Source organism: Elaeis guineensis, chromosome 11, assembly GCF_000442705.2.
Source record: "Elaeis guineensis isolate ETL-2024a chromosome 11, EG11, whole genome shotgun sequence".
NCBI classification, from domain to species: Eukaryota; Viridiplantae; Streptophyta; class Magnoliopsida; order Arecales; family Arecaceae; genus Elaeis; species Elaeis guineensis.
This window is the reverse complement of record NC_026003.2, coordinates 97731088-97803176: the sequence shown is the minus strand read 5'-3', so window position 1 is coordinate 97803176 and position 72089 is coordinate 97731088. Positions and strand designations below refer to the sequence as shown.

Below are 72089 nucleotides of genomic sequence, written 5' to 3'. Positions count from 1 at the left end.
GAAATCAACATGATCAAATCAAGTCATGACTAGATCGGGATCATGAATGATCAAATCTAAAGATTCATGGTCTGATCAAGGTGGGTGCCAGTACGCTGTCAGACAATCATGGATCAGGGTTCTTCATTAGAATCAGATCATGATTATTAAAAGAAATTTCTTCATTCACTAATCTTTTTAGAGAGAGAATCAATCAAGAGAGAGAATATTTTAGAGAGAGAAAATTTTAGAGAGAGAAAACTCATCTTGAATTCTTCAGACAATATGATTCAACAAATTCTGATCGATCAGATCAAATCATGCTAAAATTATCATGTGGATAATTCAATAAGATCATGAGAAATAAAATCTAAAAATATCTGATCTGATCAAAGTGGATGTCGGTGTATCGTCCGATGATCACAGATCAAAAATCCATTACGAGAATCATTTAAATTCATCATCATTCTTTTCAAAATTAAAAATCTTAGGAGAGAGAAATAATCTAGAGAGAGGATTCTAGAGAGAGAAAGTCTAATTCTAGAGAGAAAAAATACTAGTTCAGGCTGAAGAGAGAGAGGGAAGAGAGAGAAACTCTCTTTCTCATATTTTATTATTTATATCATTATTTATTAATTAATTTAATAATTTTTTCTTTCTTTTCTTTTCTCTCTCTCTTTTTTTTTCTTTTTCTTCACGGAAGAGAGAGGAGAAAATCCTATTTATTATTATTATATTATTATCATATTATTTTTCTTCTTTCTTTTTTTTTTCTTTTCCTTTTTCTTTTCTTTTTCTTCTTTTTCTTTTCTTTTTCTTTTCTTTTCCTTCTTCTTCTTTTCTTTTTCTTTTTCTTTTCCTTCTTCTTCTTTTTCTTTTCTTCTTCCCGTGGACTTTTTTGGGCTGAAACAGGGGACCTTCAGGTCCCCTCGTTGGGTGGCCGGCCGGCGGCGTAGCCGGCGTGGGGCGGCCGTCGGCAAGAGGAGAGACGATCCGCGACAAGAGGAGGCCAAACTGATGGTCGACGGTGACCACCGGCGATGGAAAAACGGCAAAAAAGAAGATTCTTCCGCAACAAAATCCGGCGACTTCGGTCAACGACGAGCGTGCACATCGGCACGGGAAGGAAGGGGGAGGAGAGAGGAAGGGGAGGAGGCTTACCTCCGACGCCGGCGAGGCTTTTCCGGCGAGAAATTGGATGGCATAAGGACGGGTCTCCGTGAGGAAATTTCCGACGATTGCCACTGTTTTGCCTTGGATTTTTTGGTAGGAAGAAGGGAGAAGGGTCTCCCCTTTAAATAGAACCAAAGGAGAGGAGTTTGACTCCTCTCCGGTGAGGTTTCCGACTCCGATTAGGAGCCGGTCGGGAGGAGAAGACTCCCTGTGGGAGTCTTCATCATTTTTTTTTTGGGCTGGCTGGGCTATCACATTCTTCCCCTCTAAAAGAAATTTCGTCCTCGAAATTTTTTTTGCTTGAGTCTTCATAGTTTCTTACTTGAATCTCATCCACAAATATTCTAATTCTTGATATAAATTTATTCTTAAATCATTTCATAAGAAAAAGTTGGTACATCAAATATCTATCTGAAACGGAACCTTCATTTTCTTATTTATCAAGATCCACGTCTCAAAGATTTTCAATGTTTCAAGATTTCGAAATTATGATTTTATTTTCTGTAAAAATTAATATTCAATATCTCATGACTCAAATTAAAATCAAATCTATCTCTTGTGAATAGAAAAAGGTCAATGTCTCTATTCTTGCATAAGAGCTTCATTCATCATCATTCATTCATTTATTTATTTATTTCAAAATATTAACCACCCTTAATTTTAACCCATCATAAGATAGAAAAATATACTTCTATGAATCATATGATGACATCTCAATCAATCAAAATTTTAAAATATTTTTTTTTATTCGTACTTTCAAAGGTTGAAGATTTCAATCTCATTTTCGAACTTTTGATATTTTATTTCTTGATGCAACTTCATCATTAAGTCATTTCATAAAGATCAATATCATCATTGTTGATTGAATCAATATCACTATTTCTAGTCATCGAAATTTTTTACTCAAACCCTCAAACTTTTAAATATTCTAATTCTTGAAGTAAATTTTATCATTAAGTCATTCCATAATAAAAATCAGTAACTCAAAAATTGATCTAAATCAAAACTATATTTTTCTTATAATCAAAATCAATGTCTCTATTCTAAGTATATCAATTTTTTTATCTAAATATTAACAACTCTTAATTAATCGATTCATTATCAAATTATGAATAACTCCAATCTATTTTTTGTAGAACAATCGTCAATATCAATAGATAACCTCAATCTTTTTCATTCAGTCTGAGAAATAATAATAATCAAAAGAGTTCTAACTTCAAATTTCATTATACCCTGGAGATAATTATTTGAGTATACTAATCTAAAATCAAAATCATCATTCGATAAATAATCTCAAATTCTTTCTAATAAATAGAGAATTATAAAATTTAATTCTAAGATAGAAAAAATTTATCTCTAAATATTCTAAATCTAAAATCAAAAGTCCACTCATCCTAGAATTAGGATGCTAATTATTTTTGTAGCATAGTAGATGGAAGCTCTACTTTTAAAAATCACATTAGGATATCTAAAATAATTTAAAATTTTAAAATATTATTCTTTCTAATATCAATAAATTTCTTGTATCAAACCATATCATTTATCATAATTCTTTGACTCAAAGAATCAACATTCTTGACTTACTCAAAGTAATCCAGATTATCATGCTTCCGTTGCGCACTCTGATCTAACAATCAAAATTTCTTAGGTTCACCAAAAAAAGTTTGATCAAATTATTTCTTTATCCGAAAATTTTAAATTTCAATTGAAATCAAAGATTAACTTTCGATTCTCATTCATACCTTTACTGGTGTACAATAGTCTTGATTAACCCTTGAGTCCAATATCATATTTAAACCATCATATAGATTTACTATAATCAATATGAATCAAATCTCAATTCTCATATCAATTCAATTCGATAATTTTCAAACCAAAAATCTTTATAAGTCAAATCAACGAGAAAATTCTTCGATGCTCCATCAAATTTGGACATAATCTGAATATATATGAATTTCAAATTATTATTATTGTTATTTTTTTTTTCTAAAATTTCTATCATCAGAATCTTCAATATCTATCAAATATCCTTTCATAACAATCATACAAGCTTCAAAAATCAAATCTCCATTTAATAGTAGATTCAATTAAGGACCTCGTTAACAAAATCAAAGGAACTCCATATCAATTCCTAAATCCAAAATTTCTAAATTATAAAATTCACATGGATCCCTTAGTCTGAAATAAATATAAATCAGATCTTTTATCTTAATCTAAAGATATCAATTTTTATTAACAACCTCAACAATAATATCAGAAAATCTCTTGATCAACTTAGATACGAAGTCTTTAAATTAAAATTTCATACACATCATGTAGTCTCTAAGAGACATAATAAGATCCATTATTTAGATCTAAGGATGATGATTCAAGCTTCCAGTATGATGAATATCCTATAATCTCAAAATCAATTTCATCAAGAAGACATAGGTTTCTTTGCAATATCCTCAAATATGCATTCATCATAATATGCCACTTTATATATAATCCACATACCAAATTCAATTTCGATAAATATTCCAATCAAGCATCATAAAAAATTTTCTTAGCCCATTCTGGAATAATATTTTATTATCAAATCTTTATCTTGCCAATAATAGTCAATCTCTCAACTAGAAGTAATATCATAATATTATTCTCACATCGAATTTGAACTTACGATTCACTTGAATAACCAATGATCAAATTAATAACCATAATGCACAATACAATTTTATATCAATCCTTTTGTGATTACTTTCGATCAAGATCTAACTAATCATATCATGATCAATAGATCATCCATCATATTTCAAATTCTATATGTTATAATCTATTGTAATCCTTTCATACATAATCTCAATGTTTAATCAAAATTTATAAATATTTCTCCCACTACAATCATCAAAGATCTACACTATAATGTCCCTGGTGTCTATCCACTTACACCCATTCTATATCTGATTCTATGTTTCATAATTCATCCACTTATGCTCTGATACCATATTAATTGTCACGCCCCCGATCCGAGATTTTGAATCGAGGGTCATGGCAACCGCCGCATACTCATAGAAAACTCTTCCCATAAGCATGCAAGGCATCTTATTATACTATCCTAAAACAACAGCGGAATAATTAGTCGACAATTTAAATCTAAAATATAATGACCTAAATTTTTTCTTTAATATCTCAATAAATTCAACAACGATTCAAAGGCTTTGCATCAAATTCAATAAGCCTTTCAACCTAAAATAAAAGTATGAAGATTCTGCTTCTGATCACTCTTCCATTCATATCTTGTATCATCTTAATTCTTCAACATCTGTAAAAACAGTAAAATAGGAGGTAATGAGCTAGACAGCCCAGTAAGCAATGATCACTTTTCAATAGATTCCATCAGCATTTAAGTAAATCATCATTTATAAAAAATAAGCATATAGAGTTCATCAATTCGAAATCAATTTCAATTATGCAACATAATTCATGCCAAATTTATTTCTTTTTCGAAAATTCAAGTTTCTTTCCAAATTTCAATTTCTTTTGTTCTTCAATTTCTTTTCGTCAACCATGAGCTATGACCAATTTTTCCTGTGGCAGGGTCATAATACCGCGTATCTGCTTGCGGTAGGCTGCGAATCATCTGGCAGCCATGTCCTTTGGAACCGCTGGTCTCGCTGGCGGTTTGTCGCTGGTCTCTCTGGCGACATGTCGCTGGTCTCGCTGGCGACATAAACTCTCAGGATAATCAATTGCCAACGTACATGCCCCCATTGGCAGGATCCTTTACATAGTCAGGTTGTCAATTCTTATTGTTTCTTATATCATAATTCTTCATAAATTATGTTTCATATTCTAATTTCAATAATAAAACATATAATCATGTAGTATCGAAATCAATCAATATAATGCATCATGAAATCAATATATTCAATCATGCTTCATCATAACATTTCAAATAAGATATTTTCATAACAAAATACCATTCATCCAATTCATGCATCGTTTCACAAATCATGTCAGAAGAATATATTATAATTTATCGATAAATCTAGAAAAAGTGAAACATTATTTACCTCGAACGTATTCTAATAAATCTACATAATTCTATAAATTTTTTTCCAAAAATTCTATTCGTAGATCATATCGCGATATCCCATGATCAAACATCCACAATCATATACAGAATCAATTTCAATAATTAGAAAGAATACGAATACCATATTTCAACGGTTTAGATTGGGTCCGATCATCTAATTTCATCTAATCAAAATCTAATTATGACCTAAACGATCCAAAGTTTGACTGTCAGATCAAATCGGATTCGAAGTGATAGGACCGAGGTTTCTTCATCGATTTCATAAAATCAAGTGGAGAGAGAAAATCAGAGAAGAGAGAATTCATGAGGTACAATTCGAACTGATCAGGTGACACAATCCAACATTACGATTGGTCCAATATCTCGAGTGGTGAAATCAACATGATCAAATCAAGTCATGACTAGATCGGGATCATGAATGATCAAATCTAAAGATTCATGGTCTGATCAAGGTGGGTGCCAGTACGCTGTCAGACAATCATGGATCAGGGTTCTTCATTAGAATTAGATCATGATTATTAAAAAAAATTTCTTCATTCACTAACCTTTTTAGAGAGAAAATCAATCAAGAGAGAGAATATTTTAGAGAGAAAATTTTAGAGAGAGAAAATTTTAGAGAGAGAAAACTCATCTTGAATTCTTCAGACAATATGATTCAACAAATTCTGATCGATCAGATCAAATCATGCTAAAATTATCATATGGATAATTCAATAAGATCATGAGAAATAAAATCTAAAAATACCTGATCTGATCAGAGTGGATGTCGGTGTATCGTCCGATGATCACAGATCAAAAATCCATTACGAGAATCATTTAAATTCATCGTCATTCTTCTCAAAATTAAAAATCTTAGGAGAGAGAAATAATCTAGAGAGAGGATTTAGAGAGAGAAAGTAGAGAGAGAAAGTCCAATTCTAGAGAGAGAAAATACTAGTTCAGGCTGAAGAGAGAGAGGGAAGAGAGAGAAACTCTCTTTCTCATATTTTATTATTTATATCATTATTTATTAATTAATTTAATGATTTTTCTTTTCTTTTCTTTTCTCTCTCTCTTTTTTTTTCTTTTTCTTCACGGAAGAGAGAGGAGAAAATCCTATTTATTATTATTATATTATTATCATATTATTTTTCTTCTTTCTTTTTTTTTTTTTTCCTTTTTCTTTTCTTTTTCTTCTTTTTCTTTTCTTTTTCTTTTCTTTTCCTTCTTCTTCTTTTCTTTTTCTTTTTCTTTTTCTTTTCCTTCTTCTTCTTCTTCTTTTTCTTTTCTTCTCCCCGTGGACTTGTTTTGGGCTGAAACAGGGGACCTTGAGGTCCCCTCGTTGGGTGGCCGGCCGGCGGCATAGCCGGCGTGGGGCGGCCGTCGGTAAGAGGAGAGACGATCCGCGACAAGAGGAGGCCAAACCGGTGGTCGACGGTGACCACCGGCGATGGAAAAACGGCAAAAAAGAAGATTCTTCCGCAACAAAATCCGGCGACTTCGGTCGCCGGCGAGCGTGCACATCGGCACGGGAAGGAAGGGGGAAGAGAGAGGAAGGGGATGAGGCTTACCTCCGACGCCGGCGAGGCTTTTCCGACGAGAAATTGGATGGCACAAGGACGGATCTCCGTGAGAAAATTTCTGGCGATTGCCACCGTTTTGCCCCGGGATTCTTTGGTAGGAAGAAGGAGAAGGGTCTCCCCTTTAAATAGAACCAAAGGAGAGGAGTTTGACTCCTCTCCGGTGAGGTTTCCGACTCCGATTAGGAGCCGGTCGGGAGGAGAAGACTCCCTGTGGGAGTCTTCATCATTTTTTTTTTTTTTTTTGGGCTGGCTGGGCTATCACATCATCCATGAGGAAAGGGTGAGAAGATGAAGCCCCAAGGTGACTCTGTATTCTATCGGAGGAGGGAAGACCCCAGCTTTTAACTTCTGGCCGGTTCATTATATCTTAGCTTGGCCAAGGTGCAGCTTCAATGGGTGATGGGGTCAAGTCGCTAAGAGTTGTCTACTGGAAGGAGAGGCCAAGATGTGTTATACCAATCTAGCAGGCAATGGTCCAAGCTATTATTTGTTGTCCATATGCCCCTGCTGTAACCATTCCTTGAGGGTAGCCTATGCGTGATTTCAACTTGGCCTCTTAAACTTGAGGTAAACTGGCATGTCCTGTTTGGTGAACATTCCTGACAGGATCTTAGATGCATTAGCTCCTCCTTGAATTTGCTAAGGTTGGTTAGGAATAGTAGACCATGTGCACCTGGTTACTAAAATTGATAGGTGCTCTGGAAACTGTACAACAAAAATACAATAAAATACAGTAATAAATGCAAGAATATAAGAATGAGATGCATAGCTTAGCAACCACCAAACTAAACATTAAAATACAATAATAGGTGTGAGACAAACTCTCCACACTAAATCAAACACAGTGACCCATATTGTTGCATTTTATTACAAAGCCTTCTCTCCCTCTCTTCCCCTAAAAAGTTAGTCCTTTGTTTATTAATTATATGTTCTCAATTTTTCATATTTGGACCAGAATGATAGAATTTTCAACCTTTAGTTTAAAAATAATGATATAATTTTCTCAAGTTAAGAAAAAAAAAAAAATGATCAACCAACATGTTCGATAAACTAGGCCAAGTCATTGCTATAAGTCACAAATGTCACGAGTTCTCTAAGCATGATTGTCAATGGGATATATATAGTGAGTGAGAGAGAGGTAAACTAGGCTTTGGATGACCAGCTCCGAAGTTAGATTTGATAGGAAACCAAAGACAAAGGTCTGACAACAAGGATCTGTGCTATTGAGTATAATATCCTACCCATAAACTGCCTAAATACCAAAAAGATTACCTTAACTTTTGGGAGACACTTCCATGGTTCACAAGAACCCTCCCAAGTGCTTTTATTTATTTACTTTCATGTAAGTTTTCCATCCATGTTTATTAGTGAAATCTACTTTATTACGATCGTTTTCTTTCTTGTGTCTTTCTTCCTTCATCATTTTCCTTGTTTCCCTAGTCTTTCAATATAATTGTCTTGACATGCACTGCATGTGGTCAGCTTCTTGCAATGCTTTTTTTTTGATGAGAAGAAGGTAAACCTCCATTATTTATTTATATATAGTTGTATGTTAAAGTTACATCAGGGACGTAACAATATATAGGTAGGTACCTGCCTAGATATACATGAAAACATTCAGCGGTCACTTAGGATGTAATGACGATGAGTTCTGAAAATCTATCAAACTACTATCCTTAGTTAAAGATAACTCATTTCACCATGGATCGCATGAATGCGGCTGCTGGATAAATGCTCAAAAAACTTTCAACGGCACCTGTCATCGTCTTTAACACTTGTTGAAGCTTGTGCGTTCCCATTCGTTGATAAGAAGATATCTTGAACTGGAGCTAACACCATCAGCCGATCCATTGTTAATTGGGATGTCCAAGAAAGGAAGAGCGACATAATTAGCTGAGCAACCGGCCGTAGACAAAAAGCATGAAAGTCGAATATTCTTTTATTTCATTCTTTCCAGAGACACCATTGGCCAGTTACAAGTAGAGTATCTAATCCAGATCTTCTTTCATATTGCACCTTGGTGAGTCTCCATGAGTTCCATAGGGTGTCGAGTGTAAGTGGAGGTTCCGACAGTTGTAGCCCTGAGAGCATCTGATTCCAAACTATTTTTGAATAAGTACAATGTAGCATTAAATGATCATTTGTTTCTGGCAAATCCCCACAGAGTGTACAGTGATCCGTCCCGATTATTCCTCTATTGAGAAGATTAGCTTTTATGGGAATTTTGTTGTGGGCACATAGCCAAGCAAAAAGTTTGCCTTTCTCCGATATCAGGAGCGTCCAGATAATCCTGCTCAGCAAGAGTCGAACTCCGCCATCTTGCATAAAAGAATAAATCCACTTTGCTGAAGAAACTTTGCTATTGAGCCATTTTCATTGTATAATTTAGGTCGTTCCGTTATAGTGAGATGTTCCATACTCTTCTGTAGACTCTGAAAATCTCTCAGGTATAGTTGAGGAAGAGGAGTACTAAAAGACCTAATGTCAAGTGGATTACTTAATACCTTAGCCACTGAGCTATTGCATGTCGATGTCATTGTGTAAAGGTGCGGGAACCTATCCTTCAGTGAATAATTGTTTAGCCAGCTATCCTCCCAAAATAATGCAGATTGCTCATTGTAAATTTGAAAGCAGATTAGTTGTTGAAATGTGTCGTGAATGCACTGTAAACCATTCCAGAATGAAGAGGTAGATTTGTGTGCACCCTTAGATTTTCAATGTGAAGATGGGTGGACGGTGGTGATGAACCTACACCACGGGTCAGCAACGTCTGAGTAGAGCTTCCACCACCATTTACATAGGAGTATTATGTTGAAGATTTTCAGCCTGAGAACCCTCAGTCCTCCAAATTTTTTTGATTGACAAACGTTTGTCCAACGTATTTTGGAGTGGCCATGATTGTAATCCTCATATCCTCTCCAAATGAATGAACAACGAATTTTGTCAATTTGCTTGATAACGAATTGAGGGAGAAGAAAAGTATTTATCCAGAATAATGGGATCTCTGTAATCACTGCATTAGTTAGTACAAGCCTATCCGAGAGGTTTAGAAGCTTACCTTTCCAACTAGCTAATTTCTTCTGAACTTTCTCAAGGAGTGGATTCCAATCAATTCTCCTTAGTTTTGAGTGATGGAGTGGGAGACCCAAATAAGTGATCGGAAAGGTGGCCACCTTGCTTCCTAGGATAGCTGCAGCATGCTGTAATACCATCTCTGCAATTCTCAAGCCAAGAACTTGGGATTTTTCAAAGTTAATTTTGAGACCTGTCAGCAACTCATAAAGTAAGAATTTAAGGTTTTTGATGTATTTCAGATCGTATCCACAGAATATGAGCGTGTCATCGACGAACTGAAGACTCTGAAGCTATCCTGTGATGTTATAAGGTCCAATTCCGACAAAGAGATTGAACCTATTTGCTATCTTAATCATTCTATTGAGGGTATCAACAACTAAGAGAAAGAGCTGGGGGGAGAAAGGATCACCCTGCCTAAGACCCTTTCTCAATCTCAAAGATTTACCTTTATCACCATTGAGAAGAATAGCTGATTTAGCTGTGCATACCAGGTTTTCTATCCATCGACACCATCTGGCACCAAATCCCTGTGTTGACAGTAGCTTAAGCAGGAAGTTCCAATCCATATTATCGAAAGCTTTCTTAAAATCAACCTTATAAACAAGGCCCTAGTAGGCTTCGATTTTGCAGAAGTGTATATTTTCCATAGCCATAACAAAATGTTTGGATATATTTCTACCTCTGATGAAAGAAAGTTGTGTGGGTGTAATTAACAGACCCATTTTCCGTGCTTGCTTCTCGGAGAGAGTTTTTGAAATGATTTTTATCACTCCATTAATCAGATTTATCGGCCTGAAGTCTCTGATTGAACAGTCTCCAATTTTTTTTGGGATAAGGGCGATGAACGAGTAGTTCAGTCGGTCTAGATGAGCTGAGGGATTGTAAAAGTTTTGTAGTAATTTCATCAGGTCTTGTTTAATGCTGCTCCAGAAGCGTTTATAAAATGAGAATGGGAAGCCGTCGGGACTTGGTGACTTTTCCGAAGCCAAGGCAAACACTGCCTCATAAATCTCATCCTCCATAAATGGGCGTTCGAGGTCGGTAAGATCCAAAGGTCCTTCTGGATAAAGGATCTTCCAGTCAGCCTGGATGAGTCGTTCCTCAGCCGAGCCTAGCAAAGTAGAAAAGAAGTCGTAGAATATGGATTGAATGTGTTGCTGGTCAATGATCTTCTTATCACCTCGCCAGATTTCGGTGATAGTATTCTTTCATTTCCTGTTACTTGCCCAGACATGGAAAAACCTCGTATTACGATCGCCCTTTTGACGCCATTGTGTTCGCGAACGTTACTTCCATAGCTCTTTCTCCTATTGCAGAAGACAGTCTAATGCTGATTTAAGGTGTATTCATTCATCTTTTTGAATGGATGAAAGCTGCATTTGTTCTTCTTCAGTATCAAGGGAATCAATCCTTGTTCTGAGTTCCTCATCGTTTAAGTTAGGATCGCAGGAATCTCAACTTTTGGACCATGTTATCAGTTGTTTCACTTGCCTTTGGTGCCGACTCCCACCAATGTTTAATATGCTCCTCGAACTCCGGATTTTCAAAGCGAAAAGGTTTGTTGATAGGCGTAACTAGTAAAGTGCGAGACGGACGTAAGATGAGTGGTGTGTGATCGGAAGTTATCCAGACAAGAGTGGAGAGTACTGCCAATGGGTAATGCCAGTGCCACTCTATAGAAACAAAACATCTGTCAAGTTTTACAAGCACTGCATCTTCTCTAAGATTAAACCATGTGAAGCGTCGGGCGGTAGAGTTAAGCTCAAGAAGCATATTGTTGTTCACAAAGGTGTTAAACTGGCGTGATGTTGAAACATTGTTATTCTTGCCTTTCTGGTCGGTAGAGAATCTGACTGCATTAAAAGCGCCCATCAAAATCCAAGGACCGCTATATTACTATCATTGTTGCGTGAGTTCGGAGAAGAAACACTTCCTTTCTGCTTGCTTGTGAGGACTGTAGATGTTTGTTACTATCCATGAAAACCTCGATGTCTTGCATGTGAACCGAGCGGTGATGAAATATCGTTACTATTTGAGAGGTTGTCCTTCCACCATGGTAGGATCCCAGCACGTTAGCAGGCCCCCAAGGAGCCGAGTGCATCCTTCGCATACCATTTGTTTACCTGCACTCCACAGATGTTTTGTTGTAATTGGTGTGTCATCTTATCTTGTTTCGTCTCCTGGAGGCAGGCTATTGCACAGTTCGAGAGTCTGATGACCTCCCTGATAGCATGTCTCTTGTGTGATTTACCAGATCCCCTAGTATTCCAATTTAGGATTGACATGTTTGAGCGCCAGAACAGTAAGCAGAGAGAGTTAAACTAAAGAACTGTATTAATGATAGATAGTGTTTGTACAGGCCGATGCAATGAAAAGCAGCTGTTGGAAGCTGCATACATTTCAAACCAAAAAAACTTCTAAGCTAGGGATTTGGTAGGGTAGGAGAAAGCATAAGACATATTTGTGAAAGAGTAGAGGGACCAAAAGTCTATGTGACCATGTCCTTGCCAGTTTGTTTTGAAGCACACAGACAGCACTGTAAGTTGTGTAGTTGTCTCATGGAGTCGTGGTTGGAGCAACAGGCATTTTGCATCGACGAAGCTCCATCTCCCTAAGTTTTCCAGTGGCCGTAATCTGATTGGTTTGATTGAGAAGGAGTCCACACTGGCTGCCAAGCTTGATGAGCTCAGCATTCTTGAGGGAGTTGATAAAGAAGATGTCCGCTTCATTAAGAGAGTCTTCAATTAGTCCCAAGGCCTTACCTCTTTTGTCCTCAGTCTTGCACTTCGTTTTGAAATTCTGAGCGTCGTTGGCTGTTGAGGCTGACAGTCCTTTTTAGTGGGTGGGTGGGTAGGCCACCGTTGGAGTAAAGAGTGGTAGGGAGTGTAATCGGGTCAATCGGTGCTTTTAAAACATCTAGGATCCTAGCAAAGATAGTAGAAGCAGGTACCAATAAGGTTTGCTCACTGTTCTCCAAAGGTTGCTCGTCTACCAAAGTCGAGTTCAAATTTGAAGTAGGAGAAGGAAGAGTGATGGGACTCCAATGGCTTAAAGCTGATTGGGCAGCAGAAGACATGGGGTGAGGAAATTGCTTGACTGTGATGTTGATAGGGACAGCTAGATGTAACACAGTTATATGAAAGGGTGAAGGTAGGCTGTTAGGAACTACAGAAGAGGCCGGATTAGTGACTAAGTTCCATATTAGAAAGTTGATGAAAGGTTGTAATTTGTAACCGAAGTACGACAGTCTTCCTTTAGTGTGCAGATGGAGACCACGATTACATGCAAGTCGACCATGTGTTGATCTCTAGCTTGGTGAAGGAGAGCCAGCTACACTAGATTTTTGCTTTGCACCCCTTGGCTTAGCAGCTTCCCTTTGTTCGCCATACCAGAATTTCAGATCATCATCATCCTCATTTCGAGAATCACTGCTATCCGATGAATCTCTGAAAGGAATGTACGCAGAAATAAAGTTAACCTTAACTTTCACAGTGTATATAAAGGGACCTACTGTAACAGCAATCGATTCAGGTATATCATCAACATCTTCACAAAAGAACTGAAAGTCAAAGCTGGTGAGGTCTCCCAGTTTAAACACCTTCTACTCGCTCGGTGTGGAACTCCAAAACTCGAGATAATGATAGCCACAGCCTCAGATTTTCAGCAACAAGAGAAAGATTTAGGAGACTAGCACTTACCTTCAGCTTTAGTTTGTCAGGAACTCCGTCGTGGAATTGGTCCCAGTGACTTACCTGGAGACGAAAACCTTCTCCTTTGATTCATCCGGCAGTCATTAATTGATGAACAATGTCTGTTGATGGGTAGGAGACAAAGAAATGATTATCGTTCGCAAGCTTCCTGGTAGTCCATGATCCGCGAACCTAGGCTTTGTGTGCTCATATACTTTGAATGTCATCTTCTTTGATCGCCCTCCCAACAACTTCTACGAATGCTGCACATTCCAGGTAATGGGAAGTTTCAACCATGTTCGCCGAAAGGTGAACAAAAGCTTTCTTTATACTTCCTTCATGAGAGGAACAGGGGACCCAGAAACAAAAGCTTTCTTTATACTTCCTTCATGAGAGGAACAGGGGGCCCTTCTGGGTTCAGGGCCTTTTTCGGGAACCAGTGTAGTTGATCGTGTTTGTCTCTGAGTGGTTTGTTGGTAGACATCTTGGCTTTGAAAGTTGATGCACTCTGATCGAGAGCTTTGCATGTTTTGAAGGAATGACCATAACGCTTACAGTGGAAGCATTTTATAGGGTCGTGGCATGACATCTTGGTATGGTCTCTATCGCCACACCTGAAGCATAAACCCACTCTAAAAGGTGATCTAGGACGGATTACCTTACTGTTGTGACGACTGCTCTAGATCCCATTATCAGTTCTTCCAGGTTTCTCGATGAAGCTATTCGCTGGCGGGGCTCGTTGCTGCGGTTGACCGAAAATAAGAGTGTCTGCATAACTGCTAATTTTTCTCTCCTGGTGCAAGGAATGAACGGCTGGTGTCGGTGCCCTCCTGAGTACGAGGGGAGAAATTTGTGTTTGTCACCAACGTGATTCCGCACAGAGAAGAACGACCGACTACACTGATCGATGCCGCTGCACGCTGGTCCGTGCCGTGACGGGTTGGACGTGCGATGGGATTGTTGTACGGGTTCGGCGGTCGGCGATGAGTGAAGCAGCCACGGAGGTAAGATGATTGCCATTTTACAGACCTCGAGCGGTATGTCCGCCGTTGGTAGGTATGGTGGACTGGTGCCGGATATCGTAGCTGATGCAGATAAGTTGGAGGAGGGCCGAGCAAACTCGTTGATGGTGTGGGTGGAGTCGTTTGGCTGCAGGGATAAGTGTATGGGGAAGGGCCAAGTGGGAGGGCATTCGCTCCGGTAGCGACCAAGCGACTCTGGCAGGGTATTGAAAGGGAAGGAGGAGGTTGCGAACGGCTATGGTGGAAGATGGTGAAAGGGAGATGGTGAGAGGAGTTTTTTTTATGTCGGAGTTTGTCACTTTAGAGGGACGCGGAACCATTCTTCTTGTATGGCTCCATTTGGTTTTGCGAGAGGGTGCATGGGCCCAGTCTCCGGTACGAGGGAGTGAAGCTGTGTGGAGAGGAGCAGGATGTGGAATGGAGTATGTTGTGGTTGCTGTAGAGGGGTTAGGTTTAGAGGGATGGAGCAGGTCCTGACTGAAGGAGGGCTCTCGGTTAGAAGAGAGAGTGGAAATCGCTCGAGGTTCTCCAGAGTTTCTCGCTCTAGAAATTTCCATCGCTCTCCGATAGCGAAGATCATATTCCAGCTTCTTGCAATGTTACTTGGACACGGGATACAAGCATTTAAGTGTCCAGATGAATTCAACAAAGGAACTCTTAAAAATCATATGGAGACACACCTATAGCTTATATACGTTTGCGTAAACATGAACAAAAAATAATAAGCAGGACCTACTGCTTCTTTTCTATTCACAAAATTAATAAAATATTTTCTAACGAAAATGTTAGAATAAATAACTTTCATATAGTAGTGCCAACGACTCAAGGTAGACTCATAATGATGATGACATCATGATTTAATGGTATGAAGTGTCAAGGAGGGTCATAAGTGTCCCAAGTATCACACACATCAAAAAACTTAGAATCAGGACACACCGACCTCCTAATCTTGCACCATTTCTAGATCTACTTATCTCTACCATGGAATTCTACTTGACATAGGTATTTGGTACGAAAGTTTGTTATTTAAGCACTCCAAGAGTTTATTGTCATTTTTATGTACACAAGACCAACTTTCCTATAGAATCATATATATTAAGTATCATCACCTCATTCACAAGTTCTAGAGCATTTTGTATCACTTTATAGAGTCAAGGGATGTTGATTGAAAATTCATAATGTGAGGTGCAGGCAACATTTGTTTAGATATTAGTAGAACATGTTGGTCTGAACTCATTTGAAGAGTTTTTTCATATTCATTTCCAAAAGAAAAGTTGCAAGTTCCTTAATTGACTTTCAATTTGTCAAAAGTCAAAAGGACTAAATGATATGATGATGGGAAGACGAGATAGTTGAGCTGTAACACCCTGGCCCATTTGGGCCCTGGACCAAGCCTATATAAAAGCCCAAATCCAATAAAAAAAAAAAAAAGAAGAAAGAAACGAAGAAGACTCCTGCTGGGAGTCTTCTTCCACCTGAGTCACCGGAGGAGAAGTTGGAATCCGAGGGGGATTCGACCTCTCCTCCACTCTATAAGATCCCTCTCTCCCTCCTTCAGCAACCCAAGATGATCACCAGTCTCTCACTCTTTCCTTTCTCCTTGTTTTCTCCAATTGAAGTCGAGGCCTCCTGTACCCATGCTTGCCGAAAATTGGAGTTAGGGACGCTGCTGAAGCATGAGGAAACCCTTCTCCTCCTTTCTACGACGCTGTGCATCCCGCCGGCCGTCAGATTTGCCGAAAAATCCACAAAAGATAGATGCCCTGTTTTCTCTGTTTTGAACGAGGTATTTTCCTCTCTTTTCCGGCCACCGGCAATGCCGGTTGCGGCATCCCATCCCCGAGACCGGATCCTCATCTCTCTATCCCTCTTCCCTGAAGGTCTTGGCCGTCGGTGATCGGCCAATGACCGAAAAATAAAAAGAAAGGGGCGGATCCCCTGTTTTTCGGAAAAAAAAAAGGAGAAAGCTTGCCGGCCGAACTCCGTCGCCGACCGGCTTCGCATGGTCGGCCATCGTTGCCTGACCTCCGACGAAGCCACCCACCTCGTCAGGCTCGGGTCACTGGAGGGGGGACCTCACGGTCTTCCCCTGTTTCGGCCCAGGGAGGCCGCCGGAAGAAAAGGAAAAAGAAAGAAGAAGAAAGAAAAAGAGAAAAGAAAAGAAAAGAAAAGAAAAAAAGAAAAAAAAAGAAAGAGAGAATTTTCTCTCTCTCCTCTTCCTCCTTTCTCTTCCTCTTTCCTCTCTCCTCTCTCTACCTTCTCTTCTATATTTTCTCTCTCTAGATTCTCTCTCTATTTTCTCTCTCTAGATCTTTCTCTCTTTTTGTGGATTTTGTCTCTCTAGAATCTTTCTCTACTCTCTCTCTGATTGCATCACAGATCCTAGGATAAATTTGAAATAAAAATATGATGATTTGAGATTGCTCGAAATTCATGCGGTAGATCTGATCCCAGTCCGATCCTATTCGAAATTGTAACACTTGATTCATATTAAGTCACCCTGATAGGATCTCTGATGATCTCGACCATGATTGCTCATCTGAAGGATACGAAGATTCTCTCTCCACTTTCTCTCTCTACTTTCTCTCTCTAAAATTTTCTCTCTCTTCATGAATTTTCTCTCTCTAGAAGTCTTATGGATCAGTGGAGAATCCTGATACATAGACAAGTCCTAATTTTGGTTAATCCTAAGAGAGGTCCTAGATTTGTGTTATTAGGATTGATTATCGGATAATTTTCTCCATATATGATTTTTATATTTGATTAGGATTATGAAGAGATGATTGTCTGCATATGATATGGAGTGAAATATTTTGTTAAAAAAATTCATAAATTAAAGAAGAATATTGATTTCTGTGCTTGGATCAGTCACCGATAAAATAAGAATCCCTATACATGATCATCATTATGTATGTTATTTTACTGTTGGTTTTATCTCATTGATTTTGCATCGTTGGATTTGAGATCGATGAATTTTTTTATACCTGAGATACTGTTATTTATTTATGTGATTTTGAGCATGAGTATGTTATATCAATACATATGTATCAGCGATTGATGGCATGATTATATGGGTATGACATATTTATTACACTGCAAAAATTGAATTGATTAATGAAGTCAAATATTATAATTTTATAAAAATAAAAAGAAAAAAAATAAGGTTTGGACTGGTCTTGTCATGTGGAATAGCCTGCCAGGAGCTTATGCCTGGGACAGCCCCCACAGGCTTATGTGTGGAAGAATCTGATCCGAGAAAGATCATGAATAATTTGATCCGAGAAAGATCATGGCCACTTTGATCCGAGAAAGATCATGAATATTTCGATCCGAGGAAGATCACAGAAATTGATCCGAATAAAAGATCGTCGCATGATCCTGGTAGTCCAAAGCCAAAGCCAAAAAGAAAAGATTTAAGATGATGTGATAATAGAAGAAAATAGAAAGATAAGACATGAAACAATCGTTGAATAAAATTGTTTCATTTATTAATATATGATAATACATCTCTTTTGATAAAACAGATAATCTATAAATGTTTGCAGTATTCTGGACAGTGAACATCGATTTTTATGTGTTATTGCTTATCTTTATTTTTAGATTATATTATTATATTGGTGTGATATGAAATTCTTACTGGAGTGTAAAGCTCACACCACTTTATTTTCTTTTCTTCTCAGAGTTACAAGATGTCCATGGTTGGCTATGGTATGGATTTGTGAGTGAGCGGATGCATAGATAGAGTACCGTTGATATCTGATCAGAGAATTGAAGAAATTTAAATTGTAATTATGCAAGTTTTATGAATTATTGTTGAAATAAATTATTATGGTTGATAAGATTGTAATGATTTAATTTGGCCTTGTATATTCTTTAGGACTTGCTCTAAGGAGTGTGCGGCCATCACGTATCTGATCCGGATGTTGGATTCGGAGGTGACAGAATGGTATCAGAACTTAGGTTTAAGATCACCAGAGATTATGAAGAGATATTAAAAACTTTATGTAAGATCAATAGGATGTGACAAAGTGGTATTAGAGCTCAGGTTATGATCATTAAGGATTATAATATAAGTGATTTAAATATTACAGAATAATAATAGAGCTTAGGTTATGATCATTGGAATTATGATATAAGTGATTAGGATTTGATAAAATGATATTAGAGTTTAGGTTTAAGATCACCAGAGATTATGAAGAGATATCAAAACTTTATGCATGATCAATAGGATGTGACAGAGTGATATCAGAGAATATGATAGAACAGTACTAGAGCTCAGTTTAAGGTCACTAGGATTGTCATATAAGTGATATCAAAATTTTGGATTATAATCAATAGAGTATGATATATAATATCAGAGTTTAAGGTTATGATCATTAAGGATATAATAGAATGATATTAAAGTTTAGGTTATGATCACTAGAGAATATAATTTAAGTGGTATTTGAGTTTAAGGTTATAATTATTCAGAATTGTAATGTTAGTGATAACTGAACTTAGGTTATGATCATAAGAAACATGATAGATATAAAAGAGAAGATTCAATATTTAGATATTAAGGTGAAATTTATGTATAAGTGGTGTATGATGTCCATAATAAAATTGACGAGTTATATCTTGGATTTCAATTAGTAGGATGGCCTGAATATAAGAAGAGTTGACCTTAGAAGGAAGTGGGAGGTATCGATATATTATGTTGAGTATACTCGATGATTTTGGAATGCTAAACCTATATGGAAGGAAATCATGATAATTTTTCTGATTTTGATGTTAATTATCTGAGCATTACAAATTTTAAATTTATCAGAAGGAAGTTAGGATATGGTCTAAGAAGAAATTTCATCATATGAGAGAGAAATATTTTTGAGCATTGAACCTATAAGAGAATCATATATGAAACTCAATCTTAGATGAAAATATATATATATATATATATACTTGAATTTTATTATGAGAATATGAGATACACATCTTGGTGAAATCTTTGGTTACTCAAAATATCATATTCTGAATATGATTCCTCGATCTTTCAAGTTACATTGAATTTCAAGTCAAAAATTTATTTTTCTAAGTGGATCAAAAGTATTTTGATATTGTTGTTAAATTAAAGAAAAAATTTATTTTGTCGGAGCATGATATACAGGTTATGATGAAATTTTTAATAATTCGTATTATTATCTTTGGATTAGATTTTTTTTAATTTTTCTTGTGATTGTTGAAGATGGTGAAGTGTATTAATTATTCAAGTCAAAGTTTGGATTTTTTTTTAAATTGAACTAAGACATCTTGCTAGTGTTAAATTTTGAATGACTTATACAAGGGACAAGATTTTGTATGGATTTATTGATTAATATTAAGGGTTGTGATGAAGGGAATTCTATAAGAAATAATCAAGTTGATTCTACTTAAGGATGTTGACTTGAGTTCTTCTAGTTTGTCAAGTTAGAATTAATTCTTTAAAAAAAAAAATTGATTTAAAAATTATCTAAATGATTGTAAGGTAAATCTAAGGTTAACTCCAATTGATTTTAGATATGTTGGATTTTTGAAGAGTGATGAAACTTATGCAATGATTTCAAACATAGAAAGTGGATCAAGATTTAATTTTTATATGTTATACCCGAAGATAGTAAAGATAAAGAAACTTAAAATTTTACCCTAAATCTTATCTGAAATTTGAAGGTTGGATCTATTCTGGATTGATCTAACATATAAGGATATTTTTATCTTTGATAGACTTATATAATTTGATAAATTAAGATCAAGTGCACAGCAAAAGCGTGTGGATTAAATTGATTAGAAATATTAATCTTTTAAATCAAAAGATATTATGATGAAATATATTAGTTGCAAATAAGAAAAAATTTTATTGATAATGAAAGGATGCTATAAATTTTGATCTAATCTGATCATAGTCGGATAATTTTTTCAGTAGGTTGTTTCATTGTAGATAATGTCAAGAAATTCTAGATATCTCAAGTTTATTAACAGCTTGATAGTTCTGATATTAGTTCAAACTTAGAATATCCTGACATAGATCTCATTTTTTTAAATTAATATTGTTACTCAAACTGATATAGAAGATTGAGATTTTTCTTAAGATGAGAGTCTACATATAAAATTTGTTGGAAGGTCAAGAGAAGAAAGAAATCGATGATTGTGAAAAGTGTCGATGTTTGGCCTTTATTTATTTTTCTATCATAGGTAGTCTGAGACAATTATGAACTTTGAGTGAAATTATTAGATAAATAACTAGGGTATTTTCTAATACAGATCAAAATGTTACTGTTCTTTAAAAAAAAAAAAGAAATGAGTTGAGATTTCAAATAATTTTTATTATAACAAGATCATAAGAAATAAAAACATGATGCATGTATATATATATTTTTAGAATATATCTCAAACAATATAACTTAATTTTGAGGATGAAATTATTTGAAGGGGGGAGAATGTAACACCCTGACCCATTTGGGCCCTGGACCAAGCCTATATAAAAGCCAAATCCAATAAAAAAAAAAGAAGAAAGAAACGAAGAAGATTCCTGCTGGGAGTCTTCTTCCACCTGAGTCACCAGAGGAGAAGTTGGAATTCGAGGGGATTCGACCTCTCCTCCACTCTATAAGTCCCCTCTCTCCCTCCTTCAGCAACCCAAGATGATCACCGGTCTCTCACTCTTTCCTTTCTCCTTGTTTTCTCCAATTGAAGTCGAGGCCTCCTGTACCCATGCTTGCCGAAAATTGGAGTCAGTGATGCTGCTAAAGCATGAGGAAACCCTTCTCCTCCTTCCTCTTTTCTTTCTCCTCCTTTCTACGACGCTGTGCATCCCCGCGGCCGTCAGATTTGCCGAAAAATCCACAAAAGATAGATGCCCTGTTTTCTCTGTTTTGAACGAGGTCTTTTCCTCTCTTTTCCAGCCACCGGCACCGCCGGTTGCGGCATCCCATCCCGAGACCGGACCCTCATCTCTCTATCCCTCTTCCCTGAAGGTCTTGGCCACCGGTGACTGGCCAATGACCGAAAAATAAAAAGAAAGGGGCGGATCCCCTATTTTTTGAAAAAAAAAAGGGAAAGCTTGCCGGCCAAACTCCGTCGTCGGCCGGCTTCGCATGGTCGGCCATCGTTGCCTGACCTCCGACGAAGCCACCCACCTCGTCAGGCCCGGGTCACTGGAGGGGGGGGACCTCACGGTCTTCCCTGTTTCGGCCCAAGGGAGGCCGCGAGAAGAAAAGAAAAAGAAAGAAGAAGAAAGAAAAAGAGAAAAGAAAAGAAAAGAAAAAGAAAAAGAAAAAAAGAAAGAAAAAAAAAGAAAGAAAAATTTTCTCTCTCTCCTCTCCTCCTTTCTCTTCCTCTTTCCTCTCTCCTCTCTCTACCTTCTCTCTCTATATTTTCTCTTTTAGATTCTCTCTTTATTTTCTCTCTAGATCTTTCTCTCTTTTTGTGGATTTTGTCTCTTTAGAATCTTTTCTACTCTCTTCTGATTGCATCACAGACCCTAGGATAAATTTGAAATAAAAATATGATGATTTGAGATTGCTCCGAAATTCATACGGTAGATCTGATGCCAGTCCGATCCTATTCGAAATTTAACACTTGATTCATATTAAGTCACCCTGATAGGACCTCTAATGATCTCGACCATGATTGCCTCATCTGAAGGATACGAAGATTCTCTCTCCACTTTCTCTCTCTACCTTCTCTCTCTGAATTTTCTCTCTCTTCATGAATTTTCTTCTCTAGAAGTCTTATGGATTATGGAGGATCCTGATACATAGATAAGTCCTAATTTTGGTTAATCCTAAGAGAGGTCCTAGATTTGTGTTATTAGGATTGATTATCGGATAATTTTCTCCATATATGATTTTTATATTTGATTAGGATTATGAAGAGATGATTGTCTGCAAATGATATCGAGTGGAATATTTTGTTAAAAAAATTCATAAATTAAAGAAAAATATTGATTTCTGTGCTTGGATCAGTCACCGGTAAAGGTAAGAATCCTATACATGATCATCATTATGTATGTTATTTTACTGTTGGTTTTATCTCATTGATTTTGCATCGTTGGATTTGAGATCGATGAATTTTTTTATACTTGAGACACTGTTATTTATTTATGTGATTTTGAGCATGAGTATGTTATATTAATACATATGTATCAGCGATTGATGGCATGATTATATGGGTATGATATATTTATTACATTGCAAAAGTTGAATTGATTAATGAAGTCAAATATTATAATTTCATAAAAATGAAAAGAAAGAAAAATATAGTTTGGACTGGTCTTGTCATGTGAAATAGCCTGCCAGGAGCTTATGCCTGGGAAGCCCCCACAGGCTTATGTGTGGAAGAATCTGATCCGAAAAGATCATGAATAATTTGATCCGAGAAAGATTATGGCCACTTTGATCCGAGAAAGATCATGAATATTTCGATCCGAGGAAGATCACAGAAATCGATCCGAATAAAAGATCGTCGCATGATCCTGGTAGTCCAAAGCCAAAGCCAAAAAAAAAGGATTTAAGATGATGTGATAATAGAAGAAAATAGAAAGATAAGACATGAAACAATCGTTGAATAAAATTGTTTCATTATTAATATATGATAATGCATTTCTTTTGATAAAACAGATAATCTATAAATATTTGCAGTATTCTAGACAGTGAACATCGACTTTTATGTGTTATTGCTTATCTTTATTTTCAGATTATATTATTATATTGGTGTGATATGGAAATTCTTACTGGGCTGTAAAGCTCACACTCCTTTATCTTTCTTTTCTTCTCAGAGTTACAAGATGTCCATGGTGCTATGGTATGAATTTGTGAGTGAGCGGATGCATAAATAGAGTACGTTGATACCTAATTAGAGAATTGAAGAAATTTAAATTTAATTATGCAAGGTAAGGTTTTATGAATTATTGTTGAAATAAATTATTATGGTTGATAAGGTTGTAATGATTTAATTTGACCTTGTATATTCTTTAGGCTTGCTCTAAAGAGTGTGCGGCCATTACGGAATGTGACATGAGCTTTATCGGTCGGAGAAGATGGAGAAATAGAGAAGCTAAGAGTTTGAGGTATTCCCCCGTCAATATTAATTAGGAAAAAAAAAGAAGAAAGTTAAATATTTTTCACCACGCATAGTAATATCATCTTGGTAAACAACATAAAAATTGATAACAATATCGCAATTCCTCCCAATCTCATTCTAAAGCCTCTCCGCACCCTTCCTTTCTGTTTTCCCTGTCAGATGCTTCCCCATCCCCTCCTCCTCCCCCCAAAAATTATTCATGGAATATGTTATTATTGTACAAATTTAATCACTTTCAAGTCAATTGTTGTATCTATTTTCATAACAAAGAGATCTAGAAACTGTAAAATTTGTAAATAGCAAAAAATTACAGATATATTACATGTATATGTTGAGCAGATCTTTGTAACTTTAAGCTTTAATATGTGAAGGACATTCATCCACCAGGTTTGGAGGCTCTATATTCACGTGGAATAATTGCTATACTTGGCTGCTGATGGGTTACTACAGCTAATGATTTAAGCATTATTTCCAAATGCCCAGAAACTAACATACCCAGATCCTAGAGTGCATATAAGTGAGTGTTTCGAACAGCTAAGAAAGAAATTTATATTCTTATAACGAAAACTTTATAGTTTGATTAGCTGCAAAATATAAGCAGGCTCAGCATAAGTTGGTTCATTGTCAACTCTGTGCAGCAGAGGGACTGATCAAACACATGGTAACTAACTGTCAGATCCTGTTCATTTGTTTAACTCAGAAAAAGACTTCAGCAAGTCAAAAGCACCAACATATCAGATGCCAGGTGTTGCACAGTTGGATCCATCCAATGCCTCATCTGAAGGCATTCATGTTTGAGTTGAATTTATTTGGTTTCATCTTAAAAGAGTTCATGTTAGAATCAAGTTCCAAGTGCTCCCATCATCTTCACTCAACACAAGAGACCCTGGAATCTATATAAAACCTTATGCATTTAGTTTTACACAGAATAGTTGAACAAGAATTTGTTTCCCATGGTCTTTGTTGTAGTTCATTTCAACTCTTCTTATAGAATACATTGGAAGTTCAAACGTTGATGGAAGATTCACCAACGTACTGAGAAACAATCATCAAAAGACTTGATGGATTCTACGCATGAATGAAGGTCTCTTGCAGCAAAATCAATTGTCAAATAGCCTAGGCAACCCCAGTGATAGACCCTCCTATAACCTAGGCAATAGCCCAAGCAATTAGGCGACTGCCAAGGTGACAAAAGTTGTACAAAATTTTAAAAAGTAAGTCATACCTTCGTATATTTTAATTATTGATAAAACTCATATTGTTCTCAATAAAGTATTCACATCGCATGAACTAGAAAGACATAAGTAACAACCGGTGTGTGAGTTCTATTTAAAAACATAATACTTTCAAGTATATCACAATTTTATTTTTTGTACTGCACTCATAAAATACAATTATATAAAACCGTTATTGTTTTAGATTGAATATTAGAGAAAGCATTCTTTAATGAATATAAACAAGTATGCAAATCCTCTCTTTCCTTTATTTACGATGCAATTTATTATATTTTCCCTATTTGACTAGTTAGTAGTTACTATAACTGAGAACTATTTTTGAAATATAAAATAGGAGATTTCAGAATGTAAAATAGACCAATTATAGGGATCATGAGTTTGAAGCCCTCCAACAAAGAAATACTTTTTTGAGAAAACAATAACAGAGCTATGCTAATTAATACTTTCCAAGCAATTCACCAACTTCCTCGAGATCATAAGCTTGAAACTTTCTAAAATAAATGCCCACAAGATTATTGATATGTCACAGCCATGAGTGCTTGCTAGAACATCTTAAGATCTCACTACCAGGTTTTAAAGAAAAAAGAAAGCAAGCAAAAAAGCAAGAAAGCAAGAAAGAAGAAAGAAAAGGAAGACGTTAGCCAAATCCCTATTTTGGAGGCTTGTTGACTCCATTTCTTATAGGGTCTAAATAGTGTTGTTGGAGGCCCTAGGCGCATCTAGGTGCTAGGGGTCTTTGGAGCCTAAGCGCAAGGCCCAAAGTGCAGGTGCGTGCCTAAGAGAAATCAGACGCCAAAAATAGAAAAACAGAAAACTAGCTATAAGTAAGAATTTCAGTAAGTAAAAACTAGTACCCTATTATTAAAAAATAAAAATAGAAAAAGATCTAGTTATAGGCAAGAAATCCAGCATATAAAAACTAGTTCTAATCCAGAAACAATCAAAAAAGTGCTTTCTAAATTCCTAATTGACTAATCCTCCTTCTCATCATCATCAAGCAAACTGGCTTCATCATTTTCTTCTTGTTCCTCTCCAATATTTTTCTCATACTCGTCATCTATCTCCTCCTCTGATTCATCTACAAGTTGTACCTGGGATGGTCTACTAGACTTTGATCTTGATGATGAAACTGAAGCTCCCCCTTTGGAAGATGTTTTCACACTAACTCTTGTGCGATAAGTAGGCTCATAAGCTTTAGAAGCTTCAGCAACAAGATCCCATGTCAAACCATCATCACTATCACTAAATACTTGTTCTTGTGCATCGTTTCCCATCTAATATGAACTTGCTTCATTCTTCCAATTAACCACATTGCAATCATCAATATCTTTTAATGATATAGGGTTAATGTGATTCGGTCTACCATATCGATGCATCAATGCCTGATTATACTTAACAAACACCAGATCATTCAAACGTTGTTGAGCAAGCTTGTTCCTTCTTTTGGTGTGGAGCTACAAGGATTGAAATATAACATAATAATTAGAATGTTTTGTACTTTGCAAATCGCAATTCCTCGAATCATTTGTTAATTTAGTACTTACTTGTGAGAATACATTTCAGTTCTTTTCACAACCAGGAGAACTATAAGTGAGACTAAGAACTCTTATAGCAAATTTCTACAAGTTTGGAGTTGAAGATCCACAAAAAAGCCACCAGCTAACCATTGATTGAAAGAAGTGCTAAATTAAGTTTCAAAAATAAAAATAAGAGTAAATTAGTCAAATATGAAAAAAATAGTACTATAGTATGTAATAATACCTGGTGAGTGAACATACTACTATAGTAAATTAGTCAAATTATTCTTACATTTTTTCATAGGATCTGCTAATTGAATATACTTCCATGCAGGATCCTTCTTCGATTGAGTATCATAAGAATGCATTATAATCTGGACAAATAAAAAAAAATTCATATGATCAATATACTACAGTATAAACTGTACAATGTACAGTTAATGTACCATTGTATAAGAATGAATATTCTCTATTTGCTTTATAGAAGAACAAAGAATAGTTTAAGGAGGATGAGAGGAAGAAGAAGAGTTTAGAAGGGGCAGACTTGCTTTATTTTTTGGATGCAAAACAGGGAATGTTTAGTGCTGTTTTCATGGTAATAGAATGGAGAATAATGTAAAAAGAAGAAGAAGAAGGAGAAGAAGAATAAAAGGTTAGAGAGCAGACTAATGTGCTTTGTTATGCTTTATTTTCTAGCCAGAAAACAAAGCATAACAGAGCATGTCAGAAGAAGAAGACAAATAAGAAGAAAAAGAAAAGGACTGGAGGAGAGATGACTTACACGGTGTTAGGCGATGAGATGAGATGGAGTCTAATGGAGACGCTTCAGCTTCTGCCTTCTGATCCTTTTAGACAATTCTAAGAGCCTCATGTAGGTTTTTAAAGTCCGTTTGACTTTCAATGATGCCTTTCCAATTTCTATTTACTATAGTTGACCTTTCCTATATACCATATCTGATCTTTCCTATATTTTAGAAACTAAAAATTAATACTTGCTGGAATCTTGTGCCTTTTGGGCGCCTCATTGCACCTCTGAACAATACAGAGGTGTGTCTCTGAGGTGCCTAGGCTGCACCTGAGGGCTATCGCCTCGCCTAGGGGGTACAAAGGCGACGGCCCTTGCACCTAGCATCTTTTGTGCCCGAGGCATGCCTTTAATAACACTGATCTGATCTAATATCATGCACCACTTCCATGTCAACCATGCCAATCAGAACTTTAATCTGTGCTTCTAAACATATTACATGTGATAAGTATGTCTTATGTTTTTTGATACCTTCTAAAGCTTTTTTTACTTATATTATCAAATGGATCACTGTCATATATTGATGCCAAAGTCTAAATCTATTCTCAGTATATTTCCATGATAGCTTCTTTCTTCATGAATTTTTTTAAGATCGATCAGTTATTTTATCCTAACAAGTCTACTTCCGACGATGTATTTAGCCATCCAAATCAACAGCCGAGAAAGAAGTATAAGAAGAAAAATAATGCAGATTATGCAAAATGTTCCACATGAATACTCTGCTTTGCATATCATAATATTCACCTATAATTCTATTTGGACATGTTTGGCAATTCAATATAAAGGAAAACTTCTTTCCTACGGGCTGCCAAAACTGTCATTTTGGTCATAGCTGGCAGCCTGGCACTGTTATCCATCTAGCTAAATGCCAACCTTAGATGTTACCAAGCACGCAGCCTTACAAATTTCAGCAGTCCAAAGTTTTGGAGAAGTTAGTTTTATTTTATCTTTCTTCTACATCTCCATCGCTTTTGGTAATATCTTGATAACAGGGGGCATTGTAAGAAGCTAATATTTAGAAGTCCGCGTTTTTTCGGGATTTTGTCTAAGAGATTTCTGGTTCCCGTTTCATTGACTCCACCAGACTATTCCAACAGATACCATCAGTGCCTTCTCTATATATAAGTAATCAATATCATCACAGAATAACTCATAAAGCAATCAAAATCAATTCTAAATTGCAAACGGGAAACAAAAACAAGTCTCAATTCCAAGGATATAAACTACAAAAAAGATTTTAATGCACAGCTCCAGGGATTCCAACAGAGGAACATTACCTCAAAACCGGAAAGAGCTCAAGAAATCCATAAAAACCCCACACAAAATACAGCCAAAAAGAAAAGGAAACCTATAGATTACTCAGCCAGCAAGTCACCTGCGAGTCATCAACATTCGGACGTCGCCCAGCGATCGGCGCATCAAAACCCTTGGAAAAATCGCAAGAAGAAGAATCCGTCTCGGAGCTAGGCCGAGAGATCGAGGATGACCGGAACGATCGAAAGGGCTCTAGGAAGGGCGAAAAAGAGAGAGAAGGGGAAGAGAAACAAATAAATAATGATCAAGGTAGGCTGATACAGTTGCTCCTGGAAAAAGATTGGATCCATACAGTATGTAATCACTGTTCAACTTTCTGGTCTCGGTAAACAGAATAGTCCAAATCTAAGAGCGACTCAGGTTTGAGTCTACAAATAGAGATTCTGGACTCTTATCATAGGGCTTTTAAAATTTTGGGCAGCCAGGTTCTCGCCACTTGCCATGACAGTTTTCAGCCAAACGGAAATCCGGTTGGTATCAGATTGACCAAATTGAAACCATATTGATTTTATATAATTCTAGTCTAAATTGTATGCAAGATGTAGATTAATCAAATCCAGGAAAAAATGCTATAAATTTAACCTGCATTCAACCCAACCTATTTAATTTGAATCCATCAATACAATCAACTTGAACTCAATTATATCTTCTGTAGCACTAGTTTTTGCCGGCTATGTCAAAAATTGCCATCAAAAATAAAATACGCTATATAGATCATTTTACCTAAAATTATTTGAATAATTTATCCAATCATTTTAGTTAAACAACATTGCTTCCTAACTCTTATTGTAGAGAGGTCACGTGGAATTCTAAAAGGTATCATACATAATATAATAGATATTGTGAGTTAGTATAATAATCTAAGAAGATGTATAACTTGCTCTAAAAGACTGGCTGAAAAATGTTATTTGAGTTCTTTTATCCTTTATAAATTATTGGGTTCCAGGTCACGCAACGGAAGGCTGAATTTCAAAATTTTATGAAATCTAATAAACCCGAAAACTAAAAGCCTAGGATCTCCCCTAGTGTATTCAATAAATCATATATACATATAAGTGAGGTTTAGATATGAAACCTTAGGTCGGTGAAGAATGGAAGAAGCCGGTATCTTTTTTTTCTATGAGGCGCCTAAACGTTCGCCCTCTAACAAGTGATCCACATGAAATCAGGATCAAAAAAATGCTCCGACAGAACCTTGCCTTATCAAATTCTCCTCCCGAGAACTATCTTACCTTGCTAGGACCAATTCCCAGCACTCCTTCACCAATTCTCTCTTAAATGGCCTAAATCCCTTTCTTAGCCTTTCAAAAGGATCTTTCTAAATGCTTATCCTAATAGAAGACTCCTTATTTTGAAGTCTAAGACCTTGTCTTAAAGAAGACCCCTTGTCTTAAAACTACAAGACCTTGTCTTAACAGGGGAAGGAAGAAACTTTATCGGACTTCTGATTAATTTTTATCCTGACCAAAGGGGGGGTATTTATAACATACGAATAGACGCTAATAGGTCTATTCGTACAAGTTTTGAATCTGGTTATTAACGTATCAAATATGTCCTTTAATCAGAAAGACCATTGTTACGCGTTATGAATCCATATGACGTTTAAGCATCGTATGACTTCTTTTCAATAACCGAACTCCCTTATAGTTGTTTGACCAGATCAAACCTAATCCAAGCCATCTAAATCCCATGCCATAATCTGATTAAGGCCTTGGATTTAATTTAAAACCCTGGGAGAGAATTGATACGTGAAAAGTCACGAAGAAGTTTTCAGCCTTCTAGAATTGATGCCACCAAGACCCCATCTTGGCCCTCCAAATGTATTTTGACTTGGTCAAATCACTCAACCAAAGATGAGGATTAAATTTTGACCCTCTAATCCTTATTCCAAAAAGGTGATTAATGTGCAGAAGGACTCTTAGCCCATCTACATGCCAAAATTAAGTGTCGTGCGCTATACCCATGCACCAAACATTATCCACTTTATCTCCACGCCAATTTGGTATTTCAATCCCATTAAAATTCTTCAAAAATGGCATGCAACAAGATAAAGGAGAGAAGTTAATTCGTGTCAAAAAATTGGGATTAGATCCTTCCATGAGAAGGACTCTAATCCTCTCACACGTAACAAGTCTTCATGCGCTAAAATCCAAACGCATGACCTAATTTCCATGCCCCATAAGCCATAGATTTTAATTTTATTAAAATCCTATAAAATTAAGCATTGAACCTCATCAAATAAGGATTAAAATAGCATAGAAATTTAGACTAAAATCTATTTGGAGAAGGAATTCTTGTATGCGCACAATTCTTGCGCCAAACAATGTGGCACCTTACACCAAGAGTCCTACCAACTTGGGACTCTTGATAAATGATGTTAAAATCATGAAAAATTTCCTAATTAAGGCTGATTAAAATAGGCACTAACCAAATTAAGTCCCACTTAATTTTGATTGATTTATTGACAAGGTTTCAAATCCAAATAGATTAGGTTAGGAGCTTGGGTTAGCCAACAAGTGCTAGCTTGTTAATTAGGCACCCAATCCGGATCCAATATTCCATAATTAAATCAAATAAAATTTTTGACTGATTTCTTGATGTGTGTGACCTTTTGGGTTCTACATCCAGCCAGCAGTAGATTTAGATTTATGTTGACCCAAATTGATTAGAGTCCATCTAATCGAATTAGATTAAATCGATGCATATCCAAGTTGTCAAATTAGAACCCTTCCTAGTTGACTCGTGAATTAAACTTTTTAATTCATGAAAACCTACAAGACATAATTGACATCTAGCAATGTGTCATGCCTACCCAGAAGATGTAAAATTTTTTGATGAAAATATTAAAAATATCTTTCAGTGGCGAGTTATCATGCAATTCAATCCTTCGATCATCCAGCATTCCGAATATGATTATGGATATGGAACCAAGTCAAAATCAATTTCATATTCATATTTCTCTCAATCATAAGATGATGATTCGATTAATGAAATATTAAAAATCTCTTCTAATTTTTATTCTACTTTGATCAAAGTCTTCTTGAATTATCTCTCGATCGGAACAAGTAGGATGCGATCTCCTTTTACTAGGAGTGATTGATTCCATGTTAACCTACTCATAACCTCCATACATAATCCACCATATCCAGAACACCCCGTACATGACTAAGTCATGATGAGTATAAACCAAAACTATGGTTTCATATGCACAAGGTACCATAGTGGTCTCAGGTCTAAGGACCACATGCACAACCCCCACTAGAGAAACATCTTTTGATATTAAGATTTCATAAGATGTTTCTCATGTCGGATCAATTCAGTGAACTTATTCTCTAATGAGCACCCACATCCTTATATTGGTATCTTACACAAGTAGCTTATGAGATCAGCTACCCTCTCTACTGAGCATACATAGGATGTGCTAGTGCTTCCAGAACATTGATCCCCGATGCAATGTCCCTGTAACTAGGAATGTTCTAGATCATAATTTTAGGATTTTGGATCTCATAGGTATGATCTCATCAAAACCCTAAAATTAATGTCCTGATCTATGGGGTTCATCATAATTTTAATTAAAAACATAAGATACAGCACATGATGAAAAAAATATTTTTTATTAATATAAAATGTCATTTATATAATCTAAAAGATTACAAAAAAAATTTCTTATATACATAAGTCGATTGACTGGTAGGGTATATTTCTTTCAATCTCCCACTTGCACTAAAGTCAATCACTCTTATATTTTAACCCCATACAATCGAGGTGATGATTGAACTGCTACTGTGGTAAAGCCTTAGTGAACGGGTCTGCTATGTTGTTCTTTGTATCTACTCGTTCAATGATTATATTTTGTCTTTCGACAATCTCATGAATGAAGTGAAAGCGTCTTAGAATGTGTTTGGATTTATGATGAGACCTTGGTTCCTTTGCTTGAGCAATAATTTCAGTATTATCATAGTAAAGTGGTACTGGACTCTCAATCTCAGAAACAACACCTAATTCGGTGATAAACTTCTTCATCCAGACAGCTTTCTTGGCGGCTTCACTTGCAGCAATGTATTCTGCCTCAGTGGTTAAGTCAGCTACAGTCTGCTGCTTGAAACTCTTGCAGCTCACTGCTCCACTATTCAGAGTAAAAATATATCCTGAAGTAGATTTGCTATCATTAGGGTTTGACTAAAAACTAGAATCAAAATATCCTTCCAGTTTTAGATCAGATCCTCCATAAATTAGAAAAATATCTTTAATTCTTCTCAAATACTTAAAAATATTCTTCACTGCCTTCCAATGATTCTTTTCTGGATCAACCTGAAAATGACTAGCAATGCCTAAGGCACATGCAACATCAGGCCTGGTACATAGTATTGCATACATTATTGATCCTACTACCGAAGCATAGGGAATAGAACTCATTCTTTTCCTCTCTTTAGGTGTCTTAGGAGATATTTTTTTAGAGAGATGTATGCCTTGACTCATGGATAAGTAACCTCTCTTACTCCCATCCATGCTGAACTTTTTCAGCACAAGATCTATGTACCTTGACTGGGATAAACCTAGCATCCTTTTAGATCTATCTCTATAGATCTTTATACCAAGTATAAAGGATGCTTCACTCAAGTCTTTCATGAAAAACTTAGATGATAGCCATAACTTGATCGATTGTAACATTGGATATCATTTTCAATGAGAAGTATGTCATCCACATATAAAACTAAGAAGGTAATGGCTCTCCCACTAGTCTTCTTATATACACAAGGTTCATCCATATTTTTTATGAAGTCATATTCTCTGATTGTTACATCAAAATGGATGTTTCAGCTCCTCGAGGCCTGCTTTAGTTCATAAATAGATTTCTTAAGCTTACATATTTGATTTAGTCTCCCACTTGAGACAAATCCTTCTGGTTGGGACATATAGACCTCTTTCTCAAGATAACCATTAAGAAAGACAGTCTTTACGTCTATTTGCCATATTTCATAACCATGGTATGCAGCTATAGCAAGCATAATCCGAGTTGATTTGAGCATGGAAACAGGTAAAAAAGTTTCATCATAATCGATGCCCTATTTTTGCATGAAACCCTTAGCCACCAATCTGGCTTTGTAGATTTCTACTTGGCTATCTGCTCCAATCTTTTTCTTATAGATCCATTTACACCCGATAGGGGTAACACCCTCTAGTGGATCAACTAAAGTCCATACTTGGTTGTGTACATGAAATCTATTTTAGATTTTATAGCCTCTAGCCATTTGTCTGAGTCCCTACTCATGACAGCTTCTATATAGGTCAAAGGTTCATCATTTTCTATGATGTGGGCTTCATTATTCTCAATAACAAACCAATACCTCAAATGTGCATTTCGCACTCTATCTGACCTACGGAGAGGAGGTGTAACTTATGATTGTACCTTATCAATACGTACTTCTGGTTGAAAAATATTTTATATTTTACTTTGAACTTCTTCAAGTTCAATATTTCTCTCACCGCTTCTTTCTAGGATAAATTCTTTTTCCATGAAAGTAGCATGTCTACTGACAAATATCTTTTGTTCAGTAGGGTGGTAAAAAAGGTATCCCATACTCTCTTTAGGATATCTTACAAATAGATATTTATCTACCCTAGCACTTAGCTTATATTCAAAATTTTTTTGACATATGCTGGACAACCCCATATCTTAAGATACTTAAGATTGGGCTTGTTATCTTTCTATAACTCATATGGAGTGCTAGGCACAGATTTTGAAGGTACCTATTTAAAATATATATGGCAGTTTCTAGGACATACCCCCAGAAAGAAATAGATAAATTTATAAGACACATCATAGACCGCACCATATCTAATAAAGTGCAATTCCTCCTTTCAGCTACACCATTCAACTGTGGTGTATAAGGGGAGTCCATTCAGAGAGAATTTTTTTTTTCTTAAGATGGTTCAAGAATTTATAAGAAAGATGTTCTCCTCCTCAATCTGATCGAAGAATTTTAATATATTTTTTAGTTTATTTCTCAACCATACTTTGATACTCTTTAAATTTATCAAAAGTTTCAGATTTGTGTTTCATAAGATACACATATCCAAATTTGGATAAATCATCAGTGAACATTATAAAATAAGAGTATCCTCCTTTAGTTTCAGTTGTCATAGGATCACATACATCTGTATGTACAAGTCCTAATAACTTATTTTCCTTTCTCCATGTCTACTAAATGGAGTTTTAGTCATTTTTCCTATAAGATAAGATTCACAAGTCTCTAATGATTTATAATCATAAGGTTCAAAGAATTTCTCTTTGTATAACTTGTTAATTTTTTTCTCACTAATATGACCAAGTCGGGAATGCCAAAGTAAAATATTATTTATGTATTCTCTCTTATGTTTCTTCTTTTCATCAACATAAAAAATATTATCATTAAAAGAAAGAATCAAAAGACCATTATTAACAATGCTATCATAGATATGCTCATTAGAAAAAGAAATAGAGCATCTAGTACCTTTTCATTTATTTCAAAACCTCATTGTAATAACAATAATATAGAAATAATATTTTAATGATCTTAGACATATAATAACAATTCTCCAACTCTAAGATATTCTCAGAGGGTAACTTCAACATATAAGTCCCCATGGCTTCTACTTGAATGGACTCTCCTCCAGCGCCGTAGAGCTCGAAGTCACCCTTCTTCAAAACTCTAAGATTCTGTAGCCCCTGCAATGACTTGCATACATGAGAATCACAGACGGTATCCAATACCCAAGAGTTTGAATTACGAGAACTTAATGACAAAATTGTATGTATCTCATACATACTTTTTGGTGCATTGCTTGCACCAATCTTTACATATGTAAGGTAAATCTTGCAATTCCTTTTTCAGTATCTGCCTTGCCGTGGTGAAAGTAGGTACCCTTCTTAGAAACTTTCTTCCCTTTCTTCCTTTTCATTACACCACCTTTAGGGTTCAGCTTCTTTTTGAACTCTTCATGTCTGATTTCTTCTTAAAGGTTTTATCCATAAAAAGAACTAAAGCCTTATCTTTTTTAATATGGCTCTCTACTATTTTGAGCATATTCAATAGCTCAGGCAATGAAGCACTCAATTTGTTTATATGAAAATTGACCACAAATTGAAAAAATGATTCTGGGAGTGATTGCAGGATCAAATCCTGACTCAACTCTCCATCCATCATAAAATCTAATTGACTCAATCTGGTGATCAAGTCAATGATCTTAAGTATATGGTCTTGCACAGACGATCCTTCTGTCATTCGAGCATGGAATAATTGCTTAGATATCTCATACCTTGCAGTTCTACTCTGTTCTCCATACAACTCCTTTAGATTGAGGAGTATGGAGTGAGTATCCATACTCTCATGCTGTCTCTGTAGATCATTACTCATAGAGGCAAGTATGATGCATTTGACAGTAAGAAAATCATTTTGCCATATCTTGTATGTGGCTACTTCATCCTCAGTAGCATCATCTCCTAACGACCCTGCATCTGGGGTATTAAGGATGTAGGAGATCTTCTCTTGTATGAGTATAATTTTTAAATTTCTCAATCAATCAACATAATTTGGACTGGTCAACTTATTTGCATCCAAGATGCCTCTCAATGATAATGAAGATGCCATTTTAATCTATAATAAATAAAGAACATAACATAAGTGACCGACCTACGATGACAAGCATAATTAAACAAGGTCTTGTATCTAATTATGTCTCCTACTATTTTATCAAACACCATAGCCCTCACTATGATGAATGGGATACTGTAGAGTTATCCAAGTGGGGTTGAGATTCTAATTCTTCGTAAAAGCCTTGTGGTTACACAACAAATCCTAACGAGTTCATAGGTAGGAAACTCTTTTTAATTGCAACTCATGTAATTCTCAAGTCTATCCTGGCCTCTAGAATATTAATAGTCTTGTGGTTATACAACAAACTATAATATTCTAGTTAAATATGATCCTTCATTTTTATACAGTTAAAATTGAATATAACTGCTCTTATGGTAACACAACAAAGCAGTATATCCAAAATTATCATAAGCATCTTGTATGCACCAGGGCTACATTATATCAGTCCTTACAGCAAGCTTTGTGGTTACATAATAAACCTACTATGGTTCTTGATATAATATTGACCTAGAATGAAGGAAGGCCCCTTAGTAGTATTTTTTTAACATTAAGCAATTCAAATTCAAGATTCGAATTAATACAATTGATCAAAAAAGTGTAAAAATAAGTTTGGTGGGGGTCCTCTCGTTATTTTTTTAGACACCAACAAAGTTGGCCAGATCAGCGAACGAAATCAATTAAATAACCACCGTACTTGAAAACACTCTTAGACACCAAAAGATTAATCGTTTCAAGAATCAGCAAGCTTAATTGTTGTTATTACTACTGACTTAATATAATTTTTGCAAGGGCTTGGACTGGTCTCAAGCACATTCTAATAAAGAAACATATAGCATATAACAAAGATGATAAACTACATGCTTCAAACAATCAGATTATAACTATTTGAATACTAGGCTACTTAGAGTTTAATTTTAACATATCATATATGTACTACATAACCATCTCATGACTATAGAATATGATCGATCAATCATAAAACATTATGTTCAAATATAATATTTGTTACTGAAGAAACCAGATCTCGGATTTCAAGATCAAATTAAGCCAATTAGCAATCGAATTGCTAATCGATCCTCTTGCAACACTTGCACTAGGTTAATTGTCAATTGTATTGATCGTTTAACCCTAGAATGATTCTTAATCGTTAATCAACTATCCGATTGGATCGTGAACTCTAATGTGTATGACCTCATAGGTCCGAACCTAAGCGGTAGCACAGGAACAAATTTTTGTATCAATCGAAGTGACTATCTAGCAATGGTACCCGACGGTCGGATAGGTTGAATGTGTAGAACAACATCCTTAGAACCCATGCGGATATAGTTTCCATATAATTCATCTCCTTTACCAAAATGCTCATAGGACACCTCAGAGTTCAACTGTCAACTCTGATCAGGTTGTCCACATTGTATTTCAAAATATCAAATCCATATGATGGATTACCCTGACTAAGATTTTACTAAATTGAAATATAGTGACTCATTCTTCTCCAACTCTTGGAGTGGTCAATCCCATCTTGATCACACTCTGACTTCACACGTACTTGACTATGCCCAGAAGTCTTCCATCATTGAATTAGAAATTCAGTTAGTCCAATACTAAAGCACAATGAATTGCTTGTAAGTCACTGAGATGATCTTAGGTCTAAGAGACACTAATACCTATATCCCATCAGAGACATTCTCGATAGCAGAATGCTCTGGAGTTGGTCATGTTCTATGATGATGTACCCTTATATCTCATCTGTATGCCATACCAGTGTCTCCATACTCCTTGGTTAAGAGGACAACCAACCCATATGGCCTACAACGACCTATGCTCGATAGAAGCTGTCATCCTTATTAACAGTCCATCATTTAATCGTAAACAGTTTTAAGGACTAATCGATAAATCCTCTCTTTATCGAACCTAAATAGTCCTAAGGACTTCATCACAACAACAGAGTTCATGAGAAGATGAAAACTTATGATGAAAATATCAAAAATATATTTTATTTATTAATAAATCAATTACAATACAAGGTTGCTCAACCGTCAACAGGTTGATGATTGGCTTTTGGGATATATTTTTCAACAGTTACTTCATCATTCTAGAACAACCATCTCCCACATAGCAGACATCCACCACTACACTAGGGCAATCTTACAGAATGATGAATAATAAAATTTGATCATTAATAAATATCACATCTGATTGAATCGATCAAAGGAGGCTCTGATACCACTGTTGGGTTTCGGGTCATGCAACGAAAGACTGAATTTCAAAATTTTATGAAATCCAATAAACTCGAAAACCAAAAGCCTAGGATCTCCCCTGGTGTATTCAATCAAACATATATACCTATAAGTGAGGTTTAGATATGAAACCTTAGGTCGGTGAAGAATGGAAGAAGTCGGTATCCTTTTTTCTTCCACGAGATGCCCAAACATTCGGCCTCCAACAGGTGATCCATACGAAATCAGGATCAAGAAAATGCTCCGACAGAATCTTGCCTTATCAAATTCTCCTCCCGAGAACTATCTTATGTTGTTAGGACCAATTCCCAGCACTCCTTCATCAATTCTCTCTTAAATAGCCTAAACTCCTCTCTTAGCCTTTCAAAAAGATCTTCCTAAACTCTTATCCTAATGGAAGACTCCTTGTCTTGAAGTCTAAGACCTTGTCTTAAAGAAGACCCCTTGTCTTAAAACTACAAGAGCTTGTCTTAACAAGAGAAGGAAGAAACTTTATCAGACTTCTGATTGATTTTTATCTGGACCAAAAAGGGGATATTTATAATGTACGAATAGACGCTAATATGTCTATTCATAAAAGCCTTGAATCTAGTTATTAACGTATCAAATACATCCTTTAATCAGAAAGACTGTTGTTACGTGTTATGAATCCATACGACGTTTAAGCATCGTATGACTTCTTTTCAATAACTGGACTCCCTTATAGTTGTTTGACCAGGTCAAACTTGATCCAAGCCATCCAAATCCTACACCATAATCTGATTAAGGCCTTAGATTTAATTTAAAATCTCAGAGAGAATTGACATGTGAAAAGTCATGATGAAGTTTTCAGCCTTCTAGAATTGGCGCCACCAAGACTCCATTTTGGCCTTCCAAATATATTTTGACTTGGTCAAATCACTCAACCAAAGGTGAGGATTAAATCTTGACCCTTTAATTTTTATCTCAAAAAGGTGATTAATGTGCAGAAGGACTCTTAGCCCATCTACACGCCAAAATTAAGTGCCATGCGCCATACCCATGCGCCAAACATTATTCACTTTATCTCCATGCCAATTTGGTATTTCAATTCCATTAAAATTCTTCAAAAATGGTGTGCAACAAGATAAAGTAGAGAAGTTAATTAGCATCAAAAAATTGGAATTAGATCCTTCCATGAGAAGGACTCTAATCCTCTCACACGTAACAAGTCTTCATGCACTAAAACCCAAACGCATGATGCAATTTCCACACCCCATAAGCCATAGATTTTAATCTTATTAAAATCCCATAAAATTAGGTGTTGAACCTCATCAAATAAGGATTAAAATGGTATATAAATTCATAATAAAATCTATTTGTAGAAAGAATTTTTGTACGTGCACAATTCTTGCACCAAACAATATGGTGCCTTACACCAAGAGTCCTACCAACTTGGGACTCTTGATAAATGATATTAAAATCATGAAAAAATTTTCAATTAAGGCTGATTAAAATAGGCACTAACCAAATTAAGTCTCACTTAATTTTGATTGATTTATTGGTAAGGTTTCAAACCCAAATAGATTAGGTTAGGAGCTTGGGTTAGCCAACAAGTGCTAGCTTGTCAATTAGGCACCCAATCTGGATTCAATATCCCATAATTAAATCAAATAAAATCCTTGACTAATTTTTTGATGTGTGTAACCCTTTGGATTCTATATCTAACCTGTAGTAGGTCTAGATTTATATTGACCCTAATTGATTAGAGACCATCTAATTGAGTTAGATCAAACTGATGCATATCCAAGTTGTCAAATTAGAACCCTTCGTAATTGACTCATGAATTGAACTCTTTAATTCATGAAAATCTACAAGATATGATTAACGTCTAGCAACATATCATGCCTATCTAAAAGATATGAAATTTTTTGATGAAAATATCAAAAATACTTTTCAGTGGTGAGTTATCATACAATTCAATCCTTCGATCATCCAGCATCTCGAATATGATTATGGATATAGAACTAAGTCAAAATTAATTTTATATTTATATTTCTCTCAATCATAAGATGATGATTTGATTAATAAAATATTAAAAATCTTTTTTAATTTTTATTCTACTTTGATCAAAGTCTTCTTGAATCATCTCTCGATCGGAACAAGTAAGATGCGATCTCATTTTACTAGGAGTGATCGATTCTATATTGACTTACTCACAACCTCCATACATAATTCATCATATCCAAAATACCTCGTATATGACTCAGTCATGAAAGAGTATGAACCAAAACTATGGTTTCATATGCATAAGGTACCATGGTGGTCTTAGGTCTAAGGACCACATGCACAACCCCCACTAGCGAAACATCTTTTGACATTAGGATTCCATAAGATGTTTTTCGTGTTGGATCAATTCAGTGAACTCATTTTCTAATGAGCACCCACATCCTTGTATTAGTGTCTCACATAAGTAGCTTATGAGATCAGCTACCCTCTCTACCGAGCATATATAGGATGTGCTAGTTCTTCTGGAACATCGATCCCCGACTCAATGTCCCTGTAACTAGAAATATTTTAGATCAAGATTTTAAGATTTTTGGTCTCATAAATATGATCTCATCATAACCCTAAGACCAATGCCCTGATTTATGAGATTTATCATAATCTTAATTAAAAACATAAGATGTAGCACATGATAAAAAAAAAATACCTTTTATTAATATAAAATATCATTTACATAAGTCTGAAAGATTACAAAAAAAATTCTTTATATATATAAGTCAATTGACTTGTGGGGCATATTCCTTTCATAAATATCCAAGACTTTTTTAATGTGTAACTTTTATAAAATTAAACACATCCACATTGGTCCTTATATAAATTCTTGCCCGATTTAAGTACTACAATTAGCCCATGATCAATTCTAAAAATGCTTGTGCTATAATGTCTCCAATCGATATGGGTCATAGAGTGGATCTCCTCTGATATCATTTGTAACAATCTATGGCCTTATCCAAAGGCTAATTATATGGTGTTGTTTAAGTTTCTTGGCTCTTTATAAGTATCCAAGATCTCTCCAATTTACAACAATTATGATCAAATATACATCTATATAGGTTCTCGCACAAAGTTGTTGCTAGAGGCTTCTGGGTTGAGTCCAGACTTCTAAAAGTATTATGAATAACAAAAGACAGCTCCTTGCATGCTCACAGCTACCCATCATGCCCAATGCTAAAGTTGACCTTTGGAACCACCAAGCTCGCAATTCCAAATTTGTAATTATACTTCCCCAAGATAACCTTGTTGGCCTTCAAATCTATTGGGAAGATTTCTGACCATGTACGGATACAGCTAGAGTATGTCAGAGACTACCAGAGCAACGTTCCTACAAAATAAGTTCCGACCAGAGTTGGCTCCAGTGAGAACCCTCTGATGGTTAAGTCAGAAATCTAGCATAATAGAGGAGAAGGAGAGAGAGGAGTTGCAAGGGGGCACAAGATGTATTGAGCACATGTGAGAGCATACCCGAGGATCTTTTTCTTACCTTCATTTATAGGGGATTAATAATGATGAGCTATATAGACTATGTCAGTTAGTATATTGTCTTTCATCTGACGTACAGCCAGCAAAGGAGGCAACATGACATGGGCTTAGTAGGCATGTGGGCAGTGATTGGAATGGCAGTGATTTATCCTGACTTGACATGTTTAGACAAAAGTCATTATTAACCCTTGGGCCTATCGTGGGGTGGTTGTTTGCTGTCCAGTGCCCGATTCCTCTTTGGATGCTGAAGTTGGGGGACCAACACGAGTTCTCCCTATTAAATGGAGAATATCGATCGAAGAGGAGGATCGATCGATTGGCTTGAGTTCATCCATCTGCTGGTTGATAGGGATTGGGATCGACAGTAGTGATACGGACATCGAAAGGCTTCCTGCAGGGTCTTGTTTGGAGGGTCAATATTATAGAGGCTAACCTCCTAGAAATGATTAGTTGTAATAGTAAAAATCTCTTAGTTTGATTAGGAGTAAGGATTGGCCAAGAATCTCAGAGAATAGTTGTGCCTTTTCAGGTTCAACACTCGGTGCTCGAAAGTTACTCAAGGGGATCGATCACTGTGTGATCCGATGAGGCATGGGAATATGTGACTAGATTAGGGTAATTGGTGCCGCCACTTTAGCAAAAGTTCTTCTAAGAGAGGATTGAGGTTGAAGATCAAAAGATAAAGGATCATTATGATTGTACCATATCGCATAGAGCTGTATGAGGTATTTAAATATCTTGGATAGCAGCCATAAATTGGCTCGATGAATGGTTAGCTGTGAAAGAGATAGTGATAAGACAAGGTGTGCGATAGGTGAGTAGAGTGACACAATCGAATGACAGAGCCTTTTGGGTCAACAAGGGGGATCGTCAGGCGTTCTTCTGCTTGAATTTTTGATAGAGATCGAAAAGGACATGGTGGTGCCGAACCCCTATAAAGGGGATCGATTCTGTCCAATGATCGACGAAGGTGGGTCCCATTGTCGAGCCTCTTCCAGTAATGTATGGTGTCATCCATCTTCTTTTCTTATGGGCACTCCTCAAGGATACTTAGTCGACGGTTCTTTCAGGCCAACTGCTAACAAAATCTCGAGATGCACTTTGCTAAGCAGGGTTAAGGGCTTTAACCATATCTATTAATATATAGTGGTTAATGTATTATCCACCCCCAACACATGCCCTCTACACCCATGTTCGAAGCTTAAAGGATTTGGAGGATGGGAGTACGCAAATTATAGAAAGCATACACACATTTGGAGTAGAAAGGGTATTTCTTTGAAATGAGAGGCTATCGGGTTATTCAACCATTAATGGTCGAAAAAGGGAGATTAATTTGTGTGAGGTTTGAAGTGTGGTGCACGCTTCATTTTCAGGGCTCCCTATTATGGGCCGTTTCTTGATTTGCATTGGCCAACAGAAGGGTGCTGATTAATACCTATTTATTAGTTGTCTGAAATTTTAAATTTGAATCGTCGGTTGCTCTCCATGAAAAAGGGTTTAGGGTATATGATTTACCTTTCAACATTTTGAGTATGCTTTAGGGGTTTTTCATTTTTGGAAGCTTGTTCACCCTCAGCTCTCCAGATCACCAGTCGCCTTCGTCGACATTCTCCCCCTTTGCTTTCTTGTTTCTTCAATCGACAGGTGGATTTTTATTTCTTTCCATCACTCTCTTTCTTATTTCTTCTTCCAATTTTCAATGGTGGGCACTGAGGGTTCTGTGGGGCGCTGGTCTTCTAGCTGTTCTCCAGTGTTGGATGAAAGTATCAGAGGAAATGGTGCGGGGCAAGAAGGTAGATCAACCTTTGTGCCTCATACAATCGAGTCTATCATAGGTTCAAGGGAATTAGATTTGATCTGGGCTCACTTCAGGATTCTAACTTTTTTCAAGCTAGAATCTTCGGGGGCCAATGGTAGGATTGATAATCCTCCGAACGGGTGGATAGGCTTTTATAAGGAGTCATTTTGGATTGGATTCTGGTTAACTATACATCCCTTCATCACAAAAGTCTTTCATTTTTTCAACCTCTCCTTTTGTTCCCTTGTTTCTAATTCCTTTCGCTTCATCATAGGGTTCATAGTAGCCTGCTCCTTGGCCAATGTTCATCCTTCTATCTCTCTTTTTCGATTCTTTTTTATCTTTAAAAGATGTACCTCAGATTGGTGGTATATTTCTCCTCCGTAGGATGCTTCTGTCCTGCTAAAGGGGGCTCCTACCTCCGTTCACAGATGGAAGAAGAGATTTTTCTTTGTTTTGGATCCTTCTCTTGAGTCATTAATGTTACTGAACTGGGGTCAGCCAAGGGAGGTTGTATTCGATGTCCCAAAATTGGAGGGGAAGGATCTTCATAATTTTAAGATATTGTAGGAATACAAGATCCCTACCGTGAAGGAGTTGCTATTAGAGCAGGCCCTCTTCTGTGCCGGACTGAGTTTGGCCAATTTCAGAGGTCAGTTTGATTGGCCTCAGCTTTTTTTCTTTTCATTTAGTCTTTTAATACATTAATTATTGGACTACACAGGAATGAGGCCGAAAGAAATGGAGGTGCTCCAAAAGGCGAGTGCCCAATGAGAGGTGGAGATGCTTCAGAAAGGAGGCACCCAACATTAGCAAGAAAGGAAGGGAGCCATTCCAATTGCAGTGGGAGTTATGAAGAAATCATAGCCCATGAAAGTGACCACTAGGGAAGCACCTTCGACGTCCCAGCCACTGGCTGATACCTCTTCCGAGCCACCTCCGGAAGCTACTATCTCTAGTTCAGAGGTCTTTTCTGTCCCTCAAAGAGGGGCAACATTAACTGATTCTCTTGACTAAGTGGGTCCATTGGTGTATTTAGTCAAAGTCTCTAACAACACCACTATAGAGAATTACAAGAATGCCCGAAAGGCTTTGGAGGGGATGTTGCATGGGCTTGATGTTTTGAGAATAGGACAACAAGATCTCAAGCTACGGTAGAAGGAATCGGTATCTTATCTAGTCCAGATGAGTTCTTCTAAACCCTTCTTTGAACTCTTAGTTTTTTTATTGATCCATGTTCAATTGGTTCAACTGGGGCATCAGGTTACGGCTTTCATTATCTCGATAAGAGAAGCAAAGTTAAAGCTTGCTGAGGCACACGAAAGACTAAGGGCCGCTGAAGCCAAAGCTAAATAATTGAGGATCAAATTAGAAAGGATGAAGATGGATAAGGAAGAAGTCAGAAAGAAAGCCAAAGTAGACTTAGCTGCTGAGAGAGAGAGACGTCAGGTAGCGCAGGCTGAAGTTCTTGAAGCCAAAAAGAGGATGGAGAGGCAAGTCGCTGAGGTAGGATGGTCAGCTGTGGAGGCCTTTCGCAAATCCATCGAGTTTATTAAAATTAAGATGGATTTTACCATAGAGGCATATGCTTTAGGTAAGGATTGCCGGGCGAATGTCGCAAAGCATTTTCTGGATCTTGATTTTGTTGGAATTTCGAGTTTGATGCATGCATATGTGTTTCAAAAATTTAATTTTCTAAACACCACAGTGGAGAATAAAATTAAAATATTTTTAATCTAAATTATATATATATAAAAATATAAAACCATATGGATCTATTTCATATACAAAAATTGATATATACTGAAATTTAGATTGTGATCAAATCACATACCTATTTCACATTCTCTTTCTTCAAATCTGGATCTAGAAGAGATGAGGCTCTTTGTTAGCTGTACAAGTATCTGACCTCTATGAGTATCCACTCAGGATCAGTCTGGAACAGTCCTCTAAAATTTAAATTTTGATTCTCCAAAATTCAGCCTGCTAAATCTGAATGAAGCCTGTATCGCGATCAACATTCGATCTTTCTCCTTGATCTTCTTCTTCTCCTCTTCTTTAGAGTTTCTCCTTACTATGTGCTACTACTAGATGCTAGAAACTAGCAAGAAAGAGGCACCCAAACTCTTTTGGGCATGAAACATGTTGGGACGCGCGTCCTAAGAGAAGGGCATGTAAAATGCCTAAGAGAAGAGAAAGGGAGAGGAAGAGAGGGTGTGGGGAGAGCCTTTGGGTGTGAGGGGCTACTAGTTTGATTGTCTTAAGACCTTAGGGAGGTCCCTTTTTATAGGCACAAAGATTGAATCATATTCAATCTCAAAGTACAAGTCCTACTTATATTGGATTTTTTCTTTTCTTAAGTTATCCAACTTATATTAGGAACCTTTATTGGCGCCAACTATTGGAGCCCTTGCACCCATAATTAAACATCTTCTTTTTCACCCAAGAGACACCCCATATGAGAATTAAAGGCCTTCTAATCAATGGACACGCCTAAATTGAATAATTCAGAGTGGTGCCCTATAATAACTATCAAAAAGATTCATATGAGACTTGCACCCTTAATTTATGTGATCCATAACTTTAGACACCCAATAATTAGAGTTTCATGAATCTTATTCATATAGGTAATTAGTAGATAATTAAGTTAAAATTTATTTATCAAATAAATAATCCTAATTGAAAGAAGAATTGGGTCCAACCATGTGCTAGTAAGGTTACCATGAACCCAATAGATTCTCTAAACCCAATTGATACTTCATAAGTTCAATTACTAATTTTAGACATAATCTCTTTGTTGTGTGATCTCATAGGTTCAATTCTATCTGGTAGTGAGATATACAATAATCTCTATCATTATATCATTGAAACTCTTTTCAATGGATCGAAATAATTTCACTCTAACTCAGTAAGGATTATTGATCCAAAACAATCCTAGTAAGCTCTCACAATCCATCAGTGACACCTAGTAGTATATAGTGGCAATTTAGTAGAACTGAAATGAATCTCTAGGTGTAGTTAACGTGTGATTCAGTCCCTCTAGCGTGAGTCCCGACTAGATGGCAGGTCATGGATAAATCATCAAATCTCAACATCAGTCATATGATAGATTCGATTAGCTCAAGTCCTGATATGATATCTATAGAAACTCTTTTCCATTAATCACTCTACTGTAGCCATAGATTCATGGATTTAGCTTCTCAAATTTCATAGGACTATTCTCTCTATCAAGGTCGATAGATCCTATCTTGATGCGTCCCCACTCCTACAGTGGACCAACTATCGTCAATATCTACTACAAGAGCTCATTGAGACCTATGTTTATTTATCAATCAAACTTCAGCAGCCTCACTGCGAGCAGTAATACCATCTCAAGTTAAAAGATCAGTTATCCAACTACAGCATCGAGATAATCACTGATGATTGAGTAAAAATCCAAATGATCTCTCATTTGATCACGCTCAGTGCTAGTTGTTCTCTAACAACTACCGCGCTCATAATCTTGTGTCTCTACACAGTAGATTAGAGATCCATCTATCTCCAAAGAAGTGATTTATATGCCAGTCTGTTCAGATCTATCACTGTCCTCATGATGATCCTATGATCGAGAGCCTTTAGGAATTAAATACATATCTCTAGTTCTTAACATCTTAAGAATATGTATCGAAACTAATTCTATAGATGATTCAAAGATACATTACACTTGAATGAAAAAAAATTATCTTTTTATTGATCATATCAATATATTAAGTATAAAATTATGCTCTAGATTTATTACAATGTGTCAGCCATATTGATTTCTAGGACATACATCTTACAATCTTCACTTGGACTTAAGCTAATTGGCCATAAATCTAAGTCCCATCTTTTCAAGGTGGACTTTCATTTTTGGTTGGCTCAACTACTTAGTCAGTGGGTCTGCACATTATCTATGGAGTCTATTCTTCGCACCTCGACATGAGGTAGTCGCATATACTACTGTTCTATGTATTTAGACTTCTGGTGAGATCTTGAGCTCCTTAGCAAGAGCTATGGTGCCATTGTCTTTGCAGTACTGTGTCATGGCATGACATCCAGTTCTATAACTAACATTAGAACTAGAATTCATCTTACACATTTACAACATATTCAGCCTCCATTGATCATATATTCAGAACCCTTCTAATATATCGAACAAGAATACATCCTCAACTCGTAACTCAGAATCTTCTCCAAAGATCAAGAACAAATCTTTAGTTCTTCTTAAGTACTTAAAGATATTTTTTATAGCTATCCAGTGCTCCTCGTCTGGATTTGACTGATATCTGCTCATGACACTCACAGCAAGGGCAATATCAGGTCAAGTACATAGCATGGCATACATGAGGCTCCTTATTACTGAAGCATAAGGAATCCTATTCATGCGCTGAACCTTCTCAGATGTGGTCGGACACATCATCTTGGAGAGACGAATACCATGCCTGAGAGGTAAAAAATCTCTCTTAAAGTTTTTCATGTAAAACCTCTTCAGCACCTTCTCTATGTACAGCTTTTGTGACAGGCTAAGCATCCATTTAGGTCTATCCCTATAGACCTTAATTCCGAGAATATAGGATGCTTTCCCTAAGTCTTTCATGGAGAATTCTTTGGACAACCATCTTTTGACCATGGTCAGCATGGGAATATCATTTTCAATAAAGAGAATATCATCCACGTATAATATAAGGAAGATGAGCGTGCTCCCACTGACCCTCTTGTATACAGAAGGTTCCTCTTAGTTTTTGATGAAATTAAACGATTTGATTACCTCATCAAAATAATGATTCCAACTTCGAGAAGCTTGCTTCAATCCGTATATGGACCTTTGCAGCTTGCAGACTCTGTGATCACCATCACCGGACGTGAAATCCATAGGCTGCTCCATATAGATATCTTCTTCAAGATATCTATTCAGGAAGGAAGTTTTCACATCCATCTGTCAGATTTCATAATTGTAATAAGCTGCAACAGCAAGTAGAGTACGGATAGATTTCAGCATGACCACTGACAAAAAAATTTTTGATAGTCAATGCCCTCAAGTTGACTATAACCTTTAGCCACAAGCCTAGCTTTATAGGTCTCTACCTTACTATCGGCACTATCTTTCTTTTATAGATCCATTTACACCCAATAGGTACAATACCCTCAGGTGGATCCACTAAAGTTCAGACTTGGTTCGAGTGCATCGAGTCAATTTTTGATTTTATTGCATCTAACCACTTCTCAGAATCGATGTCAGACATCACATCGTCAAAGATATTAAATCATCAGTATGACCTTTATCTCCCATAAGGAATATTTCTTCACTTCCTCCATAAGCATACCTATATACCTTTCAGAAGGTCGGAAGATCCTGCGAGATCTACGAGATGGTAGAGGAACATCAACTACTAGCTCATGAATTACAGATTTCTGAGGATCTATAGTTCTGGGCTCTTTAGAGATCTTCACTTCGAGCTTCACTAACCTCCCACTATCGTCATCCTGGATAAACTATTTTTCTAAGAATATGATATTTTGACTCACAATCACATTGTGATCTTGTGAAAAGTAGTAGTATCCTATGGATTCTTTTGGATATCCTATAAAATGAGCTATAATAGATCTATCCTCCAACTTTTCAGCCATCTATCTCTTGATATAGGCTGGACATCCTTAAGTCTTAAGATAACCCAGACCGACTTCTTACTGCACCATGTCTCATACGGTGTGGTAGGAACAAACTTTGATGGAATCCTATTCAGCAAGTGAATTACAGTTAACAAGGTATATCCCCAAAGAAATAAGGATAGATTAGTGAAGCTCATCATAGATCAGACCATATCCAATAGAGTCCTATTCCTCCTTTTGGATACCCCGTTGAGCTGAGGTATTCTAAAAGGATCCACTAAGAGACTGCCGTTGTCTTTAAGATATTTCAAAAATTTTTGATTAAGGTATTCATCTCTTCGATCAGATCAAAGAACCTTAACGGACTTGTCTGTCTACTTTTCTACTTCATGTCTAAATTTCTTAAATTTTTCAAAGGTCTCAGACTTATGTTTCATGAGATACACATATCCATACTATGAGAGATCATCAATAAAAATAATGAAGTAGCTATAACCATTCCTAACCTATATAGCAAATGGCCCACACACATCGGTGTGTACCAGGACAAGTAACTCTGTGGCCCTTTCTCCATATCCTACAAAGGGTAACATAGCCATCTTTCCTCGAAGGCAAGATTCATAAGCTGGATACGACTCTAGGCAAAGAGAGCCAAGGATCCCATCTTTTTTTAGTTTCTTTATCTTGTCCTCTCCAATATGACCTAGTCTATGGTGCCATAAGTACTTCTAGTTTATATTATCTTTGTGTCTCTTTTGACCTACAACACTCATTATTTGCTCATTTAGATTCACATTCACATCAACATGCAAGTGATAAAAACTGTCAATTAAAAGGCCTCGTGTAACCAATTTATTTTGAAAATAAATGAAATAAAAGTTTTTATCGAAACTAATTTCAAAACCTTTCTGTGCTAGCACAGACACGAAAATTAAATTTTGACTAGCTACAAGAATATAATAACAATCTTTCAAATCTAATCTAACACCAGATGGTAATCGAAGAGGGTAAGTGCCAATGATCTCTAAAGCAATCTTTGCTCCATTACCGATCTGAAAGATCATGTCACTTTCCCTCAACTTCCTACTTTCTATCAGATCCTGCATTGAGGTACATATATGAGCACTCAAGTCAGAGTCTAATACCCAACTAGAAGTAGAAGAAACTGTAAAGTTAGATTCTATTACGAGCATACCTTCAGAAGGTTTATCATCTTTTTTGATCTTCAGGCTCTTCAGATATTTAGGATAGTTCTTTCTCTAGTGGCCTTCAGCATGATAGTAAAAATACTTTCCTTTTACCTCAGCTACTTTTGGACCATCCTTCTTTGGCTTGCTCTCTATCTTTTATTTTTTCGTGAATTTAGCCTTCTTCCTTCCAGAAAACTTTCTCTTGGAAGAAGAAGTCTGCTCCACAGCAAGCACAGAGCCCCTTGAACTCTTCAAGGTACCCTCCGTTGTGACCAACATGTTGACAAGTTCGAAAATAGTGTAGTCAAGTTTGTTCATATAAAAATTCATAATGAATTGACTATATGAACTAGTAAGGGATTGAAGGATCAGATCTATCTACAATTTCTTTTGCATATCCAGCTCGAGCTTACCAAGCTCCTCAATGTCCTTGATTACTGTCACTCATGGACAGACTATTTTTTGGCACTTAAGGTGCAGTATGGCTTTGCTCACCATACAACTCTTGTAGGTGAGTAACTATAGCCCGAACAGTGGGGATATGCTCATGCTAACTTTGTAACTCATTTGACATAGACGCCAGCACATAGCACTTAACTCGACTATCTTCATCTGTCCACTTCTCAAAAGCAGCTCTCTGCTCAGCAATAGGATAGTTTAGCAATACAACGGGATCCTGATCGAGAACATGACTTAACTTTTCTGAAGTTAGGATAATCTTGAGATTTCTGAGCTAGTCTTTGAAATTATTATTGATCAAATGATTGATTTCAAAGATGAAGCTAGAGGGTTTGAAGCTGACATGATGGTTTAATTGTAAAAGTAGAGATTCAGGTTAGACTTTTGTACTTAATTTTTAATTTACTTCTAAGAACTTTAAGATGCAAATAATGACTTCTACTAATTTTTCGGATCCCTCCACTCTCTGGAAAGAAAATGAAAATCCTAACGATTTCTAGTAGGTGCTGCGGTCCCATCGATGACATGCACCTCACCTAATAGTTATTGGTAACATGCATACCGATACGCAAGCAACTCTTTATCCAAATACTTCACTAAGCATGTTGCAGCCACTTGATCTCTAAGTCATGTAGGCTCACCTAACAGTTATTTTTTATACTTCTTAGTTAAGCCTGACCCATCATTCTCAAGCAGATGCAAGGTCGTCATTGGATCCCTCACCTAACAGTTATTGGGCCCAACCCTATCCTGGAGCAACTTTTTGCTAATAGAGTGGTTGCGTATTTTCGATGCAACTGAACTACTGTGACCAGTCGAGAACAATCAACATTGGTAACATGCCTGCACATCTACAATGGTGGAAGACCCATGGACTTAATATTAATGGAGAGGTTATATTTTTAGGTCTTATCTAATCAGTCATCATATGATTGATCTAATTAGCATGGACTAAATTAAACCGCTAAGCAACCTAATTCTAGACCCAATCTTCCAAATTGGTCAGGTAAGTGGAGAACAGTAGGGATCCCCTCGTTGCCTTCTTTAGACATTAAACATTGGCCAGATTGGCTAACGAAGCCAATTAAATAACCACATCTCATTAGCTTATCTTAGACACCAATAGATCTATTGATCAGAATTGATTAGCTCAAGTGAATGTGGCTCAAATCAATGAGCCAAATTAGGTCCTTAAGTTAATCGATTCTACATATGAGACTCAATCGATTTGATCAACAATAATTATATGATCATTTAATTAATTTATCTAACTCAATTTAATAATTAACTTGATTTGATCAATTACTTAATCGAATTAGATCCATATGACTCAAATCAAAAATCTTAGATGTAATCCTATTACATGACCTAATTTTTGATTTTTTCATGACTAAAACTCTCATGCACAAACACAAATTTCAGATTCTAAAATCATATTTTAGATCTAATTTTTTGCATGAAAGTAGATTTTAAAATATGAAAATAATTTTTAAGTTTTAACATACAGACATATATCACATATACGCATATAAAATCAGATCTAAAAAAAAAAATTTAGATCTTAAACATGATTACATATATCTCATATACTAATCATGGATTAGTTTAAACATACAATCATATATCATATATATGGATCAAATTCAGATCATAAAAAAAAATTTCAGATTTCATGTATGCATCTATATTTCACATGAACTAGAACTCCTTTTAGATCAAAATTCAGATCTATGCTTACATCAACATATCATCTATATATTCTAAAATTAAATCTAAAATCAAATTTTAGATTTAAAAAATTATCCATACATCTCATGTATCAAAAAAAAAATTAATTTTAAAATTTTTTCAAAACCATGTATATCAAAAATTCAGTATATGAAAACTCGTTGCTCTGATACCACTGTTGAAATTTTGAATTTGAAGTATACATATGTATATAAAAAATTTAATTTTTTAAATACCACAGTAGAGAATAAGATTAAAATAATTTTAATCAAAATTTTGCACACATAAAAATATAAAACTACATAGATCTATTTTATATACTGAAATTGATATATGCTAAAATTTAGATTGTGATCAAATAACATATTTGTTTCGTAATCTCTTTCTTCAAATCTGAATCTGAAAGAGATGAGACTCTCTATTAGTTATACAAGTATCTGGCTTTTATGAGTATCTACTTGAGATCAGCTTGGAACGGTCCTCTAAGATCTGAATTTTGATTCTCCAAAATTTAGCCTGCTGAATCTGAACGAAGCTTGGATCGCGATCAATGTTTGATCTTTCTCTTTGATCTTCTTCTTCTTCTCTTTTTTAGAATTTTTTCTTGCTATGTGCTGCTATCAAATGCTAGAAACCAGCAAGGAAGAGACACCCAAACTCTTTTGGGCATGAAACACGTTGGGACGTGCGTCCCAAGAGAAGAGCATGTAGAATGCCCAAGTGAAGAGAAAGGAAGAGGAAGAGAGGGCGTGGAGAGAGCCTTTAGGTGTGAGGGGCTACTGGTTTGATTATCTTAAGACCTTAGGGGAGGTCCATTTTTATAGGCACAAAGATTGAATCATATTCAATCTCAAAGTACAAGTCCTACTTGTATTGGATTTTCTCTTTTCTTAAGTTATCCAACTTATATTAGGAATCTTTATTGGCGCCAACTATTGGAGCCCTTGTATCCATAATTAAATAACCTCTTTTGCACCCAAGAGACACCCCATATGAGAACTAAAAATTTTCTAATCAATGGACATACTCAAATTGAACAATTTAAAGTGGCGCCCCATAATACTATCAAAGAGATTCATAAGGGACTTGCACCCTTAATTTATGTGATCCATAACCTTAGACACTCAATAATTGGAGTCTCATGAATCTTATTCATATAGATAATCAGCAGATAATTAAGTTAGAATTTACTTATCAAATAAGTAATCCTAACTGAAAGAGAATTAGGTCCAACCATGTGCTAGCAAGGTTACGATGAATCCAATGGATTTTTTTAAACCCAATTGATACTTCATAAGTTTAATTACTAATTTTAGGCATAATCTCTTTGTTGTATAATCTCATAGATTCAATTCTATCTAGTAGTGAGACATACAATGATCTCTATCATTGTATCATTGAAATTCTTTTCAATGGGTCGAAATTATTTCACTCTAACTCAATAAGGATTGTTGATCCAAAATAATCCTAGTAAGCTCTTATAATCTTCCAGTGACACCTAGTAGTATATAGTAGCAATCCAGCAGAACTGAAATAAACCTCTAGGTATAGTTAACATGTGATTTAGTCCCTCTATCGTGTGTTCTGACTAGATGGTAGGTTATGGATAAATCGTCAAACCTCAACACCAGTCATATGATAGATTCGATTAGCTCAAGTCCATATGTGATATCTATAAAAATTTTTTTCTATCAATCACTCTACTATGGTCACAGATTCATGGACTTAGCTTCTTAAATCTCATAGGACTACTCTTCTCTATCAAGGTTGATAGATCCTATCTTGATGCGCACCCCACTCCTACAGTGGATCAACTGTCATCAATATTCACCACAAGGACTTATTGAGATCCATGTTTATGTGTCAATTAAACTCCAACAGTCTCACTGCGAGTAGTAATACCATCTCAAGTTAAAAGACTAGTCATATAACTACAGCATCGAGACAATCACTGATGATTAAATAAAAATCTAAGTGATCTCTCGTATGGTCATGCTCAGTACTGGTTGTTCTCTAACAACCATCCACACTCATCGTCTTGTGTTTCTACACAGTAGGTTAGAGATCCATCTATCTCAAAGAAAGCTATTTGTGTATCAGTCTATCCGGATCTATCACCATCCTTATGATGATCTTATGATCGGGAGTATTTAGAAATTAAATACATGTCTCTAATTCATAATACTTTGAGAATATGTATCGAAACTAATTTCATGAATGATTCAAAGACATAATACACTTGAATGAAAAAAAATTATCCTTTTATTGATCATATCAATATATTAAGTACAAAATTATACCCTAAATTTATTACAATATGTTAGTCATATTGGCTTCTAGGACATACATCTAACATATTTGCCTTTTATGGAGGCCACCGAAGAGGCAGAAATTAGAGGGGATTTAACTCCAATTAAGGTCGAAGGGATGCAGGAACTCAGAGCAACCATGGCGTATCGAAGGTCTAGCCGAAATGGCCCTTGTCGAAGTAGCACCTATCACACCTCAAGCTTCAGCAGGGACATCTCCGGTCGAAGGTGTCTCAAGGCCCTCTGTGACCCAGACCAAGGTTAGAAAACTTAAGATGTAACTATATCTATTTGTACCTGGGCAATGTAAACAATATTTTGAATTAATGAAAAAAAAGCTTTATTTTCCCTTCTTATTCGTGTTACCCTCTCTTATGGAAATGGATTTTCCTAATATTTAGCATTTGCTTTCAGTCGGATCAAAATACGCAATGAACTAGTTTTTTAATCATAAGATCAGTATTGTCCATCCAACCACAGGTTGATATACTACAAAAGGCGCTCGCTAGAGCAAGAAAAATTACGGCCAAGGTTGAACAGGATCTGCTTGTTATGATGAAGAAGTGTGAGGACCTTTCAATTGAAATGGATCATGTCTGTGAAGGTTCTCGACTGAATTTATGTGATTATATTGCCAATAAGCATAAACTAGTTGAGGAAAAGGATGCGATTGCTAAAGCTACAAGCGAAGTCCATGAAAATTAGTCGCTCGAATAAGGCAGCTTGAAGGTGAACTACGTTCGGAGCAAGTGCTTGCCCAATGGGGATCGACTGATCGAATAAAATAGCTGGAAGGAGAATTCCATTCAGAATGATTGAGGGTCTCTGATCATGATCGAACAATTAAAAAGGAACAAGGACTATCATCCAATCTTCAATGTGACTTTACCTCATCCGAACATGCTAAGGCCGATCTCCTCAAAATGATCGGAGAGGAAAGATCAAAGATGGCAGAGCTTCGCATTAAACTAGCAGAAAGTGAAGGCGAGAAGAGGACCATCGAAGGCAGGATCAGAAGTAAGATTTTATTTGAGGCTGTTAGGAAAAAAGCGGCTACCCGAGTTGCTAGCACATCTCGTCAGGCCTTCAGAGCCATGTTTGAAGAGTGCAAAGTACAAATCTTCAAACTTTTCCCTGAGGAAGATGTCGGTCTTCTCAATATTCCAGATATCAGATCTAAAGAATAAGTGTTTGGCCATCGTCCTCATTCCTGGTCCTGGGAGATCACTAGGAAGAACTCTTGCCTTGTAACTTCTGTCGGTCGAAGATGAACCCCTTCTCTTTTTACTTTTCATTGTCTTTGCTGTAACTTTTCTATGATTAATATAAAATGCTTCATTTAAGACTTATATTTATTCAGTCCCTTGTAATCCTTCCCTTTGAGATGCCTCATTAATTTTCACATTCGCTAGACTGATGATATGTCTTAATGTTCTACTTTAAAGGTCTCACATCCCAAGTAACAGCATTGTGAAACTTGACGAGGATTTAATTGGAGAAGACAAACCCATTCTAGGCTTAGATTCATCTTTAGTATGACTCTGCTTTTGCACCTATCCTCGATCTGGTATCCTAGCTTGATTTTGGCTTCAGCCTACTTGGGGATCGGGTACTAGAAAGTCTAGAGTGAACTCCTTTGGGTGGGATCGGCACCCAAATTTCTATTACACAGTCCTTAAGAAAAAGTGACATTCTTTCAGCAACTCGAGCAGGCACCAAAAGTTCTTCCCTCTGGCGCTTCTTCTTCAAACAATCATGAACAAGAAAGATTCTGATTAAGTTGGGGCACTACCTGAGTCAAAGGTTTCATATACAAACTGAATACTTATGTATCCATAGGAATTAGTTTCATTTGGGCATTAATGAGAATTCATTTCAGTCAAAGCCCAATACTCTTGCCCAACATATTTTCCTCCATTTTCGGATATCGAACGGGGATATTTATGTGTATGCCAACTGGAGATGGTGAGCACTGCTTTGACTAGGGGTCTCATGCATGACTTCTAGGACACGTGCATGCTTCTGCACTTGGCTCAGATGCTCGTCACTTCAAACTCAGAAAGAGTGTGATGAGACAACACAGCTATTTTACATCTACTTTTAAGTGCACGCCAGCTGAAGTGGAGCTTGTTATTAATTGACAGTCACCATAACACGTCGGTTAATAGATGTGGCTGTGAGATGCTTAAATTTGGTTTTTCTCTTTATAAGGGAAAATACATTTGAGAGGAGCTCCACATCTCGAGTGCTATGAAGCAGTGGGGTGGCGCCTCTAGCCATAGATGCGAGATAGAAATTTTTCCCATTAGTGCCATTCTTTCTAGCCATGCTCATTGCTTATCATCTAAAAAAGGGGGGTCACTTACTGGTGGAGTAGTTTGGCTTGAGAGGTGTTAGAAATAGCCATCCTATGAAGGAAAAAATCATCTTTTTCCTTGTAGGATCTTCCAGATTTCATCAAATCTGGGACAGAGTAATTTTTAAAAAAATTTATCCTACATTTATTTCAGATCTAAATCTCTAGATCTAATTTTATTATCAGATATTAATTCTAAAATAAATCTAAAAGCATAAAGAAATATAAAATACCTCAAGGATCATCTGATTACCCTGTAGATGATCGCAGCAAGCCTGAGGTTCTGATTTAGCCATGCAATCGTCTGGCCTCTACCAGTATCCACTCAGGTAGGATCTAGATCATCTTCTCCTCACGAATCTCTGTTCCAAAAATAGAACTAAATCTGATTAGAAAGATCTTGAAAAGTCTTCCTGAAGTTGGAGCAGTAGCTTGTCGAAGAACTCCTGCAGCCTTCTTGTTCAAGGCATCACCATGCCTTGATCTTTCACCAAATGGACGCCCAACCTTTTGGGCATGAAGAGGGGAGAGGGAGCACTAGGGAGGATGTGGAGAAGAGGAGGGTTGGCTGATTTTTGCTGGGTTGGGAGCAGAATCTTTAAACCCTAGGCGCAGACAGGATTTATATAGACCCTGCTGCGCTGCGCAGTGCCACATCATTCGACCAATCAAAAAATTTTATTTAATCCAAAAAAAATTGATTGATGGAGTGATGTCATCTGATCACATCAAATAAGAACCCACCCTCTCTCCTAGAGTTGGTGCCAACATTGGATAAGCACAAGGGAGATGGCGCCCAAGAGTCCATGTTGATCAAGACTCTTCATCCTTATCCACTTGGGGCACCTACTTTAATCCAATTGGGCTCACGCCATAATCTGATTATGGCATCTAATTTAATATGAATTTGGCATGTGGACACTCCATAAAAATCTTTCAATGAGCTCTTGCCAAGTGGCCTTTAGTTTAAGACCCATATGTCAACATTTGACAGATATCTTAAAATGAAAATGGTAGGTGATAGGAATTAGCAGGTGTTGTCTTAAATTCATCTCATGAATTAAGAAAGACTTTTCTGAGCTGGACAAGCTTCATTTAGACTAAGAAACACCTTCTCAAGATTCTCTAGGTGAGTCAAATCACATTTGGCTCAGTCGAGATGAAAAAGATTACATGAGGAGAAAGTTAGGCTCAATCGTGTGCTAGCACAATTTCTTTGAACCTAATTAGATCTAATCCAAATTAATTGAGCTAGCCTAATTGATGACATTCAGATCCTAACACTTGTTAGTGTATCCCAGTTAGGTTCAATTCTATATGGTAATGAGACATGTCGTGATCTCATTATCAACATCATCGAAACTCCTTTCGATGGATCAGAACTCTTCTGATTCAGACAATTAGAATGATCGATCATCAAGATCATTCTAATTGCTCTCAAAATCTACCAGTGACACCTAGCAGTATATGATGACAATCCATCAGAACTGAAGATGAACCTCTCGGTGCAGCTACCTGTGTGATTGAGTTCCTTTATCATGAGTCCCGACTGAATTAGGATTAAGGTGAACTCGTCAAACCCAACATCAGTCATATGAATCAATCGATTGATCTGAGTCCAATGTGAAATCCCAATGAAAAACTCTTTTCTATTATTTCACTCTGCCATGGCCATGGACTTAAGGACTCGATCTTTCGATCATCATAGGACTACTCCTCTCATCTATCGAGGTTGATAGATCCCATCTTGGTGCGACCTAGTTCCCACAATGAATATGCTACAGCCAACATACACCTCAGGATTCTGAATGGCTAGAAGACTGAGTTATGGTGTAGTCAAACTATAACACACTCAAGGTAAACTATCGATGCACCTCAGGTCAAAGAGCTAGACACACAACTGCAGCATCAAGCTAGTCATCGACGAGAAGATAGACTTCCTTATGACTGCTCGAGGTGATCACACTCAGCACTTTCATTCTCAACGAATACCTGTACTCTCGCTTTGGTGTCTCCACACCGTAGACTCAAGACACATCTACCCTAAGAAAGCGATCGTACACCAACCTTTTAGATTGATCACTATCCTCGTGATGATCCTATGGTCAGCAGTTGTTTATGAGTTAGTTATATAAATTCATGCCTTAAATTTTCAACTCTTGAAAATATGAATTGACATTCTTACTAACTCAAAGATGTATCACAGACACAATGTATACTATGTGATAGAAGAATAACCCATTTATTGATTTATAGTCAAAATTATAAATTTGCCCTTAGATTTGTACAGGAATGTGTCAGCCTATCTGGCATCTAGGGCACACATCTAACAAACTCCCACTTGACCTAATGCCAATTGGCTACATATCTAAGTCCCATCTTCTCAAGGTGGGCTTCGATCTTTTGCTGGCCTAATGGCTTTGTCAATGGGTCTACCACATTGTCTGTGGAGTCGACTCTCTTAACCTTGACATAATCTTTTTCGAGGTAATCACGAATCAATGGAATCACCGCTCGATGTGCTTGGACTTTTGGTGAGATCTTGGCTCCTTAGCTAGGGCTATGATGCCATTATTGTCATAGTAAAGAGGAATGACATCCGATGACATCATTCCAAGCTCCGCGATAAACTTTTTGTACCAGAATACCTCCTTCACAGCTTCTGATGCAGTAATATACTCTGCCTCCATGGTGGAATCAGCAATCACCGTCTGCTTGGAACTCTTCCAGCTAACTGCACTACCATTGCAAATGAATAGACTTCTAGATGTTGACTTTCGTTCATCTATATCAGACATAAAGTCTAAGTCTGTATATCCCTGAATCTGGAGTTTTTCATTCCCAAAGACTAGAAACATATCCTTAATCCTTCTCAAGTACTTAAGGATACATTTCACAGAAGTCCAGTACTCTTCGTCTGGATTCGACTGATATCTGCTTGTGACACTCACAGCATGGGCTATATCAGGTCATGTACATAGCATGGCATACATGAGGCTCCCTATTGCCGAAGCATAAGGGATCTTGCTCATGTGTTCAATCTCCTCAGGTGTGCTAGGGCACATCTTCTTGGAGAGATGAATGCCATGTCTAAAAGGTACTAAACCTCTTTTGGAGTTTTCCATGCTAAATCTTTTTAGCACCTCCTCTATGTACATCTTCTGTGAAAGTCTCAGCATCCTATTTGGTCTATCTCTATAGACCTTAATATTCAGTATAAAGGATGCCTCTCCTAGATCTTTCATAGAGAACTCCTTAGACATCCATACTTTGACTAAGGTCAACATGGGAATGTCATTCCCAATTAAGAGGATGTCATCTACGTACAATACGAGGAAGACAACTGCGCTCCCACTGACCTTTTTAAACACACATGGTTCCTCCTCATTCTTGATGAAACCAAACATTTTGATCATATCATTGAAACAAGTATTCCAGCTCCGAGATGCTTGCTTAAGTCCATAAATGGATCTTTGCAGCTTGCAGACCTTGTGATCATCATCACTGGATGTGAAACCAATTGACTGTTTCATATAGATATCTTCCTCAAAATGTCCATTTAAGAATGCCGTTTTCATGTCCATCTGCCATATTTCATAATTGAAATAGGCTGCAACAGCAAGCAATGTGTGAATGGATTTTAGCATGGCTACGGGCGAGAAGGTATCCTGATAGTCAATGCCTTCGTGCTGACTATAACCTTTCACTACGAGCCTAGTCTTGAATGTCTCTACATTCTCATCTGCACATATTTCTCTTGAAGATTTATTTACACCCAATAGGTATAATACCTTCAGATATATCTACCAAGGTCCAGACTTGGTTTGAGTGCATCGAGTCAATTTTTGATCTCATGCTTCTAACCATTTCTCAGAGTCGATACCTGATATCGCCTCATCATAGGTCTTGGGATCATCACCATGAGCCCCATTTTCTATGAGGAATATTTCTCTATATCCTCTTGTATGGTACCTAAGTACCTTTCAGGAGGATGAAAAATCCTAGTCGATCTACGAGGTGGAAGAGGTTGTGTTAGGACTGGTTCTGATTGATTTGGTTCCTCAGGTTCTTTAGCTCATTGCTCTTGGAGACATTCTCCTTGAGCTTAATTATTCTTCTGATGCCACCATCTTGAATAAACTATTTTTCAAGAAAAATAGCATTTCGACTCACAATCACATTATGGTCTTCCAGAATATAGAAATAGTATCCTAATGACTCTTTAGGATATCCTATGAACCGAACTCTAAAAGACCTAAACTCTAACTTGTCCGCCTGCTGTCTCTTGACATGAGCCAGACAATCTCAAATTCTGAGATGACTCAGACTTGGCTTCTTACCATGTCATATCTCATACGGTGTGGTAGGAACGATTTTAGAGGGAATCCTATTTAATACATATATTGCTGTCATGAGACAATATCCTCAAAAAACTCAGGGAGGTCCGTGAAGCTCATCATGGAACGGACCATATCTAATAGGGTCCGATTTCTTCATCCTGAAATCCCATTGAGTTGTGGCATTCCAGGTGGAGTCTATTGAGAGACTATGCTATTGTCCTTAAGATAGTCTAGAACTTCCGACTAAGGTATTCACCTCCTCGATCTGATCGAAGAACCTTAATGGGCTTTCTTATTTATTTTTTACCTCATGCCTGAATTTTTGAACTTTTCAAAGGCTTCAGACTTGTGTTTCATTAGAAACACATACCCGTACCTAGACATATCATCGGTAAAGGTAATGAAGTAGATATAGTTGCCTCTAGCCGGTACATCAAATGGGCCGCACACATCCATATGTACTAGGGCAAGTAGGTTTGTGGCCCTTTCCCTATGTTCCACAAAAGGAAGCTTGGTTATTTTGCCTTGAAGGTATGATTCACAAATTGGATATGACTCGAAAGTCAATGGACTCAATAGTCTGAATTTTTTCAATTTGTTAACCCTGTCTTCTGCTATATGATGTAGCCTTAGGTGCCACAGATACCTATCATTTAGACTATCTCTAGGCCTTTTAATTCCTATGGCATTCACATTTTGCTCGATATTAAATACAGATACATCAATATGTAACTGATAGAGATCGTTAATAAGAAAATCATCTGCAACTTTATTATTTTCATAAAATATATTACAATGTCCTTATGAAAGCTAATCACATAGCCTTCTTGTGCTAAACATGAAACAGAAATCAAATTCCTGCTTGCTGCAAGCACATAATAACAATCTCTAAGAAATAAATATAATCCTAACGGTAATCGCAGAGGGTAGGTTTTCATGGCCACAGCAGTAACTTTTGCTCCATTTTCGATGCGTAGGATCATCTCTCCATTCCTCAGCCTCCTGCTCTCCTCAAGATCCTGCATAGAAGTGCATAATTGAGCACTAGAACCAGAGTCAAGCACCCAACTGGATGCAGAAGAAATCGTAAGATTAGATTCTAAAATGAGTATACCTCCAGAAGGACCATCCTTCTTGTTCTTCAGGGTGGCCAGGTATTGAGGACAGTTTCACTTCCAATGGCCGTCTGATTGGCAGTGAAAATATTTTTTCTTTTCAGCAGCCTTCTTCTTCGGTTCTGTCTTCTTCTTCTTTCCATCCACCTTCTGCTTCTTCGCAGACTTTTTTTTCTTTCCAAAAATTTTCTCTTGGAAGAAGTCTGCTCCACAGTAAGAACTGAGCCTTTTGAACCCTTCATAGAAAGCTCAGCCGTAACCAGCATGTTCATTAACTCGGTCAAGGTACACTGCATCTTATGCATATGGAAGTTCATGATGAACTGACCATATGCATCAGACAAGAACTAAAGGATCACATCAATCTGAAAATCCTTGTCTAAGATGATACCGAGCTTCTCAAGCTTCTCAAGATCCTTGATCATTGTCAAACAATGATCTTGGACTGACTGCCCATCACGTATTTTAGCCTTAAAAAGTTTTTGACAGACTTGATACTTGGCTGCGCGATTTTGTTCACCAAACAACTCTTGTAGGTGAGCCAACATTTGACGGGTAGTCGAAATATTCTCATGTTGGCACTGCAAGTCATCAGACATTGCACCCAACATGTAGTACCTTATTTTGTTATCATCATCCATCCACTTTTCAGAGACGCTCTCTATTCAGTAGTTGGACGTGCTGGCATGGCAGGTGGGTCTTGGTCCAAGACATGGGCAATTTTTTAAAATCCAGAATAATTTTGTAGTTCCTCAACCAACCCTTGAAATTGGGTCCAGTCAATCTATGGGTGTCTAGTATTTTGGTCAGGGAGTTTGAGGCAGACATGTTTCCTGTAGAGAGTCAATAGTTTCTAGTTAGATTTTATAATCAGACTTAACCAATTTATTTAGAGGTTTCATTTTTAAATAAATTAGACTCTCACTATTTTCTTAGATCCCTACACTCCCTTGGTAGAGATGTAAAAATCTCCGTGATCAGTGATTTCTAGTGGGTGGTGCGGTCTCACCGACTGGCTCATCACCTCACCTAACAGTTATTGGTGATGGGTCAACCAATGAGTGGACAACTCTTGTCCAATGATTCTCTAATCATGGTGCACCCAAAACTTGGTCTCTAATTCATGAAGCTCACCGTGTCTGGGATATTGCTCCAATCCTTGTTAAGTCAAACTCACCATTTGCACGAACTAGATTCCTGATTGGGTCCCTCACTGTATCCGAAATATTGAGCCCAACCCATTCTCTAATTCGTAGCATCCAATGCCTAATGGACATGGTTGCATCTTTTCGATGCAACTAAGCCACTGTATCCAGCTGAGAACAATCAACCCCAGGAAGGGCCCGCACATCCACAATGGTGGAAGACCTAGACTTAATATTTTTTTAGGAAGATTTGATTTAGGTATCTTTAAACTTGGCTTGACATAGTCATAACAATTATGAGTAACCTTGTGGCATGGGTTCGCTCAAATTGTTAGCCACCTCTAATTAGAACTGGATCGACACATATGGCCAGGTAAGAGAGACCGGTGGAAGGGATATGCCATTAACTCGACAAGAACGTATTTGAGTCGAGTAGCTCCCAATTAAAAATCAGTCAGTCACATCTGCCCAACTTACCTTAGACACCAAATTATCGAACCAGAACTAATTAGGTTAGCCTACAATCCAAGCTCTAACCACTGAGCCAAATTAGGTCTTAACTTGATCGAGTCACATTTAAATGTGATTCGACCTTGACCCAGACTTAATCTATTAGACTGGTCAATTATTAGCTTTCATGATCCCACCTAACCAACTGTTGATTCGGTTTGATCAACCGCTAGACCTAATTGAGCTACCCAAGTCCGAACCCAATTTTATAAAAATGACTTAGATCTGAAATTCTCAATTTTAGACCTAATTTAATTCTATAAGCTTAATTCATTAATTAAGTCTTGGGTTAATAAACAAAATATGTAAAATAAATCTTAGGGTTTCAAGATCTAGGATTTTGCAGAAAAGTAAGTTTTGATTTCTGATTAAGGATGAACGTGCAGCACCCCTACACGTCATAAGAACACCCATTGAATGGGAGGAGAGAGCCTTTAAATCCTACTTTGTTCTTATGATCGGACGGCCATGAGGAACACTTTAATCAAAATATAAATTTAACTACAAAACTAGCTAGATCTAAATTTATATATCACATATACAATTTAAGATCTAACTAATACATGCTTTGCATACATCTCATGTATCAAAAATTGATCTAATTAATATACTTTCAGATTTAATACATCACATATAATATTAAAAAATAAAATTTAAATTAAACTATTCAACATAAAATTTATTCTAGACAGTTACTAGAATAATTCTACAACTAGTCTAGGCATGCAATAGATCAATCTTATGCATTATCCAAATTTTTATTTTTTATTTTTGATCTAAATATAACATTTATATCATCAAAAAATAGAGAATAAATTAGATCTAAATTATATTTTAATCTCATTAAAATATAAACTTACAAGACTATTCATAGATCAAAACTATTCCTAGTCTAGTCATGCATCTCATGCATGTTAGATCTTCTCAGATTTAATTTTAAATATTTTGATTTCAGATCTTATCATATCTAATGCGACATCTAAAATTCTTTAATATCAGATAAATTAAAATTAAAATTAGATCTAAATTAGATCTGAAACTGAGCCATGAACCTAGCTCTGATACCAGTTGAAGGAAAAAATCATCTTTTTTCTTGTAGGATCTTCCAGATTTCATCAAATCTGGGGTGGAATAATTTTTAAAAAAATTTATCCTATATTTATTTTAGATCTAAATCTCTAGATATAATTTTATTATATAATATTAATTCTAAAATAAATCTAAAAGCATGAAAAATATGAAATACCTCAAGGGTAATCTGATTACCCTGTAGATGATCGCAGCAAGCCTAAGGTTCTGATTTAGCCACGCAATCGCCTGGTCTCTACCAGTATCCACTCAGGTAGGATCTAGATCATCTTCTTCTTGCAAATATCTACTCCAAAAATTAGAACTAAATCTAATTGGAAGATCTTCAAAATCTTTCCGAAGTTGGAGCAGCAGCTTGTCGAAGAACTCCTGCACCTTCCTGTTCAAGGCGTCACCACGCCTTGATCCTTCACCAGATGGATGCCCAACCTTTTGGGCATGAAGAGGAGAGAGAGAGCACCAGGGAGGATGTGGAGAAGAGGGTTGGCTGGTTTTTGCTGGGTTGGGAGTAGAATCCTTAAACCCTAGGCACAGACAGGGTTTATATAGACCCTGCTGCGCTGCGCAGTGCCACATCATTCGACCAATCAAAAAATTTTATTTAATCCAAAAAAATTTTGATTGGTGGAGTGATGTTATCTGATCACATCAGATAAGAACTCCACCCTCTCTCCTAGAGTTGGCACCAACATTGGATAAGCACAAGGAGATGGTGCCCAAGAGTCCATGTTGATCAAGACTCTTCATCCTTATCCACTTGGGGCGCCCACTTTAATCCAATTGGGCTCACGCCATAATCTGATTATGGCATCTAATTTAATATAGATTTGGCATGTGGACACTCCACAAAAATCTCCAATGAGCTCTTGCCAAGTGGCCTTCAGTTTAAGATCCATATGTCAATATTTGACAGATGTCCTAAAATGAAAATGGTAGGTGATAGAAATTAGCAGGTGTTATCTTAAATTCATCTCATGAATTAAGACAAGATTTTCTGAGTTGGACAAGCTTTATTTAGACTGAGAGAAGTCTTCTCAAATTCTCTGGGTGAGTCAAATCATATTTGGCTCAGTCGAGATGAAAAAGATTATACGACGAGAAAGATAGACTCAATCGTGTGCTAGCATGATTTCCTTGAACCTAATTGGATCTAATCCAAATCAATTGGGCTAGCCCAATTGATGACATCCAGATCTTAACCCTTGTTAGTGTGACCCAGTTAGGTTTAATTTTGTATGGTAATGAGACATGTCGTGATCTCATCATCGACATCATCGAAACTCCTTTCGATGGACCAGAACTCTTCTGGTTCAGATAATTAGAATGATCGATCATCAAAATCATTCTAATTGCTCTCAAAATCTATCAGTGACACCTAACAGTATATGGTGGCAACCCATCAAAACTAAAGATGAACCTCTCGGTGTAGCTACCTGTGTGATTGAGTTCCTCTATCATGAGTCCCGACTAAATTAGGGTTAAGGTGAACTCATCAAATCCAACATTAGTCATATGAATCAATCGATTGATCTGAGTCCGATGTGAAACTCCAATGAAAATTTTTTTTTCATTATTTCACTCTGCCATGGCCATGGATTTAAGGACTCGATCTTTCGATCATCATAGGACTACTCCTCTCATCTACCGAGGTTGATAGATCCCATCTTGGTGCGACCTAGTTCCTACAATAAATATGCTATAGCCAACATACACCTCAAAATTTTAAATGACTAGGAGATTGAGTTATGGTGTAGTCAAACCATACCATACTCAAGGTGAGCTATCGATGCACCTCAGATCAAAGAACTAGACACACAACTGCAGCATTGAGCTAGTCATCGACGAGAAGGTAGACTTCCTTATGACTGCTCGAGGTGATCACGCTCAGTACTTTCATTCTCAATGAATACCTGTACTCTCGCTTTGGTGTCTCCACACATAGACTCAAGACACATCTACCCTAAGAAAGCGATGTACACCAATCTTCTGGATCGATCACCATCCTCATGATGATCCTATGGTCAGGAGCTGTTTATGAGTTAGTTATGTAAATTCGTGCCTTAAATTTTCAACTCTTGAAAATATGAATTGACATTCCTACTAACTCAAAGGATGTATCACAGACACAATGTACACTATGTGATAGAAGAATAAACCATTTATTAATTTATAGTCAAAATTATAAATTTGTCCTTAGATTTGTACAGGAATGTGTCAGCCTATCTGGCATCTAGGGCACACATCTAACATCCTACTCATGGGAAGAGTAGATCCGTAGCCTTAGGGGATTGTCCCAGTGCCATGCCCAGATCAGATATGGTTTTGATGATGGTCTCTCATGATATTTGTGCAGAGCATGTGCTTTCAAGAGGGATGGCCAGTGGGCCGTGTGATTGTTTTTCGATGCGGATTATAGTGTTCACCTCCTGGAGATCTCATGCCTGGGACCCTTGATGGCCTACTGGTATTGGCTTTATCCATTTCTACCAGTGGTGTGCTGCTTTCCGACTGGATCGGTAAGGACTTCATGGGCGGAGAGTGGAGAAGCCACCATGCTAATATTGAAGCAGGGCAAATTCTAGCTCTCATTTTCTCATTTTTCATTTTCTCTCATATTTGTATAATCACCCTTGTCGTGATGTTTTACTTTGTAATCATCATACATACAATATTTGAACTATGGTAGAACTTACGTTGCACACGTCTGATTTATTGTAATTTCATTTTTTGATTATATTTGGCTATTTTGTGCTAGTGGAGTTAGATCGATTAAAATTCTCTGTCCAGAATCTTCTCATCATAAGGGTCTTCAAACTTTTGGAAGGGTCTCTAGGTCTTTATCTTTGCAGATTGTCTTATTTCAAGCTTACGTTTGGTCTTGCCTTATCCTTGGATGAGCCTTGACTTTGACTCTATTAGCAATAGTCTTACGGGTGTTTTTAGAGCTTGTTCTTCAATTTAGCTTGGATTGTTTGCTCCCTCCTTCCGAGCCTTATTAGAATAATTTAGACATTCTATTGGGGAGCATGTAGTTGGGCCTAGAGTTCGACAACTTCCATAGAGATCGGACTTGCAACCGATAGCCTTGAAATTAGTAACCGCTTGGGGGTGGAAGAGTAATGTATCCCTATGCAACCTAGGGCATGACCTGCTAATGAGTGGCTCCACTCTTACTATCGAGTAAATGTGAGGGACGCATGTAGAGAGTTTGTGATACAATCACAACCCAACAAATACGTAAACAACAGAGCTTAGACCTTCGATGGTGCGAGGATTCATACTATCATGGGGGCTTTCTGTATTTCCACCGAATGAGTGGGGGCCTCATTTGTACTCCCACTGAATAGGTGAAGACTTTCATTCGCACTCTCATTAAATAGGTAGGGGCTTCCTTTGCACTCCCACTGAATAGGTGGAGGCTTCACTTGCACTCCCACTGAATAGGTAGGAGCTTCATTTGTACTCTCACCGAATAGATGGGAGCTTCTTCTGCACTCCCACTGAATAGATGAGGGCTTCACTTGCACTCCCACCAAGTAGATGGGAGCTTCTTTTACACTCCCATCGGATAGGTGAGGGCTTTACTTGCACTCCCATCGACTAGGTGGGGGCTTCACTTGAGAGAAGGGAGGAAGATCGAATTGGGGTCAGAGATCAATCTGGCTAATGTGATGGTTCAAAAAAAAAGGAGGGAACACTTTTATTGACTGGATACATCATTTATAATAAATGCAAGGTTTTTTGAATTCCAGGGATGGGTTATGAGTGTTCCATCTAGTTGTTTTAAATGGTAGGTTCTGAGTCTAACAATCTTCTCCACTTGGTAAAAACCTTCCCATCTAAGAGCCAACTTCATGTGTTCTGCAGGCTAAGAGATCTTGGTCCAATGCAAGACTAGATCGCTGACTCTAAATTCTTTATTCTTGACATGGGAGTTATAATATCGGATTATCTTTTGTTGGTAAGCTGCCATTCGAACTCATTCTTTTTCATGGACTTCTTCCAATAAATCTAGATTTGTCTGGAGATTATTCGTATCGGCTTCGTTGCTATAATTCTTGATCCGAAATGATGGAAGTCCGATCTTCACCGATATGACAGCCTCTATTTCAAAAGGAAGGTTGAAGGGAGTCTCACCTATTGGGATCCTCTGGATGGTTCTGTAGGCCTACAGTACGTTATAGAGTTCATCAGCCTAGGCTCCCTTGGCTCAATCAATCCTGACTTTGATGTTGGATGTATGCCTTAAAGTCAATCTTGACTGATGCATTTCATATTTTTAGGATATAATTTTATACTTGATGGGCAGTTATATTACCATCCATATTTTATGTGTCCATGAATCGTCCAATGGATTAACAAGATGATGACATATATTTTTAAAGAGTTAAAATTTGACATATTATCATTGATGATTAAATTTCTAAATTGCTCCTGGTCATAGGATCATCAAGGGGATGGTGATTGATCTAGATAGACCGATGTATGGATCGCTTCTTCAGATAGATAAGTCTCGAGTTTATGGTGTAGTGACACCAGAGCAAGAGTGCGGGTGGTTGTTAGAAAATAAATAGCACTGAGCATGACCAACACGAAAAGTCACATGGATGTCTGTTCACTCATTAGTGACTTTCTCGATGCTGCAGTTGTGTGACTAGTCTTTGACCTGCGTACCATATCTGCTTGCAGTGAGACTGTTGGAATTTGACTACATATAAATATTGATTCAATGAGTCTTTTGTTAGAAAATTAGGTAGGCAGCATATGTAGATTTCAAAACTTTAAAAACAGATCGTAGAAAACAAAACAGATTACACCTTTAACCCCATATGCAAGAGATCAAATCTAAACCGACCCAGCCTAGGAGAAAACACATATCTATAATCTGAAATTTAGAAATACATATGAGATCAGATCTCATTACCTTGGTGCGGGTAGATATTCACCACTTCTGATGATCTCGGATTCGTAGAGACTTGAGCTGCACAAGTGTCCGACCTTTATGGATATCCATCGAGATCGATCTCAAATTGATTTCTCTTCGTAGAAGATTCTTCTTCTCAAAAAGAAGCCTTGAGCACTCAGATCAATGCCTTGATCTGGACTATAAGATCAACTCCTTGATCAGCAGCCTTCTTCTTTTTCTTCTCCTCGATCTTCAATCTCTAAGTCACCAACATTGCTTCTTGGTGTGTGGAAGAGGGGGCACCCAACTTTTGGGCATGGAAAGGAAGAGAGGGAGGAGAGGAGGCATGGAGAAGGGAGAGAGAAATTTTGTTGACCAAAAATTCTATCAACAGAAAACCCTAGAGGCCTCCCTTTATATAGATACTACCCTGACACATATTAGAAACTCAATTATCTTAAAAAGATAGATCCTTATCTTATAAAAATCTTCTATCTTTTTAATCTGATTTATTTCAAATTAAAATTAAATATAATTGATAAATGATCAGCCCCTTTAAGTAGGTACAAGAGGCACCCCTGGAATACTTGTCAGGTAGTTGGAGCGCCAACTTTTGGCACCCCACAAAGAGATTTCTAGCCAAAAGAGATGGGGTGTGGCCCCACTCTCTCTCCTTCACACCATGCCACATAAGAGGGGGTGGGCCCCTCAAAGATTTGGCACCCAATTTCTACCAAAAGAGAAGAGAGGCATCACATAATCTTTCATCTATTTCACATGCACACTTAGAGATAATTAGGAGATGAAGAAGAGATAATGTTAGGATAATTATGCCAACTAATTGACTTAATCAAATTCTCTTGGGCTCATAATTAAGAGCCCAATTAAACCTAAATAGATTTAGGTTAGGTTCAAGACTATGAACTTGATCAAATCAAATTCAGAGAAGATTAGGTTTAACCATGTGCTAGCATGATTCTCATAAACCTAATAGGATTTTAATAAACCCTAATCCAATTAAAATTTTATAAGCTCAATTAACAAATTTGAGATTAAATCCCTTAATGTGTGACCCATAGGTTTCATTCTATCTGGTGAGATATATTATGATTTTCATCATAATATCATCGAAACTCTTTTCGATGGATTGGAATATTTTCAATTCTACACTTTGAGGGCCATCGATCATCAAAATGATATCCGATGAGTCTCACAATCTACCAGTGATACCTCATAGTATGTAGTGATAACTCAGTAGAATAAAAGTATGAATTTTAGGTACAGTTATCATATGATTCGATCTTTCTATCATGAGTCTCAACTTAACGGAGGTCATGGAAAACTCGTCAGATCCCATCATTAGTCATATACAAGATTGGCTCGATTCGAGTTTATTTGTGCATTCCATAGAAACTCTTTTTTAGTATTCATAATTATTTTGGCTAAAAATTTTCTAAACTCAGTCTCGCAAATCACATAGGACTTCTCTTTTTCTATCAAGATCGATAGATTCCGTCTAGATGCATCCTACTCCAAACAGTGAATCAGAACCTCCTGAAACCAACATACACAGCAAGGATCTGAATGGCTAGAGATCAA

General features: G+C 36.8%; 1 long non-coding RNA gene across 1 annotated transcript; it reads right to left on the bottom strand.

The window, feature by feature from the left end:
- Positions 1-12180: 12180 nt before the first annotated feature.
- Positions 12181-28878, bottom strand: LOC109504879 (uncharacterized). Its single transcript, XR_002163312.3, has 2 exons — positions 28601-28878; positions 12181-13310 (listed from the first exon to the last, which is right to left on the bottom strand). It is a non-coding gene; the product is annotated as an uncharacterized lncRNA (long non-coding RNA).
- Positions 28879-72089: the final 43211 nt, after the last annotated feature.